The following is a 66,727-nucleotide window of genomic DNA, read 5'->3' as shown; positions in this document are numbered from 1 at the left end:
ATTGCCAGAGGATAGGAAATATTTCACATTGAAACATGATGATACTCAACAACATTCTAGAGCTTGAGTTATTTGAAGTGTGGGGTATTGACTTCATGGGACCCTTTCCAAGCTCTTACGGTTATCAGTATATATTTGTAAGAGTTAACTATGTTTCCAAGTGGGTTAAGGCTTTGGCTACTCGAACCAATGATCATAAAGTTGTTTTGTCTTTCCTCAAAGACATCATATTTCCTCGATTTAGGACTCCTAGAGCCATTATCAGTGACGGAGGCACTCATTTCTGTAACAAGCCCTTTGAAGCTCTCATGAAAAAGTACAACATAACCCATAAGGTGTCTACACCTTATCAGTCTCAGACAAGTGGTCAAGTTGAGGTTTCGAATCGAGAACTCAAGAGAATTTTGGAAAAGACGGTTAACACTACGAGGAAAGATTGGTCTGTTGGTTTGAATGATGCTTTGTGGGCGTATAGAACTGCATATAAGTGATGTGAAAATTAACTCGACACACAAATTAAACCCTATTGAATATGTAATTGTAGTATTAAGCAAGTAAGGATCGTTCTAAACCAGAGATTAATTAGGGCTGCTAATCTACTTAAATTAAACTCTAAAGCACTAAACTAGACTTAAACACAAAATTAGACTCTATAGACTCTAAACTGACCTAAAACACTCAAATCAGCAAAACTAACTTAAAAAGACTCAAAATAGGTTCTAAGGACTATTTGGACGAATTTAACACTAGTGAGACTCAAAACACTAATTTGGATAGATTGAAACACCTTTTTAACTAATCTAAGACACTTAATTGAAAGGGGGGTTGATCTGGACGAATTTGATTAAACTAAATAGATTGTAAACTAAAGTAACTAGATATGAAATTGGGTGAATTGAATGGTGAAATAGGTTAGTTAGAGGATCCTTCTCCACACATAAACATATGAAACATAAATCGATTTCCAGTATTGTTTCTTTAAACCATGAACGACAATGCCCAAAATTAATCGTGAATGCACAAATTAGCTCTCAGATTTTCCTATATTCATTGAATTGAATGGACAACGCATCACAACCCAACTAGGTGTTTTTGTTCCTTTTCTTTTAGTTTATTTTTGTTTTGTGTTTTTTATGCTTTTATCATGTTTTGAATGTTTATCTAATATTTGCAGATTTTTGCCATGTGCCTATGCTAGTGAATGGGTGATTTGTCAACTTTCGGTACTTCTTTGCAATTTTTATTTTGTTTTTCCATTTCTTTGCTTTGATGAATGCATTGCGTGTATTAGTTTTTGAAACATTAAGGATAATGTTTCATTCAAATTTGGGGGTGGGAACTTTAATTTTTGTGTTTTCATTGCTTTTGTTTTAAGAACTGTCAAAAAATTAAAAAATTTAAAACAAAATTAGGTTGCTGAATGGGGCAATACATTGGGGTATGCTGCTCAAGCAGCCATGTAGTCCGCTCAAGCGATTTATTTTTATAAAAAATTAATTGTTAGTTTTTGGTTGTTTCTTCCAACACCTATGATGAGAATTGGATTTAAGTACATTGTATTGGTATCAAAGCCAATACAATAGATTAATATTTATTGTTTGTTTTTAAGTTTTATTATTATTGCTTTATTTATTTTCTTAAATTTTCAGCAATTTTATTTTTTAATATTAATCTTCACCACCAATATTTCCTTTAATTTTCTTGCTCAATAATATTTTCAATTTCATTTGTGCGTTAAGTGGTTATTTACTGTTCCTTGTGCGATTCAACTCCGCATTTGCACTTCTATACTATCTACTAACTGTGCACTTACAGATAAATGTGATTAGAATTAATCTATTTTAGGTTGTTCTAATTTACACATCAACCACCACGATAGCGTGTGGTGGTACGTGGCCGGAGCACGACGGCGCATGACAGACCTGAGAAGTAACCCAAGGTTTTTCTGTGTTCTAAATCACGTGTTGCCCTCCATTTGTGCAAATTTGAAGCCTAAATGGTTGAATTGGACTATGTTTCATTAAAATAATGATTTAAGCTTATCTTAGCTTATATTGATATTCACAAGATTGATTGAGGATCAGAAGGATATAGGTAAGGAGCCTAATTGCAAAGGACACTCTACTTACCCATGAGTGGACCCCTTCGAAAAACCAAATGTTTTTACATTATATTATTTACGTATTTGCTTTAATACTTAATATGTGGATGCATATTGTTGTGTTACTCTCGGATGAGACTCGTGGCGATATTAATTATATCTCTATTTTCACCACATGGTCATCATGTGATGAATTGTATAGCTATCTTCAGCCGTAGATTTGTTTGCAAGTTATATTTGTCCTAGTGGATGCTAGGGCTGATGAGTATTACTGGTATTGAGATTAACAAGTTGATGCTAGTATATTTCCTGCTTGTTATACTTATGTTAGTGGATGCTAGCATGATTGATTGATGAAATGTATGATTTCTGAACTTGACTTGATGGTTTTTCGTTGATATTGATAAATGAGATTTTACTATTATGGTAGTATTATATGAGATAGTTTTTTGCTATATATGTTTTCAGAACATGGGTTATTATGTTTAACGATGATTTTATTTTATTGACCCCTTCAGGACATAACGAGATTAAGGAGAACACTGGTGGGGATGAGTGGGCATGGTAGTGAGGCTTTCATCCTCTGGACTTTGGGTTATGGCTTCTTTACTACAATTTTATCTTAGTTGTATTAATATTTGCATGATCATACTTTTGATTATGCATAGCACTGCACTCTGTTGTATTTACTGTTGTGTGAAACTTCTAACTGCTTTGATGCGATGTGATTAATAATGGGGTTAAACCCGAGATAATATGTATTCCCAAGTGGGGAGGATGATAAGTATTTCTGTAGCAACTATGAATTTTATTATTTAAATGAGCATCTTTTGGTTCAAATTCTTACACATCATAATTATCTTACTATGGCATCATCATTGAGTTGGCTTGTGATATCATCTCCGGATGGGGTCATATAGTCAATTTAGTGTCAACCAACACATCATGACCTCGTAACTTGTGCTATTGGGGGTTAGGGTGTCATTCCAAGTTTAAGGAAAAGCATGAAGAACATTTACCAATTGTTTCACAGACATTAAGATAACATAAATTGTTTGCCAAGTTAAGTAAGTGTAAGTTCTAGTTGGTTGAAGTAAAATTTTTAGGACATATGTTATTTTGAATAAAGGCGGAAGCAGTGTTGAATTGGCATCAACCAAAAAATGTTCATAAGATACAAAGTTTTCTAGGTTTGGCTGGTTAGTACAGAAGATTTATTAAGGATTTTTCTCAATTAGCTGCTCTAATGACCAAGCTTACACAACATGGGGTTAAATTTGTTTAGACTAATGTGTGTGAGGAATCATTTCAGGAATTAAAAGTTCGACTGGCAACTGCTCATGTGTTATTCATTCTCGAAACAGGAGTTGGTTATATATTTTACACAGATGCGTCATTACATAGACTAGGATGTGTTTTGATGCAATCAGACAGAGTTGTTGCTTATGTTTCCGGTGAACTAAAACCACATGAGAAGAATTATGCAACACATGACCTTGAATTGGCATCCATTGTTCATGCATTGAAGATGTGGAGACGCTACCTATACGGGGAACGATTTGAGCTCAATTCTTATCATAAGAGTTTAAAATACCTATTCACACAAAAAGAGTAAAACCTAAGGTAAAGATGGTGGATGGAATATTTGGAAGATTACAACTTTGGTTTATATTACCATCCAGGAAAGGCTAATGTTGTAGCAGACGCCTTAAGTAGAAAATCCCAAAGATTTGTGGCTAACTTGTATCATCAAAAATTGAAGATGATAGAATGCCTTTATGACTTTGAGTTGCATGTGGGAATACAAGAAGGTTGTGCATATTTATGTTATTTAGTTACTCACCCATCTTTAGTTGGAAAGATTATTGATGCATAACAAACTGATTCTCTATCTCAATCCATTCGAACTAAAATTACAACTGGAGATACACCTGAAGGATGGAAACTGCATGCAGACGATGGATTGAAGTATTTGAATAGATTGTAAGTACTATGTTGATGTACAAAACCGGAGGTCTTGGAACAACGTAAATCCAACCATGAATCTGCATGAAATGTAAATAACACAAGATGTATCGTGGTTCACCCCAAGGTTTGGGCTACGTCCACACTGATTATTGTATTTCTGAGGGAGATAGAGCTCTATAATGTGAGAGCTTTGAGAGGATGAAGAGGCCTTTAGGAAATGGTCTCCCCTAATTGTGAGGGTGAGGAGTCCTTTTATAGAAAAATGACTCCTCACTTATTACACATTTGCCCCTTCCTTTATTACATAATTACATTTAAGTCCTCCGAGTATTTGTACGAGATCTAAATACAGATGCCCTAAGTATGGTATAAACATACTAGATTTTTTTTTTTATCTTAGAAATGACATTCTTACAATTCATCCTGGAGGAACCAAGATGTATCAAGATCTTCGATGTTAGTTTTTGAGGAACCAAGATGTATCAAGATCTTCGATCTTCCCAACTTCCACCAAAGTCTAAAATGCGATCTCATTTTAGACTTTGGAGGACATGTTGAGAGATCGCATTTTAGACTTTGGTGGAAGTTGGGAAGATCATTTATCATTAGCAGAGTTCACTTACAACAATAGTTATCGAGCGTTCAGATGGCACCGTATGAATCATTGAATGGAAGACCTTGCTGATTGCCTTTATGTTGGAAAATATAGGGAAAATGCGTTAATATGACCCAATTATGTACAAGATACTATTAAAAAGATCAAAGTTGTCAAACAACGTCTCCTAATGGCTCAAAGTCGACAAAAAAGTTATGTTGATAGAGGGACGAAGCCTTTAAAGTTAGACGTTGGTGGTAATGTATTTCTTAAGGTGTCACCAAGAAAAGGAATCACAAGGTTTGGAAAGTCTGGAAAATTACCACCACGGTTTGTTGGACCATTTGAAATATTGGAATGAATAGGCAAAGTCGCTTATAAGTTAGCACTACCTCCTTAACTTTTAGGCATACATAATGTATTCCATGTTTTCATGCTTAGAAAGTATGAACCAGATCCGTCTCTTGTAATCGATTGGGGAGAACTCACAATGTATGAACAGCTATCATTTGAGGATAGACTGATAACACAAGAACACAAAATGCAAGTGCTACGCACAAAGACTATTCCATTAGTTAAAGTCTTATGGCAACATGGCAATGTCGAGGAAGCTACATGGGAGTTAGAGACAAAAATGCATACAAAGTACCCAAAACTTTTCATTGATTCGGGTAAGTTTAAATTTTGAGGACGAAATTTCTTTTAAGGAGGGTAGACTGTAATATCCCTCATTTAATTAAGAGTGAAATATGATTATTATTGTTTTTATTTTTATACAAACTTTTAGTCTTTTATTTGTTTAGTAGCTTTTCATACTATATTTTTTTTCTTTATTAGATTTATTATTATTGTTGTTGTTGTTGTTGTTGTTGTTGGTATTATTATTAATTTTATTATTGTTATTATTATTGTTGTTGTTGTTGTTTTAGGGTACGAGTAAGGATCATTTGTGTATATTAAGGAAGTACCATTTCTCAATTAAAAAAAGAATATTTTACAAAAGAAAGGAAAGGAACGTTCTCTCACATTTTTCCGTTCTCTACAATGGAAGCAAGGAAATCGGTAGGAGGTGGCTGTTTTACAGCTTTAGGAAGAAAAAATTTCTTTCTTCAGACTCCAATTGAAGAGAGGTGAGAAAATATTGTGATAGGTCGAGCTTTGATTGATAAAAAGAGCGTGTTATAGAGAGTTGTTCATCTCCTATTGCACCAAGGAGTGTGTTTGGCAGAAGACGAACTGAGAAGAGCCACAGATGTCTACAAGTAAGAGGTGGATGGTCTAGGAAGCTAGGTTTTCATCATGGCTTTGATAGGATTGAGTAGGAATAGAGCAACTATACAAGGGGTTGAAGGGGTTGTAGAAAAGTGGGTAAACATCAAAAATAGAAAAATGGGGCAGAGAACTTGAGAGCTAGAGTATGTGGTTTTGAAGGAAGGATTCAAAGATTTGAAGAGTTCTTTGGAGGAATAAAATTAATTGAATTCAAGGTAGGGGGTTATGGGAAACCTTTTATATATATTAATCTGATTATTGCTTACTTAAGTACATATACAAGTTTGATAATATATTGAATGCATATTGAATATGAATATTGTTTATGAATGCATATTGAATATGAATATTGTTTATGAATGTTACTTGAGTATGAATGTTTAAAATGTAATTTAGCCAGATGGTGAATTTATGATTATCTTTGTTCTATAGAAAAAGAAATGAAACTTGAAAATTATAGTAAATACGGATTGGTTGAAAGAAATTCGGGAATGTAAAGTAGTGACTATTAACTTTTGTGTAGTTGAGCCAAACTCTTAGTAGGTACCAGGTCCCAGGGGAGCCCACATTGCACGTTTCTTTTAGGATAGTTCGAGATTGGAGAGGAAGAGTTTAGGCAAGACGACTAACAAAAGGGTAGTTCTGTGATGTTTAGGGATAAAGGTTAGTTCATATACTTAAACACTCGGGATCAAGTCGTATAAATACGGAATGGGATGTACAAGGTCTAGTGTTTAGTTATGAGGATTAACAGGTATAGTCAAGATGTTCGCATTGCATCCTTTCACATCATTCTGATTATGGTTTTATTATGCTATGTTAATTATACTCTATTATTTTAGTAATAAAGGTATATGCCCCTACTGAGCTTTTTAAGCTCATCCTAACTACATTTTGTAGGTACCAAAAACCTAAAAGTTTACTTGACTTGTTGTCTTTTGTGTAACTGTGTATAAAGAAATAAAAAGATGAGCTTGTTGGCTTTTTCTCTCTTGTTTGAATAAAGAGTTGCACTTGTGTGAACTTTGAGTAGTTCATAAGTTGTAATTTTGGTTGAAACTTTCAATGAATTATATGTTGTTCAGTTGAATTTTATTCCACCACTTTCAACACCAATGTGTACTATACGATGTCTGCTTATTTGTTTTAAGAGTTAATAACCACGATCAAACCATAGTGTTGGGTTGTGAATTCTTGAAAAATGAAAAAACCGAGAGCTTTGAGTGGTTGGTTGAAGAAATGCTTAAAGCTTTGCTAGGTGAGCCACCAAAAGTCATAATTACGGATCAAGATGGAGCCATAGCAAAGGCTATTGGCAGCAAACTACCATCCACATTTCACTGGTACTGCATATGACATATTATTAACAAGGTCAATGACAAGGGTTAGGTGGAAGGCATTTTTAAAGATTTGCATGACTGCATACGGGATATCAAAATCAAAGAAGAACTTGAGGTAAGGTGGAAGGCGTTGGTAGAAGAACATGAGTTGGTTGATAAGTGTGGCTTGAGGACATTCATGAACTGTGTGGAAATTGGGTTCTGACATTTTGTAAGCATGTTTTATTTTTCCAGAATGTCAAGCAGTTAATGTGTGGATAACTCTTATTCATTTTTCAAGCAATATATGCATAGAAAACACTCTTTAATTGAATTCATCATTCTATTTAATCGAGCCTTTGGACAGTAACGTTAGAAAGAGGTGGCTGGTGACCCTAATGATGAAAACGGTGCCCTTCCATTGCAGTTTAGCACCCAAATTGAAGCTTAAATGGCCAAATTGTACTTTAGGAAAAGATGGAAGAGAAAAGGCTATAGGAACCGGTAAAGAAAGCTCCAAGGTAGTAACATGGTTTATGTTCGAAAAGTTTCAAGTGGAGGAATTTAAAAGCTTGACTTGTTTCTTGAGAGAGAAGACAAAGTACTTGAGAAGACTGCAAAGATAACAAATATGAAGAGTTTGGTGGTTAATACAACCTCGAGTTGTGCTAAATATAGGTGTAAAGAGATGGAGTTTCGAGGACTTCCTTGTCGGCACATATTGACCTGCTTGAGAATGAAACAAATAGAGTTGCTGCCAAAACGTTACAAACTCAAAATGTGGCTTCAAACCGCCAAATTTGGCATTGTGTTCGACATGGAAGGGAAAAAAATGGGCAAAGACGCCGACAATTCTATCGTGTCGAAAAGAACTCAGTTTTCAAGAAAAGCTTCAGAGTTATTTAACAAGGCGGTGATGTATGAGGAAGGTAGTCAACTTCTGTCCCTGACTCTGAAATCTTTAGATACGATACTCAACTCTTTGGTCAGTGGTGACTAAGGTCGAAAAATAAAAGAGACTGAAAAGTGAGGCAGGAGTTCTCAAACCGAGGTGTTTAAAGATCTCATTCAAGTTAAAAGAAAAGGGTCGTCGAAAACAAGTACAAAATAGAAGCGAAGTCAAAATCAGAGACAAAGTAGTGGGAAGAAGAATTGTCCACATCCAGACACAAGGAACGCAATGTAAACAATTATTACTTACAGTTTTCCTGACAATATATTTGTGGTTGTAATATTAAAACAACTTTGGATTGTTTGTAATTGTCTAGTTCTTACCAGACCCATCCTAAAGAATGCACACAGGCAACACCGAGCCCCTCTCTTAGTAATGTTACTGAGGCAAACGAAGATGCTGACCTTGAGCCTAATTTAATGTCAATCCAAAACAGTAACACTCAAGTGACCGCTGGAAATTCAGGATTGCTAGATGATTTTTATAAGTATATATTGAATGATCCATTCTACAGGGTATGAAAAGTAAAGTGTGGCTAGTCATTTTTTATACAAGATGTGTTAAGTTTGTAGCGGGATGAACTATTATTTTGTTTTGGCCATAGTTGGTTGCCTTAGATTATTTATGTATGTAACAGCAGTGATGGAAATTGTGATACATTAATTGTACTTTTGATGAATGTATATGAACATTTGTGACACCTTATGAACGTTTATGAAAATATCACTTGCGTCACTTACTGAAACTTGAAATTATGATATAGTTCCAAAAGTGCGCAAAATGTACAGAATAATGAAAAGTAAATGTATAAGAAAGCAAATTTCAGCCTAAAGATCTTCGGGTGCTTATGAGTCGTCTTTACGTACTCGTGCTCCTCGTAATCACCACCATCTTTAACTATCTTCCATATGCAAGGGCAAAACGTAGTCCCAATCATATCATTACCTAACTCGATGGAGATACGAATAAAATTTCTTAAACCCATCATAGAAGGCAAAGTCACACTTTGTTGGAGATGCTTCGTCGCCCATGAAGTGATTGACCAACGACGTACATCTTCCTCCTCTTCTAGAACTAGTTCATCATACTTAAGCTTTCGACTATGTATTAGGCATTTGTACTCAGCTAATTTGTACAATGCCTCATTAAGTTGTTGCTGTAATACAACCAAGGTGGACTACTTTTCAATGCATTTTTATGCCACGCAATGACGGAGCGTGAGTTAGCACAAAATTTACTCTTCGTTTTTGCAATTCGATCAGTCGGATCATCAGAATCATCATTGCTCCTTAACAGAGCCATGGCATCTATGGTTGCAATGGTTGTGGAAGAAGTAAGTGTTGGCTACTGAATTATTCTTGGCTTTCTTTAATAGATGATCAATTTATATGGCATTAAATGCCACACCAACCAAAAATGGATCGAAACGATGAATACCTGAGGGTCTGTTGTAGGTATATGATGGATTGTGAATAGTTGTGTAAAGCTATTAAGTAGTCAGTGTACAACTAGTTTGTTATCAACATTCCTTCCAATTGGTTAACCTTTTTGTGTAACTACATTAAGAATGTATTGTGGATGAAGTGAGTCTAAGGAAAAATGCATGAGAAAGTGCAAACTCAAATTAAATGTCTAGGAAACGTACATCAAAGATATGACCAACCTAGAATGAGTGTCTCGTCAAAACCTCGTTAAGTAGCAAAAACCTAAAGGAAAAAATGCTCCTAATTGCAGGAAAAATTAGTACATTAAGATCAAGCGAGTATACTTCGGGATACTCCCCCTGAGTTTGACATAATTCCAAAGAGAACTAACAATATTGCAACTTAAAAAGTTTACGCATACCAATTCCTTGAACAAGCTTCTGAAGCATCGTCTTTGGCAAATATTTGGTCAATAGGTCGACCAAGTTGTCCTGGGAACGAATGTGCTTGACTTCAATCTTCTGATGCTCTTGTTGTTAATGTGAGAAGAACTTTAATGCAATGTGCTTAGTGTTGTCTCCTTTGATGTATCATTTCTTGAGATGTTCGATACATGTTGCGTTATCTTCCTAGATCTTTGTAGGGATGTCAATGATGGAAGAAAGTTCACAAGTGCTTCGAATGTGTTCCACAACTACTCTTAGCCAAAAGCATTTCGGAGTAGCTTTATGTAGGGCAAGTATTTTAGCATAGTTCGCGGAAATGGCAACTAAGGTCTGTTTGGTTGACCTCCAAGATATTACGATGCCTCCAACGATAAAGACATAACCCATTTGAGATCGTGTCTTGTGCAAGTTAAATAAGTACTCTACATCAGTATAACCAACAAGGCGGGAATCGACTCAAGAACCAAGATGGCCTACAACACCTCTCGATGATTCATAGGGATAAAAGAAACCCAAATCCGTCAACAAAAGATGTCTTTAACACTTGTCCGTGTCTGCGTGTGGGCGATTGCTATATCTTGCCAAAAGGTTAACATCAAAATAGATGTCCGGTCTAGTGCACTGAACTAAGTACAATAAAGTGCCTATCACACTTACCTATGGAACTTCGGGTTCCAAAATCTCTTCTTCATCTTCCTTTGGATGGAAGGGATCTTATTTAGTATTTCATGATCAAACGACCGTATGAGTACTTGAAGGATTCGCTTTGTTCTCATTAAAACAACGCTACACCTTTTGGGTGTAGTTTAACTAACATACTAGGATTCCATCTAAACAATGCTTGATCTCTAGGCCAAGACAATATTGAGTTTTTCCAAGATCTTTCATCTCAAATTCTGATTTCAGGTGTTATTGAGTGCATAAGGTTATACTTTCACACCCTCTTTTACTTAGGTTTTTGACTTAAAATCTCTATGCATCACAAGGTATTTTGTTGTTTGTGTTGTATTTCAGGATGAAAGTAAGGGCTTGAAGAAATCATCTTATTTTGAATATTTTAATAGCCTAGAATGTATAGTTTAAAGCCCAACTTGCCCAAGACCAAACCATAGCCCACAAATGGCCCAAGATCCATCAGAAAAAGGCTCTCGCAGAACAACCAACTTGTGAGCTTTGTCCCGAAGTGGTTATAACGAATTAGAAAATGAGCCATATATGGTTGGAAAGCCTTGGAAATCTTCTTTCTCATAGTTTTTACAGCTTGTGATTCAGAGGTTTCTACAAGAAATTATGACAGAATAAAGAGAATATGTTCAGTTACAAATTCTTATAAAAGCTTGTTTTCAGTTACTCCTATACTAAAAGCTGGTTGTAATGAGCTATAAATGAGAGTCAATTCAAGGATGTAAATGTATAAGATGTTAGATAACTTCTAAGCCTTTTAACAGGAGACAAATACACAACATCAAAAAAGGGAGAAGAGAAAAAAATAGGAAAACATAGAATCTGGAGAGAGTAGGAGTCTGAACCTTGAACAGTTTCTAGGGTTTAGCCTTCCTAACTTTTTATGTATTTTGTTATATTTTTAATTTAGATTATGGATGCATAGGGCTAGTTTGAAGCCCTAGACATGATTGAATTAATGTTATGATGCAATTTTAGTTTATCAATTTCATTTACAAGTTAGACTCTGTTTTCTGTCTTCAATTTCATTAGCTACCTTGTTTATGTTTGCTTTTTGTTGAGAATGATAAGGATGATTGCCATGTCTTCTTTTATTCATGAGCAACATATGGTTAGGTTAAGAACTAGTCATGTAAACTGATTTCATGAAAATCTAGGATAAATGCCATGTTCTAGGGTTCATGTGATGTTCATAATCCTCTTCGTTCTTAATGAGTTTCTAGGTGCTAAATCTGAGTACATGCCATGCTAGGTTGCACATACAAATATAAGTTTGATGTACATGCCATGCATCTAACATGCAAAGAAAGTGAGGATTCATACAATTTAGTTATATGCCATGCTAGATCTGTGAACATCTAAGTTGTGCATTGAAATTGATAAATTAAAAGATCATAACATTGATTCATGACTGTTTAGGGGTAGGCCTTAGCTCAATATAAGTCATAATTAATTCATAAGAACTTTTCTAGCCTATTTCATGTCTTAGGTTTGTTTCTAGATAGTTTCAATTTTTCCTTTTTCGTTCTGTCCTTGTTTCTTTGCCAAAACTTTACTCAGATCCCCCCCCCCCAATTCTAAGTCATAGGAGTCATCAATTAATGCTAATATGTAAGAGTCAAAGGTTTTACTAAGTTGTTTATCAGTCTTTGTGGGTTCGACCCTTACTGGTCTCTACATTATCGCTTATGATTTGTGCATTTGCAAGGATAAGATTTGTGTAAATTGGAGAGCCTAGTTAAGTTGTCTAATTTATCCAACAGGTGTGCAACAGTTTTCTCAAGCTCTTTAGGAGTCCCAATGAGATTCATGTAGTCAACATAAACTGCAATGATCGCAAATCCAGAATGTGACTTCTTAATAAACACGCAGATGCATAGTTCGTTGTTGACATATCCCTTACTAATCAAATATTCACTCAGATGATTATACCATATCCCTCTGTATTGCATCAATCCGTAAAGTGAACGCCTTAGCCGAATGGAGAGGGTGTTTCATGTTCTAGAATTATTTGATCCAGTCAATGTAAGTCCTTCATGAACTTTCATATAGATTTGTATCAAGAACCCTATAGAGATATGCAATTCCCACGTCCATGAACTACAAATTCAATCTTTCGGAAACTACCAAATTGATAAGGTAGTGGAATGTAATCACATCCATAACGTGCAAATACGTTTCGTCATAATCAACCCAAAGCATTGAGAAAAGCCATACGCCATAAGACGTGCTTTGTATCACATTATTTCATTCCTCTCATTACACTTCCTTACGAAAATCCACTTGTAGCCAACAGGTTTCACATGTAATGGTGTAGGACCTATGGCCTAAACACCTTGCGTTTTACGAGAGAATCGAGTTCAATTTAGATTGTTTGTTTCTAGTTTGACCAGTCAGTTCTACGTCAACATTCATCAACTGAATGAGGTTTAATGTCATTGCTCAATATAATCTCAGTAGCTACCGCATATATTAATGCATTGTCAATTATCATCTCATTTCTACACTAAACATCATCTAAGCTAGCATAGTGGATCGAAATCTCTTGATTCTCGGGAGGTGGATTCTTCTCTTCCAAGATGTTTCTATAATCTAGAATTTCCCTCGTGTGTCGGATATAATGAGTATGCGATGGTTGGATTCACGGTAGGCTCAACAGCCTATGCTATAAGTTTCCTCTTCTAGGCTTGTGAATCCTTTGAACTAAAAGGTCTGCCATGCATTTGGAAAGGAGCAAAGGATTGGCTAGCCGTCAATGTACAAGGGTCGACCACTAGGGTGTCCCAGTTTGGTACATACATCTTTGCAGGCATGTTTGCAGCTGGTATATGTGATCTCGTCAATCTCGTTAAAATGGAGAAAGCATATGCATGCTTTGAGCTACGCTCCTATGATCTAGGATGCGTCATACTTTAATCTCATACATGCAGTCTAGGGATCTAAATGAGACAAAGTGGGAGTCGTCCACAATAATTCGCGTTGTTCTTTTGGAACGTTGACGTTCTTATCTCCCCTTAACGACGGGAAGATTGTCTCATAAAAGTGACAATCTGCAAAAAGACCGGTAAAGAGACCAAATGTCAAAGGTTCTAAGTAACAAATGATAGAAAGAGAATCATAACCAACATAAATTCCCACTTTCTTTGAATACCCACTTTAGTACATAAGGGCAGTATCGTCGGCACATAGACCACACAACCAAAAATGCGCAGATGCGATAGTCAGGTTCATATCTAGTAACCAACTGAATGGCATTATATGATTGGGTCACAACGGGCTTTAGGAGGACTAACATGGCAGCGTGCAATATTGCATGGTCCCAAACAGCGATAAAGAGCTTGGTACGTATGACCAACAATTGAGCAATCATTTAAAAGCACTTAATGAAAGCTTCTGCCAGGCTATTTTGGGTATGAACATAAGGTACTACATGTTCAACTTCAATCTCAACCGACACATAATAATCATCGAAAGTTTTCGATGTGAATTCTCCATCATTAACTAATCAATAGATTTGATCGGATCGAATAATCAGGGTGGTGAGCCCTGAGCTTGATAACCTAAGCCAATAGTTTACAGAAGGCAACATTTCTTGTGGATAACAAGCACACGTGTGGAAGCGTTAACCAATACCATAAAGTATCTAAATAGTCTGTATGGTGGTTGAATCGGTCCACAAATATCCCTCTAAATCCTTTGTAGAAAAGTGGGAGGATCCGAATGGATCTTATCATATGAAGGTCGAATAATAAGCTTTCTCATAAAACAAGTTTGACATGCGATATCCTTTTGGAATGTGCCTAAGCTTCGGGTTAAAGGATGCCCGTGTAAAATTTGAGGATACGGCGCATCACAACTCGTCCAGGGTGTCCCAACCAATCATGCCAAAGAAAAACATAGTGTGCAGTCCCTGAGGTAGAGCTAGCCAAATGGGGTGTATGGTCATAGTATACAAACTACTCGAGATACGCTCCATCTTCTCTAAAATACGCTTCTAGCTATATTCATAGGAACTAATGCATAGAAATTCAACTCCATTTTCTACAGAAGTTTTAGCGTGATAGTTTCTCAAATGTCTTTAAATCACAACAATGTTCGTCCGGAATGTGGAGAACAAAGTGCCTCTTTAATGGTCAATCCAGTGTTGTTGGACAACACAATATGGTTGTGTCTAGATCTGGCATTTTCTTACACGATACGAAAATAATGGGTTTCGAGTAAACACGATTTAATCGGGTCATTATCGGGTAACCCGTTAAGATTAATAACGAATTCTTAACGAGTATACACGCAAGTACTACGTGGGTAACTCGTTTCAACCCGTTAAGAAAAATAAATTATAATTTTAAAGTTTAATTACTAAAACATTTATTATAAAATACAATAGTCATATTGTATATAATGGTATATTGTATATTAAATATATATTTTTGTATTATTATTCTATATAAGTTTAAAAAAAAATTAAGTTTTATTCATTTATTTATTTTTATTATGAGAGTTTCTTATTATCATTAATAGGATAAATTTTACTTAACATGTTGTTGTCCAAAATTAAAATGAACTAGTATAGTATTAGTCTAGGCAATAAGTCTACAAGTATGAAAAATGTGAAAGAATGCATAAACACTCGTGATTCATCATCCCTCCACTAGTAGACAATGGTTACACTTACATTATCGTTTAGATTTTTAAAACCCTCCAAACCGTCATGAATAGTGTTTTTTATTTGAGTGTAAAAGTAATAAAATTAATAATAATTATTGTAAAAGTGTAAGAAATGTAAAAATAAAAATAAAATAAAAATACAATCACTGACTAAGAAATCCGACACTATAATCCATAAACCTTAAATTTGTATTTAACCGTCGATTGTCGTTTAGGCTTTATTCTTTATATTGAATTTCATTTTTTAAATTTTCTTTTTTGAAAACATGATCTTCTGGGGGATATAGGAAGATGAACGGTTCAAATCTTTGATATCACGTCCCGATATTTATGGTTAATTGAAATTTATATAGTTTGTAGAGACTTTATAAACACCAAGCAATATTTTCACTAACGGTAAAACTCTAAACATAATATCAACAATCCGAACCGTTCATCTTCCTGTATCCTCTAATAGATCATGTTTTCAAGAAAGAAAATCTAAAAAAACAAAATTTGGTGAGAAAAATGAAGCATAAAGGTAAACAATAATCAACCGTTAAATTTTGATCTATTATTTATATGATTATAGTGTTGGAAATGTGCCCTAAAACCAATCATATGATGATACTTTACGGACATTTCACAAGTTAAACTAATGTAGTTTAAATATAAAGAGCAAAGATTATTGTTTGAAGCCGTCTCATATAAATGTTATATGCTTAAACGATAAGTCCAAGGAATATGTGATTGGGAGAATGCAATCTAAAGAAGTTAGATTCATGAGACCATTCTTTTGTATACATATCCTAAACGTTCCTGATCATAGGATTGCCAATTGGGCATTGACAATCCGTTAAGATCAGTACGTGCTGTGTCTTCTCTCAGGGAGAGTGACTAGTCTCGAGTCATTGGTGTGTGTGACATCAAGACAAGTACGTAGGTGCTCAATAGAGAATGAGTTCACTAAACACGATCAACGAAGAGTTCTCATATTCATGTCATATGAGAACTCATGGTTGGGATAATGCAAAGTAGTCCTTTGACCTGAGGCATCATAGTTGTCTTGTGGTTAAGTCCTTGATCTTTGATTATGTCAAAAGTCACTCCAAAAGGAGGGTGTCCACGGCATAGTTGGGTTTAAGCCACTTAGCCATGGAGGCAAGTGAATGCGCAACAAGGGATCTCTAACCTTTAAACTGTTTGAGGGAGAATACTCTATGATATGATTAAGAATCTCTGGCCAGAGTATGAATGAGATTTAGGAAGTCGTTCCAAATCACATTCAAGGTAATCATATAAGCACACGAATCACATTGGATAGTAGACATGAATAAACTATCAAACCAAACAATGTGGTCAAGAGTATTGTATTAGAGAAAGACCGTATTGCATTTGTAATCCTAAACTGAATAGGTTCTCCACCTCTTCTGATTAACTTGGGTAACCATGATATGCTGCTAGGTGTCACTCATGGTTTGTGGAAGCCCTAAACGTGTATAATCACTAAAGGGAGAATTGAAAGTAAGTTTCAATTCACAATCGATTTGAAATGGTTTTAATCGCCCACTGCCTCGCTAAAAGGAACCTAATGGATCGTACACCGTGTAAGGTGGAGATTGAAGAAACAATGGAGATGAGTAAGAATAATTAAATGGTTTAATTGTTTATGGCAAGGATTAATTAATATGTTAATTAATCAAACGAACAAGTTCGTTAAAGACCTCGGGATAGTTTTGGACCTTAAGGCCCAATGGGCTTCTAACGTCAAGCCCATTGACTTAAGTTGTATGACAATTTAATGAATAAAGATTCACAAGGGCCCAAAAGCCCAAATCCCTTTTGTGGCCGGCCATTTGATAAGAATTAGGGTTTTTGATTCTTTAGGTCACTTAAAGAAGTGACTACATAAAGAACTTTATAGCCAAAATTCATTAAGGGTTTCTTTTTGGGAAAGGATGAGAAAACAAAGCTCTCCTTTCTCTCTAAAGAGGCCGGCCACCCTAGAGGAATTTAGCTAGCAATCTTGCTTCCCCTAGGTCACTCATTTCTACTTAAATCTAACCTTGGTGTGGAGACTTAGAGGTTCTCTACTTTGGGAACTTGGAGAAACCTATTCTTCCATCCAAATCCATGGATCTAAGAAGCAAGGAATGAAGGCCCTCTCTTTGGGTGATTAGCCTTTGCTTATGCAAAGAGGAATCTACAAAGGTATAATTTCTCAACTCACTTTGATTTGAGTTGAGTCTTGGTTCACCAATCTACTAGGCTTTGAATTTCATGGGTAATGTTTTGTTTTTGAGTGCATGCAAGCATGATTCTGTTGGAAGTATGCCCACAAAGCCACTCATTTGATGTAATAGCTTTTTGGAATACTTATTGTATTAAACTTTTATATGTTTAATGGAGGGCAAAGCTTATTGTTAATCACTATTTATTGTATCATGTGTTTAAGCAATAAGGGAATCCAAGGAATGTATTTGTTCTAAGAGAGAAGTGATCTAATGAGTTAGATTATCGAGACCTCTCTCTTATGTTCATTCCTAAAACGTTCCTAGCCATAGGATTGCCAATTGGGCATTGACAATCCGCTAAGGTTAGTATGTGTTATGTTGACTCAAACGTGAGTATGAACTAGTCTCAAGTCATTTGGTGTTGGACACTGAGACAAACACATAGGTGCTCGAAAGAGTAATCGAGTACACTGAATGTCGATCAAAAGAGAGTTCGAACATACATGTCATGTATGAACTCTAAAGTTGCAATATGCAACGTAGTCCTTTGACCTGAGGCATCATAGATGTCTAATGGTTAGGTCCTTGATCTTTGATCATGTCAATGGCATTCCTTCGGATTGTCCACGGCATTGTTGGGGTCAAGCTATCTAGTCATGTAGGCATATGAATGTACAACAAGGGATCTCTAACCTTCCATGGTGGAAGGAGAATACTCTAAGATATGATTCTAAAGTCTTTGGCCAAAGCATATGAATATGACTTAGGAAGTTTGTTCCAAATCATATTCAAAGGAATCATATAGGAAAGTATCACATTGGATAGTAGACATGAAACAAACTATCACTTAAACAATGTGATTAAGAGTATTGTATTAGAGAAGGACCGTATTGCATTGTAGTTGTAACTGGATAGGTTCTCCAACCAATTCTACTTAGCTTGGGTAACCATGATATGCTGCTAGGTGTCACTCATGGTTTGTGGAAGCCCTGAAGATTAGCAAGCACTAATCTTAAGGGAGAATTGAAATGTGGTTTCAATTCACAATCGATCGTTAAGAGTAACATCGCCCACTGCCTCGCTAATTGGAACCTAATGGATCGCACACCACATAAGGATGTTAGTGAAGAAATTATATGAAATGGATAAGCAATTAAATGGTTTAATTGAAGAATGGTCAAGATTAATTAATTAGTTAATTAATTATACGAAAAGTTCGTATTGGGCTTATAAGTTGGTTTTGGGTTTCGGGGCCCAAAAGTGTTTTGGTCCACAAGGCCCATTATGTTTAAGTTGTATGACAACTAAAACAAAATGGGCAAATTAGCCCAATAACAAGGAGAGGCCGGCCATTAGGGTGAATGGGCAAGCTTGCTTAATTACAAGTTTGCCACTCACCAAAGAAAATGTTATAAAAGGAACTTTATAGCAATTTTCTCTTTTAGGGTTTTCTAATAGAAATTGGGTGAAACATTTTCTCTCTTTTTCTACATAGAGGCCGGCCACTTAGAGGATTTTTACTAGCATCTAAAATCCCTCTAAGTCATCCATATCATCTTCACAATATACAACCTTGGTGAAGAGACTTAGAGACATCAAGCTTTTGATGTTTTTGGAGAACAAATCCGTTTTCCTCTAATCATCAAAGGAGCACTAAAGGGAGGAAAACACAAGGAGGATTCAAGGAGCTTGGAGGTGACTTGAAGGCCCTCCACTTGGGTGAATCCCTTGTGTAAACAAGGATGAGCTTCAAGGGTAAAGAATCACTAAATCTTTACTTCTCTTTAATTTTGTTAAAGAGTTTATTTTGGTTCACCATATACTAGGCTTTGAAAGTCATGGGTTTTATGAATTGTTTTTGGATGCATGTCTACTTTAAAGTGTTGATAGCTTGCATGTGTATTCAAATGTTCATACTTGTTCTTAGCTAGGACAAAATTTTTCCTTCAGATTCCGCCTTTAATTGTTAATTGCATGCTATATGATGTTGCTCAAATGAACATGTTTTTCACAAAACTTCCTACAAGTGGTATCAGAGCCTAGGTCTAGTAGTTGGTGAATCCTTTTGGGTTTTGTAGTTCATAGTCTTTGATTTAAATGTTGTAATATGTTACAAGCTTTATTCTTGCTTCTTTGAATGTAAATTTTGTTGGAAAATTTACCATCTCAAATTTTGTAGATGTAGTTCATATGAGCATGAATATTGGAGCTAAAATTTGGTGCCATGTTTTTGGGGATTTTCGGCCAAATCCAAAGGGTGATTTTTTGGGTTCTTGTTTGACTTGTTAAAAGTGTTTTCAAGTAACTTTTGGAACCCCTATGTACCCTAGTTTGGTTATATGTTATTTCCCTTTAGTTTGAGTGGTTTTGGGATTTCTTTGGATGAAAAATGTTCATGGAGCTCTTATGGGTTTTTCATGAATGTTCTTCATTGTTCTTGACATTTTAGCCAAGAACAAAAGGTTTGGTGTTTTGATTCAAAGTTTTGATTTATTTCATAAAGTCTTTGTTTTGTGCTTTATCAAATGTTTTAATGTGATAGAAATTGTGTAAGGTGATAGAAATGGTGATGGGTGTGTAAGAAGTACTTCTCTTACACACACATCACTTGCATGACTTTATGTCACACTTATCTTGCACCACTTGCATGACTTTATGTCACACTTATCTTGCACCACTTGCAAGGCTTTATGACTTTGAAAAAATTTTCAAAATTTTTGTGGACTCCTCTCCCAAAACCGGCCACTCCCTCAATGGGAGTACTTTTGGGGCTTTTATGCAATTACATAAAGTTTTGATATTTTTGTGTATTTGCACTTTGTGTGTCAACCTCTGTGCTTCGTGGCAAGGTAGACTAGCAAACATGCCCAACCTTTACTCACATTCGAGAAAACACTCCCAACAAGATTGCTTGCTCCAAAATCGAAGAGGCACCACCCTCCGAATCTCGAGAGCCAGACTCCCAACATGATTACTTTCTAAAAAATCGAAGAGACCGCTCTCCGAATCTCGAGAGCCAGACCCCCAGCAGGATTGTTTTCTCAAAAATCGAAGAGGCATCGTTCTCCGAATCTCGAGAGCCAGACCCCCGACAGGATTGCTTGTTCGAAAACCGAAGAGGCACCACTTTCCCAACTTCAAGAGCTGGATCTCCTTGGATAAAGCTTGTCTGTAATCTTCACACGCAACATCAGCTTTCCAGATACCACAGACCACTTTTTCAAAGTGCTCTGACAGAGTTAAAACATGTGAAGCTGACAGCTCCCACTACCGTGCTATGACCAAGCAGGGTAAAGGAATAGCATTATTACTTGATGTTAGGGAGACTCCTATATATGTCGACCTCCATCCCTAACGGACAGGCAGACCTGCAAAAATGCTCAACCCTTTCTCTTATCTGAGAGGGCACTCCCAACGAAGCCTTTCGAAATATTCAGCTTTCTTTCCCCCGGATAATACCTCTGTAAACAAGCTATACTAGAGCAAGAATATCTCATATCATCAGGGTTAAAAGCAAGAGTATCCCATATCATGCTTTTTCCCTGTCTTTTCCTTTGGCCTTGTTCTTACCTGCAAGACAAGGAGAAAGAGAGCAATCACTCAGCACTTGGAATCAAGCTTCCAGCCAGGAACTGACTGCCTGGAACCCCCTACCTGATTACTTACCTGGCATTGCTCTCGAGTACTCATCTTCAACATCTTATGTTTCCAGGGAAGATACCGTATATGCCTGAGGAACAGATAGGGCAAGTGAGAAGGATACAAGGAAGCATGTGGAGACAAGCGTAACAGCACACGTGCCGATACATCCACTACTCTGTCAAAAGCAAAAGTATCCCATATCAGCAGGGTCGAACGTACTCTAGATTTGATGGACTTGTTTTGACCCTCAAATTCTTCAGTCGGCCTTATACTCTGGAGGAAACCAGAAAACCCTCCAGCCCTGTTCAAGAATAAGCCTGTGGAAAGTTACTTCTTCAAAAGCAAAAGTATCCCATATCATCTCTTCTTATTTTTCTTCTCTTTATCCTTCATGCTGCCTGCAAGATAGGGAGAATGTGAACAATCAGCCGGAGCTCTGATTGCTTACCTTGTCTGTCACCTTTTTCAGCAGATCCCCTAGCCCGGCGACTTGGGGGACTCCTACTACATGGTTTGTATCGCGCTTGACCAAGCCTGAAACTACAAGTAAGCTTCAAGTGAAATTGAAACATTACCTTGTGCATCTCCACCAGTTACAGATACCACCCCTGGATGGAGGAAGAGTACTTCTAGAGAAGATGCCACATCTACCTATGAGACAGATAAGGCAAGTCAAGACGATACCACACTCCGGTACTTAGAAGTTTCGTGGTTACGAGATCATTCTCCCACAATATTTTCTAATGTCATTTGTACTAAATCATTCACTTGTACTCACTAAAGGAGAGCTTGAACCTATGTACTTGTGTAAACCCTTCACAATTAATGAGAACACCTCTATTCCGTGGACGTAGCCAATCTGGGTGAACCACGTACATCTTGTGTTTGCTTTCCTATCTCTATCCATTTATATACTTATCCACACTAATGACCGGAGCAATCTAGCGAAGATCACAAAAAGTGACCGTTTTCGCTACCTAAGATCTATCTTGCAAGAGAACGGAGAATTAGATGGAGATCTCAACCATAGAATACAAGCTGGATGGATGAAGTGTAAGAGTGCATCCGGCGTGTTGTGTGACCGTCGTAGGCCACTGAAGCTCAAGGGAAAATTTTATAGGACGGCAATAAGGCCAGCGATGTTGTATGGCACAGAATGTTGGGCGGTGAAGCATCAACACGTACACAAAATGGGTGTAGCGGAGATGAGGATGCTTCGTGGGATGTATGGGCACATGAGAAAGGATAAGATTGGGAAGGAGGATATCCGAGGCAAAGTAGGAGTAGCCAAAATTGAAGGAAAGATGAGAGAAAATCGGTTCCGGTGGTTTGGACATGTGTAAAGAAGGCCTACTGACGCTCCGGTTCGAAAATGTGACTACGGGACAGAGGTTCAGGGCCTAAGGGGTAGAGGAAGACCTAGGAAAACTTTGGAAGAGACCCTAAGAAAAGACTTGAGTACTTGGACCTAACGGAGGACATGACACAAAACCGAGCGCAATGGCGTTCTAGGATTCATATAGCCGACCCCACTTAGTGGGAAAAGGCTTTGTTGTTGTTGTTGTTGTTGCACTTTGGCCCAAAAGTTTACGTTTTTACGTTTAGGTCCAAAAACGCTAGAGGACAAATTGTTTTGCTCCTTTAATGAAGTTTTTGCATTGTTTAAATTTTGGGTTCTAGTTGTAATTACATGAAGTAATGGACTTTTGTGTTTTTACAAAGTGACCCCAAAAGTTTATGTTTTTGCAATATAGCCCAAAGGTTGTGGTAATTGCATATTGGCCCAAATTAGGATGAGAACAAAATGGTTTTGTCTCTTTAAATGAGAATTGGATTTTCATTTCATTTAGCTCCATTTAAATCAATTTTATGGATACAAAAACCAAATGAAAATGTTGCATTCAATTTAATTAGTTAAAGTGTTAATTAATTAAGGGGTGATTATGAACCTAAGCCTAATATAATTGAGCTATGTGAAAGGCCGTTTCAAATTTGTTTGAACCATGGGAATGTGTAGATTAGATTTTGGTTGTAATTTGATTTGATCAAATGTTGTAAAAGAGCATACGCTCTTCTTTACTTTAAAGTAATTTATTTTGATCAATTGTTGTAAAAGAGCATAAGCTCTTCTTTACTTTAAAGTACTCATTTTCTTGTTTTATTTGATATGCATGAGATTGGAGTAGTTGGGTCCAACATCCCTAGGAACAACACGCCTTAATGTGATTAAACGCGTAACTAAAATCAATCACCATCCCTAGGCCGAGATTCAACACTAGGCTCGTGTTGAATCTAAACAAAAGTTCATAGTCATCCTAAGGCCCTAAGGCAACTATATAGTCCATCAATGAATGCAAACCTTATGTTAGTAGTATCATATACTCTTGCTTTAAAACCGTTTTATAAGCAAGTGGGAGTATTATATACAACTAAAACAATCAAATGGACCAATAGTTGTAATAGGACCAAAATTGTTTTAATTAGATTAAAATGTATGTTTATATATGATGAGACCTAAAACCCTCAACCAAACCATTATTAAGTTGATAAGCGTGAGAGTGCTTTGAACACTCTTTCGTGGCCTTCCACCGTGGTAGGCTCCGATCGTTTGTGACTCGTACACCGGCTTCACCCTATCATGGGGGAGTACAAAGTGAGTGCGTGCTTACACTCAGGAGGAGTCTATATACATACTTGATGTTGTAAAGCGTAGGCAACGAGAATGATCAACATCATATCATTGTGAGGTTGTTCTTGAACCCCTACCCGAACTTGCATGGTGGGAATGACTTAACTAAGTGCAATGGAGCCACCATCATATCATTGTGAGGTGACATTCTCTAAAGGCCAAATAAGATGGGTACTTGCAAGAGATGCAAATGAGTAAGCGTACTCTCTCATTATTATTAATGCTAGCCAACATCATATCATTGTGAGGTGGGCTTGGTAGTAGTGAGTCTCCCATACCCTACTAAGAGTTTCCTCCAAAACTCTCGAATTCCAATGAGGGATATGGAATTTGCCAAAAATAGTGGGTGGTGCTATTTGATTTAAAGACCCGGATCAAATGGCTTAAAATCAATCGATTTATATTTGTTATGTATTTATTTACCAATATATTTGCAAAAGCTATCCAACACTTGACAAATAAAAGCCGAAAGCTTTAGTTTCCGGACTTGGTACTACAAAACCATAGATTGTCTTTAACGGCTTGTAAATGTACCTAAGTAGTCTCATCCTCACAATCTTCCTATTGATAATGTATCATTAGAAGAATATGTTAGAAAAAGTCTATCATAAAGAGGATAACACTTTTAATGTCATAATTCTTCAATTACAAATTGTTGTATGAAGAAATAAGAGTTGCTTTGAACAACCCTTAGTCAATGCAAACACTAGTGCTTGTTTCTTTGTTAAATGAACAAAGAACTTGAGAAGAAAGCACAAGGGCATGGACACTTTATGTGCCATGATTCTTCACTTACAAATTGTTGTATGAAGAAATGAGAGTTGCCTTGGACAACTCTTGAAAGTTTGTAATTATGTTTAGAACATAATGGTTGGTTGACAAAAATAGTCCATCAACATGGACTTATGATGATTTTGAATCATTGAGTGTTGAAGTGTTAAACCACTTAACGAGACGGAAACTAGGCTAGGACTTCACCTTTAGGTCCCTATCCTAATGGTTCACTAAGTTTATTGTAAACTATGTAGTGAACAATAAACACATAGTCTCCAAAATGTTTGATGTGTATAACACAATTGAAATAAGTTTCAAGAGAAATAGTGGGAGTTTAGGGACCATGACTATTGTAGTCAAAGGAGAAGTCAAATAAAGAAGATAAAATTAACTCCAAGGGAACAAACTTTCTTTATGAAAGGATGGACATTGGAAGGGGTATTTGCAAGAAATGTCTTGCAAGTGTCAAGAACACACCTTTCGAAGGTGTTGTAAATTGTTCTTGAATAGTTCAAAACAGTTGGTTCTTCTACTTGAATGCTTGATTCCGTATTAGTAACTATGTTTTACAATCGTTGTAAAAGTGTGACTAATAAGAAGTAGAAGATATATGAGAGAAGAAAAAGGTGCTTCACATTCGGAACGTGAATAAAATAAAGATCTCTGCGAAAGCAGATAGTACTTACTTCCTCATATGAACTACCAAAGAAATTGGAAAAACCAAAGATTGTTTTTACATTCCAATTTTAAGGAACTTAATTCCATCACTATAGTAGAGATGGATGAATGTTTTGTTTGACAAAACATTGTTCTTTATTAATCAATGATTGGATTATAGTAATCTAATTGATTGTCTCTATAGTAGAGATGATATGGTAGTGTTAACTGTTTAGAATATAACGATGCTTAAAACCCAAAAGGTTGCAAGGTAGTGACTAATCCCAACTGAGTTGTGATACCTCAAAAACAAAAAATATGAGTTGGTCATAGATGGATGCTTTGGATCGTTAGATCCGGATCCAATACCTTCTTATTAAAATTGTATGGAGGCGAAATGTTTGAATCTTTATTCTTTTGGAAAGAAGAAAGAATCACAAAGTTGTTGAGGTTAATTCACTTAGATGTTAGTGGCACTTGTCCACAACATAATACTACTCATGTTGTATGACATTCACCAAAGATCACTCTCGGTTGGACTATAGTTTATTTTGAATAAACACAAGTCTGAATACTTTGCAAAAGGTTTCAAAGAATTCAAGAAATGTAAGTTGATGAGTAAGACGTCTAAAGTATTTACATCCTTAGATTTGATCCAAGGAATGGTAACACTTTAGAATAGTTTTCTTGAAAGATATCAAGGAAAGAAGCATCATATGATAATGGATTTCTCCATAAGGAGAAGAACAAACTTGAATAAGATTTACTTAATTGGATATTATCAATTACCCATATATAGGATATATACTTCTAAGACAATATGATTGTCAATTAGAAGATCTTCCAAAAATTTTCATGACTCCATAGGATGTAGTTGGAAAGAAAGACAAATCTTAATCATGTTAAGATTTGGGGTTGTGTGCTAATAAGCAATATTTGTTTGATAACAATCTTGTGGGATATCCTTAAATTAACTTTTGGATATCGCTTCTATAAACCAACTAATAAATGTTGTTTTGTTGGGTAGTTCATTGTAATCCTACAATGTGATTTGCCTAAGAGCAAATGAACGAGAGATAGAACTCAAAGAATGGGTTCTTTGAGAGACAAGATGATAATCAACAAAAATAACAACCTAGTTCCTATACCACAAGCTCCAAGGTAGTCGAGAAGGATTTATAAACCGTCTCAGTTGAATGGTTTGAACTTTATGACTATGTCATAGAGTTACACCTCTTAATTCGAAAGAAATAAGAATGAAAATCCTTATGACTACATTAAGTGTATATACGATATATACTCAAGGAAATGGTAAAGTACCATTTGACCCGAAATAATGAAACCTTAAAAAGCTAATTGGTAGCTTAAGGTGACTACAATCAAAGAGAATGGTTGACTTTGAAGAAACCATCTTTGACGTAGTCTTGTTTTCAATTAATTCGAAGATTGCTAGCTACAACTAAATGGTGATTCAATGTTTGGACATAATATAGGTTTCCGAAACCATTATTAAGATAGTCTTGATAATATATGTCTAAAACTATGAATCACAAGACATGTAAGTTGTAGAGATCCAATCATCATGGATCTTAGCAAGCTAGTGGGAGTTGTAAACGTCTTATGAGAGAAAGATCAAAACGTTTGATTTCTCATAAAGATGTAAATGAATCTTTTGTTTACTAGGTTTACAAAAGATTAGTGGGAGTTAATCATGTTCCTAAATTTGAATATATATATATATATATATATATATATATATATATATATATATACAAATATATGATATATTAATTTTGGAAATGAAAAGAATACTTCTTAGTTAAAGTTATGACTTAAAAAACATTATATGAAGATAGAATGTATATGGGAGACATAATCTATATACATGGGATGGAAATCTATATTGATAGATTTTAGGATATAATTGGATTATATCAAGCCCTAATAATAGACAAGAGATGCTAGGAAGTTTCTCATATGATGATAAACTTCAATTAGAAGGACGACTCTAGTGAGACTAGCAAGTTGCCCTTCTCAAAGGGAACGTACCCTTTGACTCCCAAAGAAATAATGCGTAAATAGAATCCTTTATGCATACGCATAGAGGTGATTTATGTATTTCATATTGTATGAAAAACATTGATATGAGTTGTACCTAGAAAGGTACAAGACGATATCAATGCAAGCCCAGGATCAAAACCACAGCAACTGTCAAGTGAGTCCTTAAGTATTTAAGAAATACTAAAGGATAGATTCCTCAAAGAATGAGGAAGAATTAGAGTAACGTAATGGAAGCGTAAATGTATTAGATTATGAATCTAATCCATCATTGGATATTTCTTCATTATGAATGAAGAGATAATCAGATATCTCTTTATTATGATTAAAGAGATATTTGGATGGAAACATCAAAAGTAATGACTTTAGTGTGTTCCATTATGAATGCAAAATATATTGCCATATAGAAGCTTACAACAATGTTGTTTGGATGGGAAAGTTCATTTATGAACTCTCTATTCGGTTCCAACCAGAAAGTGTCTCTAGTGTACCGACACTACGACACTAATGGGGCGATAGCTCAAGCCAGGGAATCAAGGTCTCATCAAGATCCGAACTCAAATGAGAGACTGAACCACATGATTAAGAATCATGTATAATGGTGACGTCGTTATTCTCAAGGTTGCTTCTATGGATAACATATAGATATCCATTGTTTAGGCCTACTATTCAGCCATTTATGAAATGACTACAGAAGAGGTATCATCACTGATGACCAAGCTGATTGGCTCTAGTGCAAGTGGGAGATTGTTGGAAATGTGCCCTAAAACCAATCATATGATGATACTTTACGGACATTTCACAAGTTAAACTAATGTAGTTTAAATATAAAGGGCAAAGATTATTGTTTGAAGCCGTCTCATATAAATGTTATATGCTTAAACGATAAGTCCAAGGAATATGTGATTGGGAGAATGCAATCTAAAGAAGTTAGATTCATGAGACCATTCTTTCGTATACATATCCTAAACGTTCCTGATCATAGGATTGCCAATTGGGCATTGACAATCCGTTAAGATCAGTACGTGCTGTGTCTTCTCTCAGGGAGAGTGACTAGTCTCGAGTCATTGGTGTGTGTGACATCAAGACAAGTACGTAGGTGCTCAATAGAGAATGAGTTCACTAAACACGATCAACGAAGAGTTCTCATATTCATGTCATATGAGAACTCATGGTTGGGATAATGCAAAGTAGTCCTTTGACCTGAGGCATCATAGTTGTCTTGTGGTTAAGTCCTTGATCTTTGATTATGTCAAAAGTCACTCCAAAAGGAGGGTGTCCACGGCATAGTTGGGTTTAAGCCACTTAGCCATGGAGGCAAGTGAATGCGCAACAATGGATCTCTAACCTTTAAACTGTTTGAGGGAGAATACTCTATGATATGATTAAGAATCTCTGGCCAGAGTATGAATGAGATTTAGGAAGTCGTTCCAAATCACATTCAAGGTAATCATATAAGCACACGAATCACATTGGATAGTAGACATGAATAAACTATCAAACCAAACAATGTGGTCAAGAGTATTGTATTAGAGAAAGACCGTATTGCATTTGTAATCCTAAACTGAATAGGTTCTCCACCTCTTCTGATTAACTTGGGTAACCATGATATGCTGCTAGGTGTCACTCATGGTTTGTGGAAGCCCTAAACGTGTATAATCACTAAAGGGAGAATTGAAAGTAAGTTTCAATTCACAATCGATTTGAAATGGTTTTAATCGCCCACTGCCTCGCTAAAAGGAACCTAATGGATCGTACACCGTGTAAGGTGGAGATTGAAGAAACAATGGATTAATTAATATGTTAATTAATCAAACGAACAAGTTCGTTAAAAACCTCGGGATAGTTTTGGACCTTAAGGCCCAATGGGCTTCGAACGTCAAGCCCATTGACTTAAGTTGTATGACAATTTAATGAATAAAGATTCACAAGGGCCCAAAAGCCCAAATCCCTTTTGTGGCCGGCCATTTGATAAGAATTAGGGTTTTTGGTTCTTTAGGTCACTTAAAGAAGTGACTACATAAAGAACTTTATAGCCAAAATTCATTAAGGGTTTCTTTTTGGGAAAGGATGAGAAAACAAAGCTCTCCTATCTCTCTAAAGAGGCCGGCCACCCTAGAGGAATTTAGCTAGCAATCTTGCTTCCTCTAGGTCACTCATTTCTACTTAAATCTAACCTTGGTGTGGAGACTTAGAGGTTCTCTACTTTGGGAACTTGGAGAAACCTATTCTTCCATCCAAATCCATGGATCTAAGAAGCAAGGAATGAAGGCCCTCTCTTTGGGTGATTAGCCTTTGCTTATGCAAAGAGGAATCTACAAAGGTATAATTTCTCAACTCACTTTGATTTGAGTTGAGTCTTGGTTCACCAATCTACTAGGCTTTGAATTTCATGGGTAATGTTTTGTTTTTGAGTGCATGCAAGCATAATTCCGCCTTTAATTGTTAATTGCATGCTATATGATGTTGCTCAAATGAACATGTTTTTCACAAAACTTCCTACATATAGTGGCACATTTCAAAGTTAAGCCCTTCACGAAAGTTGTAAAGTTTGTCATTACGGGCGTTTATATATTTTTTTCCTATATTTTTCACACTTCTACATTAATTAAAAAACTATTAAAGACTTTACTTAAACAATAGCCATATGATAAATGAGAAGAGAGTGCTAAAGTAGAAAGCCTCACTGAAAATATCATCAATATAACTCTTGAAGACAATATATCAAGCCAAAGTTCTAATACCGTTTCCCATGGTGATTGATGAAAATTGAAGAGTTTGATTGTAAGAAAATATGCAAGGTTCTAAACCTTGAATCATAACTCCCTTAATTTTGCAAATCTTTTGAACATTTGATATTTTGTAATGTTCTAATGTTTTTTTTTTATTTATTATGCTCTTAGTTTGGGTATGTAAATATGGAACACTTGAAAGACAAATGCGTTTTTATGTTTTGAATGTGATAATATGGTATGTATATACTTATTTCGTATTATATTTTTCATTTGAATATTTATTGGTTTAAAATATATTTTCCTTAACGAGTAACAGGTTAGGTCATATTACCTGTTAATATTATTGGGTCGATTTCGGGTTGGGTCATTTTACCCGTTTATTTTAACTGGTGTTACAAGACACGCCCCGTTAAGATATCGGGTATGATACGAAAACAACACGAACATGAGAAACGCGACACGAATGCCAGGTCTAGTTTTGTTTGTATCCTTCAATCAAGTTGGGTGGACTTAAGAAGGTAGTTAGAGGTGCATTCTTAGGTACGAAGTTAGTAAAATAGCGTTCACGCAAACGGTGTGCGTGGTTGCATTATTTGCCAGACAACTAATTTCTCCACTAGTCATACCTAGAAATAAATTAATTGAATTGGTCACATGTATAAAAGGTTCGAAAACATAAATTTCATTCAATTAATTATTCGAGAAACTAATCCATAGCATTCAATATCCAAAATTAAAAAAAAAACACCAACAAATGATCTTAACTTAAAAAAAACAAAAAAAAAACATAGGGGGTTCGGCCCACGTAAGCAATTTGGCCTAGGAGGTAAATTCGGCCAATATATGGGTCCATGTCCAAGAATCTAATCTTCCATCGGGACAACTTCCTTTTGAAAGTCAAAAACCTCCATCTTTGTATTCTCGATTCATCCACTTGAGCAAAGTTTGATTCAAACTTTTTACGACGAGAATGATACTTAGCTATGACCTTGGGAGGATCTCGACACAAATGTTCTTTGAACCAGTGTTTTAAAAATCGGCATAGGTGGAGCCTAGGTGTGAGGTGTTGTTATGCCAATGCGATTAGGTCTAAAATGTTATGGTAAATCAAGGAGCTATTAGCGCCAGCCTAGGCAGGCCTAGGTGGCCTGGGCAGTCTAAGCAGAGTGAAATGGCTTCTTGAGAAGAAAGTCCAAAAAGAAACTAGAATCACAAAAGCTTTCTCGCTGCTTTGACTCCCTCTCTCTATGCACCATGACCTTCTTAGCTGTTATGACTCCCTCTCTCTGAAATCCATCAAAGAATAGGAACTTATATGCAAAACAGAAAAAGAGGAAACAAAAAAAAAAAAACAAAACAAAACAAGAAAGAATGAGAATTTACAGAGGGAAAACTGAAAAATAAAATAAAATAAAATAAAATAAAAGAAGAAAAAATGAGGAAACAGAAAAAAGATGAAGACAATGAGGAAAAGGAAAGAATAAAAATAAAAGTTTTCGGCTTTCAAGGTGTCAAAGTGGCCTCCTTCGTTTGGGAGTCTCTTGGGTGATGTGAAAGTTGGGGTGGAGATGAGGGGTTACACCTCAAGCATGGGGCTTTATGAAATGGGGAATGATGCATGCACCTCTTTAGAATTTTATTTTTATTATGAACCACCTAACCTACTACATGGGATTTTTAATTTTATTTTTTTTAATTATTACTTTATTTTTATAACATAATACATATTTTTTTATAATATATAGAATAAATTTTCATAAAACCGCCTAGGCGCTAGGCCCCAACCCGCCACCCCGATTAGCCCTTAGCGTCTTTTGGAACCTTACTTCGAACCACAACAGCAGCACATGTCTGCATCCATGGTGTCAGATGCTTTGTCCTTATTCTTGAAGTTTGAGGCTTTTGAAGTGAGGTTAGAATGCTTCGGGCTCGGTTTCACCCCTTAGGATGGGCCTTGGCTCTGTTGACCTTGGTTAGACAGCTTCTAGTCGCGCCTCCCAAACTTGGAACAGTAATTCGGGCATCGAATCTCACTATTGTGTGATTCAGGTACAGCGGTCGCACCAGTAGGTCGAGCTTGATGATTCTTCATCAACAATTGATTCTGCTTTTCAGCAAGAAGTAAAACAAAGATCAAATATGAAAACTTAGTAAACTTATGAGCCTTATGTTGTTGCTACAGGGTAATATGATCATAGAAAAGGTCGAATATGTCTTCTCCAAGAGATCCTCTTCGGTCAAGTCCTCGTTACAAAACTTGAGAAGTGATCAGATTTGACAAACTTCATAATTGTATTCATTCACAAACTTAAAGTTATGAAAGCGCATATGTTGCCAGTCGTGTCTAGCTTGAGGCAAGAAGATGTCTCTTTGGTGAGTGAAACGATCCTCCAAAGTGACCCATAAAGCTTGTGGATCTTCCTTATCGAGGTTCTCGATTTCCAGTATGTCATGAATATGTCTTCGAATAAAGATCACGGTAGTGGCTTTATCAGCTTCACCAACAGGGTTATTTATCTCTACTTCTATGGATGCTCTAAGTTTCTTAGCGGTGAGGTGGAGCTTCACATCTTATACCCACTTGAGGTAGTTTCTTCCAGAGACCTCTAAAACGATAAAGTAAATGGACAAGATTGTGGTTAGTGAAATGGAGACAAAATTTATCCGTTCACATAGGAGGAGAATACTCGGATTCTACTAGACATGCATTGGTTTAAATTTCATGACAAACTTCGAGTTTTAATGGGTGTGATGTTTTAAAAAGAATTTTAAGTTTTCAAGGCTTATTTTTCGAAAACTTCAGGTTCAAAAAAGTTTATGAACTTCAAGTTCATGGGTTCATGCAAGCAAACACAAATATATACAGAAAAATATGCAACAAATATATGCATGTAGGTCTTCAGGGCCTATGATAGGAATTGAATTAATTATTGGACTTCGGGCCAAACTTTTAAAAGGCAAAAATTATAAACCCAATTATGCCTAAAAAATATAGGCTATAAAGCTCGGTGGCCCAAAAAATGAACAAAAGCCATAGTGGACTAAAAACGATGAGGACCATTCGGCCCAAGGCCAAAAATTTGGTTGGAACGGACATGGGTTGAGCCAGGTCCGGGCAACAGGCCATGTGCATAAGGAACAGGCTGCAGACACAGACCCAAAAGACAGAAGCCCAAACTGGGCGCTGATCTTGTGCATCGTCGACACAGATGCACCAGCACACAGGTTGGGATCCTGTACGACACAAAGAGACACCAAAGCCCACGTGGGCTGCTGTCACGTGTAGACTGAGTGGAGAGCAGCTTTGGGCTGCTGCTGGCAGGCCGAAACGAAACAGAAAAAAAAAATCTTTGTTGCAGGCTGAGGCAAAACCAGGCCGACAGGGGTCGTGGATGGACCAAAAACACCCTAGCTACTGCTGGGTGTGCTCGAAATACGATGAAATTCGTATGAATCTCGGCCAAGATCATGACAGGGACAACTTCTGGTCGTCGGGGAACGCAGCCGTGGTGGCTGTGCATGGCTGCAAGCCATGCATGCGTCAATTTGTCAGTGGCGACGTCGATGATGGCGTTAGGTTTTTGGGGGTAGACGAGTGATAGGAGCATATTTATGCGACTTAATATGTTTGTTTTCGTGCATTTATGTTCTTAGTTCTTAGTTATGTTAGTAGTTTAAGCCATTTTTGTGTGTTTGTAGGTTCTATGGGCCAAGGATGCAAGAAGATGCATTTTGGAGCATTTTGGAGCATTTTTGGGCTAAGATTGGATGGTGCAAACATGGAGACATGAGGATGGACGTTTTGGGCTTTTGTGTGTGCAAGTGTGTGTGTGTAATTGCAAGGATAAACACATGCAAAGAAGCCCACATGCAAACTCAAGGCAAGAGAGGGAGAAAACACATGCAAAGAAGCCCACATGCAAAGTGAAGACAAAACTCATGGCAAAGGTGAAGGAATTTGGTGTGTTTTGTGGTTGAAATGATGAAGCAAGTGTGTGCAAATGCAAAGGGGATCTAAACATGGACAGCACATGTCATATGCAAAGGAGAAACAAAGATGACAACACACACATGCAAAGAAGAAAACAGCAAGAAAGGCATGTGCAAAAGAGAAACATGGACAACCAACAAATTCGTCAAAACTGCCTGTGCAGATTAGCTGACTTTGGAAGCATGCTACGAACAGCTCCGAATGAATGAGAGAATGAGCCTTATATGCTTAGAAAGCTACGGATGTCTATTTTCTGGAGCAAGTTACAGATTGTTAATATCATTTTTCTAGAAGAAGTTATGGGCATTTTAACACTGAAAGGTTTAGAAACGGGCTAAGCAGATTTGGCTAATAAAAGGCACTTGTTTTGTGTTTTGCTTTGTCATCAACACTCAGCAGCAAATGGGGTTATGATTACACTCATTTGTCTTAGGAACAAGTGGAAATGTACAGCTAGAAGAGAAGGCACAACACATGCAAAGGAAAGGAGAAACATGGGCTGAAAATGTGGGTGTTTGGTGCTTGAAATGATGAAGCATGTGTGTGTAAATGTAAAGGAAAATAGGGCAGAAAATGTGTGTGTAAATGTAAAGAGGAAACATGCCAACACACACCCACATAAGCTCACATGCAAAGGAAATGGAGTGGTCCTATCTCAAGCCTATAAATACCACCTTCCATATTCATCAAAGTCATAACAGATTTTCTCTCCAAATTTAGCCAAAAACCACCCCTAGCCACACCACCCATCAATCCTAAACCTTTCCATACCATTCCCCATCCATTCTACACCATAAAAACCACCCAAAACCGTCCAAAACCTCTAGTGCCGCAGCTTGCAAGTAAGGAAGGAGAATGAACATCTTGTGCCGTGCCTAAGCCCAAGCCTTGGGAGTGTTGGAGCGTTTCTAGGTGTTTTCTATCTTTGATTTCAATGTCTAATTTTATGTATCTTTGTTTTGCAAGTATGAGGAACTAAACCCCCCTTTAGCTAGGGGGTGATTCGAAACTATGTTTATGCTTGCAATATGAATTGATTATCTTTAGTTGGAATTTCATAAGTTGTGGATTCAATTTGTTTAACCGTTTGATTGATAACTTATTTATGTATGTTTATTGAGAGTGCACGCTTAATTTTCATGCATAAATATGACGCTAGAATATAAGTGAGTTTCACCTAATCGTTATGAACTTATATTCACAAGTAGTGGAGGTTGCTTATAAACAATCGCGTTAAATGAATTCTTGGCACTAGTTTCATGCTTTTCATAGTAACGAATGCCTCGTCAACACTTATAGTTTTCATGATGCTTAATGATCTTTGATTGTATCTTTATTGTGCTTTTCACGTAAAGGACTTTTGGAGAATGTTGTGAATTGCGTTGCGCAAACCCATCCAATTCATTAACTTAAGGAGAACTTGACGGTTAATTTAAGCGGACCTAATTAACCTAGGGTGTTGAGTTTCATAATTTATCGAAAGACCAACTGAGAATCGATCTTGTATTGCAAGTGTGACATGTGTGGAGAAGAACCCCTTAAGCTATTCCATCATCCATATTTTTCATTGCATTCATATTTACATTTTGCCCTTAATTATAATCTGTCCATTTAATTTAATCTCGTCAAAAACAACCCAATTCCCCCCCCCCATATTTTTTTAAAGTCTTAGTCGTTCAAATCTATCTTATTTTATGCTTTTAAGTATTTGGAGTCTTTTGAACTTGTTTTGAGTCTTTTGGTTTGTCTTAGTGTTTTAAAAGTTAATTTTATTTATTTGAGTCAAGTGTTTAGCATCCCTAGTTAATCCCCGGTTAGAACGATCCCTACTTACATCATTACTACAATTGTCACAAATAGGGTTAAATTTGTGTGTCAAGTAATTTTCACATCAACGAGGTCGTGGGTTCTAGGTTCTATGCCTGGAGCTTCTGGCTCCAGCTTAGGATCGGAAGTCAGCTGCGCGACTCGAAGCCGTTGCACGGGTTAGGTTTTCAAAACCTTAATTATTATTTTTTTTCAATTCACTTGCATGCATAATCAATATCAATTCACATAATCCAACAATTATGGCTATAATGCATATACAATTTATGTAGAATCTAAAATTCGTAAACGTAAAGTTAGGTCATGCATTATAGTGAATGTTCATGATATCATGATTGCAAAAATATCGAAATAAAAACTGTTGTTTTAAAAGAATTTGATTGTGTGATAATATTGATGAACTGGTTTGTGGTAGAAAATTCCATGTCAAATTCTTTAGTGCAGCGGAAGAGTGTGTTGATATGTATTATGGCCTATTTAACTAACAAGGAGAGAGACAGGGTGCAGCAAGAGGGAGAGTGGAGAAGGTGTAGGGATTTCTCTATGTGTATGAGATGTTGTTATACCCACTACACAATGCCCTTATTTATATAGTAGTAAAGAGGAGATGAATTACTTGTCCTACCAGTAAATACAATCCTAGTAGGGAATGAATAACTCATAACAAAAAATATATTTAGGATTTACATAATCACACTTTAATATAATATTTATAACAGATATAAAAAAATTGTATTTTTTTTGTTTGTTTCATTATTCATGTACTTGAAAATAATCTCTTATTAAACATAAAACCCATTTTTAGTTTAAATAAAGGTACAAGGCATAAGGAGTATCATCACATAATTCCTCAAGCTTTTCTCCCTTCTCTCTCTAAAATTGGTCTACAACACGTGTTGTAAAACTAAAATTTGAGGGAGAGGAATTTTGTGTATTATTCTTCATCCCTAGTGTTTTTATCTATACTAATGATGTTGGGCTTTACTTGCCCTCCAAGTAATACAAGTTATACAAGGAAAAAAATCTTCTAGATCCTATAGGATTTCTACTTCTAGTCTATACAATCACCTTGTTGTAAAATACTGCATATTGTTGATTAACTGTCAAACTAAACCGTTGATAAAATAAATCTTTGTTAGACTTTTGATTCAGATTAACAGTTTGCATGACAATATAATATTCTAGATATTTTCCAAAAACAATGTTACCCTTCACGTATCATGCTGAAAATTAATTAGTTAGTGCTTATATTCATTAATATTAGAATATGCTACATTTGGTTCTCCCCTCAATTGCTAGAGTGAGATAAATACCTGGACACTAAACTAATTATTCGTTCGTTTATGGTTCCATTACTAACAAGTCCATGACTAGAATACTATGCTTTCATAGAGAGAACTGAACCATTATTTTTAGTTCACAGATCCGCATTTCTTCCTTATTTGCCCGTTTTTCCCAGTCAGTACTCCAACATTACCAAGCTTCACCATTGATGCTGCAAAATCGTTATTGAAAAGGAATGGGTTCCCACTGTAAGAGTTCACCATTGCAGCAGTATTTGGATCATTCACCAATGCCTGATCAGATTCTAGAAGACCTGTGTTTTGAACCAGGTTTGTGTAATAGGTATTGTCAAATTTGACATTTGTGGAATCAAGAGGAGCAACATTGCTGTTTGCTTCATCTTTCTTTGGACATATTCTTCTCAAGCTTGATAGGGCCGAAGAATCAAGTGTTGGGTCAGGGTTGCCCAAGCCGTCGAAGTTGAAGAGCCTTCTCTTGAAGGTGAAGCATTGAGCAAACCCTAGGGTATGTCCACCTTCAGAAAACAAAAGCAAGAAAGGCATTCATATCAAGAATATTAGGAAAGTACTCGTGTATAAAGCCTACAAACGTTTTTCAGATAACGACATTGAAGGAATTGGCTAAACCCCATAATAATCTAGCGAGATTTAGGTTCGAAATTGCTATTCATGGGAGTCAAACCTAAAAATCCTTTCTCTTTTAAGTGAAGAGGAATACAACTAGCTAGATTGTAATCCTACAGTGGCAGCCTCTACAAACTTTTAATCAAAAATATAGCTGGAAGGATACTGAGCCAACAATAAGCCGTAATTAAACATGGTTTAGTGCTGATTTATTGTTGTCTCAGCGTCCCTAGCGTTTCTAAGTTTGTAACCAGTTTATATTTCGCATCATCTCTTTAGATAAACTATCTAACACTATGTAGCTAGAACTAAAATAAAGAGATGGTTTGGTTGGAAGAAAGTAAAGGTCGTACCCAGTGCACAAGGCTCCCGCTTTAGGCAGGGTTGGAAGAAAGTAAAAAAAAAAAAAAAAAAGAACCTGAGAGTACTACAACATCTTTAATGTCAAGACCCTTTGATGTGAACTTGGCAGTGATATTCGCTAAAGGCTCAAAAGGTGATGGTATTTGTTCATTAACTGCCTTCACACTTGCTGTTGTTGCATCTCTTCTGCCCAATGGAACAGGCCAAAAAGGCCCTCCTGCCTAACCCAGAAGAACGAAACTAAAGTGAGACTAAAAATATAAAACTACCATTTCTATACATTTCATATGATACAGAAATGTGTCAAGTACCAGAACAACAGCTTCTCTTGCTGCAAGAGTCAAAATATCGGCACACGAAACAGTTGATGGGCAGAATTTTTCGACATCTGCTTTTATACTGTCGATCACTTCGAACCCTCGAAGAGAATTGCGATTTGCTGGAGCATTCTTCTCGCCCTTGAATTCATCTGTGTCATCAAGAAGCACTGATCCGTCACATCCCTGCGAAAGAACAAAAAGTTTGATACGTTAATACCTTGTAACAACAGAGTTGATCTAAACTCTAAAACATCCTTTTTCAGTAAACACAAAACCTCATTGTTACGAAATTTTATGTTAATTCGTGATCATTGCAAGTAACTTGTATCAATTGCTTTTAAAGAATAAGGGTAAAGGAGAGTACTAAGAATAATATTTACTTTCAAGCATGAATTTGACAAAATGTGGTTGCAAAGGGCATAAAGATGTGGAAAAGTCTGAAGAAGGAAAGAAAAGCTACATTGACAATACAATCATGAAAGTGCATCCGAAGAAGGGATGCAGCCATCCTGGTGTCGTTCTTGAGAGCTGCCCAAATATTGTACCGGACAATCATTGACAAGCGAGGACACGCTCTGTCGTAGAAATTGTAATCGAGCTGGCTAGTATAAGAAAAGGGATACATATGAACAAAAGGACACAAAAACAAGAACAAGCATAAAGCAATGGTGAAGCAGGAGATGATTTTGTGAGTCATAGCTTGTGATCAGTGTCGAATATTTGCTGTAAGATTCATTTGATGACATCTAAGAGGAGGTTTCACTGTTATTTATAGGCGAAAACGGTGGAAATTCAAAGTGAATTCATTGGTTAAACTCAGAGTGGTAATGCCACTATGGTAGTATAAACTTAATGGCCAACTCTGCAACTAAGTAATCATATTGGAGTATTTTCCGGAGGGCATAAGCCGCCATGATATCATCCATTTCCTATTTTTTATATCACTTTCTTTCATGCTAATAAAGCAGACATTCAATTGAAGGCGGTAAGCGACCATGATCTCTTTTTGAAGCAAAAAGAATGTTGTAGTGACATGAGAGAGATCTTTTTTGGAAGATGCCATACTTAAAACAGATGATCGACATGAGCACTGCAAAAACAGCCAAAATCTATCAATGCACCGGTGTATGAACCTCTTATTGAAAAGCTTTTTATATAAAATTTGCTGGTGATGATTTTGGACAGTGCAAATTGAAAGACTTTCGTTCAACATTTCGCTATTGCTTGTAGTTTGAGATTGTTTCCAAATAAATACAACAAATAGAAAATGAAGTTTATGTAACATACACCATGTATACAACAAACCTGCGACTCTGGGGTGAGTATTAAAGAGATCAATTCATACACATTTGTCCAAGTTTAGCATTTCTGCAAATACGAACCACTAAAGAATTTTATTCAACTGAGGAGGAAGTAGTATCTTGAATAAAATCCATTTGGCTAGCACTGAATTTCCTATTGTATTTGACAAGAATCCTGTTGTTAGTCCATAACATTCTTACTTACATATCGAAGAAATTTATAAATTCGAAGCCACTTATTCTGAATCAATCATATAGCTAAGCTAAATTAGCTTAATTCAATATTCAACATACACGTACACTAAGATTTCTTCCAGTTATCTAATGTAGCAGAACAGTTGCAAATAATCTTTACGCATGAAAAAAACAGAACAAAAGCCGAGTAATGATCATAGATATTAACTGTTTGTTTTTCAAGAACTGTTAATTACCAACTTATTACAACTTAAAATTCTATAACTTGATATCGGAAGTGCATGGACTAGTTGAACTTTTTATATGAAATGGTGAGGAAGGTATAATTTAGTCCAAATAGTTGCACATGCTATTTAGGTAGGAGAAGAATCCAAAACCTGACTAGGATGTCATATACAATGATGCATGGGAGTCAATGTACAAATAATCAAAGGTAGTGCCTGAAACCACATAGTGCTTAATGCTTAATTATCATACTAATATCAGTGGAATTACAAATGTCATTGAGAGCAAAGCTAACCAAAGAATTTAAGTTGGAAGTGTTTAACTAAGCACTTTGCATTATACAATTTTGTTTTCTACTACAATTTCACTTCTGATCGTCTAACTTCAGAACATAACTGGAAAGGATTAAGGATGTATACTTGGGAAGTGTAGATGTCTCTCACATCGATCTGAGAGTTATGAAACTTTGAATGAGCTTACGAGGAGTTGGGCTAGTCCTGCCATTGCTTGCTGGTTTTCGGGTGCAATCTTTATGATATATTAGAGCAAGGTTTGCCAGAGCATGAAGCCTAACGAGCATACGTATTTCACATCATTCAGTTAAACCTCAGCTTTCTTCATGTGCATCATTGCATAATCCTTTGTTGTAAGAGAAAAAAATTGGAGACCTAGCAAAATCTATCTTTTGCACTAATGGCAGGCATAGCCTATCAGAGAGGTTATTTGTGTTAGCTGATGCAAGTGAAAAAAAAATACAGAAGATAAACACAATCACACAATAACTTAAAATAATATTGGAAAAGCACTTAGATTGGTTGAAAATTACATACAAAGTCTTTATGTATAAAAGGATTTCTGCTGTTGCTTTTACGCAGGATTTATTCAATGTATGTAATGATTGTTGAACTAAAGATATATATTCTGGAACTCAGATCCTCTTCGGATCTAAAGATCCTAAGCCTAAGGATCAAATGATCCGGGCCGTTAAAAACGGCTACAATTATTATAATGTTTAGAGGGGCTCCCTGTTTGTAGCCGTTGGATCAAATTTTAACGGCTTGGATCATTTGATCCTTAGGCTCAGGATCTTTAGATCCGAAGAGGATCTGGGTTCTATATTCTGCGTATCTAGATTGACTTATCCAAAGGACATTGTGGATTTATACTTCATCGTCACATAATGAAAGTGTTGAGATTGTGTATCCTACATCGGGAAAAGAATGGACTTTGCACATGCTTATAAGTATTCGATTACTTCTCATATTACCAATTAGTTTTATAGTGGAACCTTAAACCTTCTTCATAAAGCAACTCATAATCTCCTATTACACAAATTCTATCATGCTTTGGTGCAAGGAATGCATCAAATGAATGAAGGATTGGATATGCAACCAAAGATACAACTAAGAATCTAACACCAAAATTTTTTAACGTATACTATACATGTACATACTATAAAGTCCTCATATCTTCAACATAACACCAAGAGTCAACTACCCTTAGTAAGGTTTAGAAAACATAAAATTAAAAAATAATAAATAATAAATAATAAATAAATAAATAAATAAATAAAAATCAACTTCAACAAAACACATTTTGATTTTTTTTTTTTTAAAGTTAGGTTTCACAAAAGTACTTCTAGCAAACGAGCCCTAACTGTCACCACATAGCAGCAAAAAGATAACATTCACATTTCAGTGATTTCACAATATGAAAAGGGTACAAAGATGGGTAAGCAAAAGTTGGAGTGGTGGGCAATTGAACTGAACCATGATTAAAAGCAAATTGAATACTGAAGTTGTTTTTTTTTTTTTTTAAGCTCTCAATCATGGAAATTCAGAAATGACACTTATTTATATGGAAATTTAAATTTGGGAATTGTAGGTCTTAAATTCCAAGTTTTTTTTTTTTCCCACATAGAAATTCTAAATTTCTATGTTTATAAATCCAAACAAGAATATTGGTACATATTAATTTATAAATTTTGACTTTTATCTAAATTTCAAATTTATTTCATTCATCCAAACATAGTGTAACACAAGTTGAAATTGAAATGTTATGCAACTTATGCGCAAGGAGGAGGGGTGCTGCCTCAAGGTGATATTAGAACAGAAAGGAACTGTAGACAACATGGCCTATTAGCTCAGTTGGTTAGAGCGTCGTGCTAATAACGCGAAGGTCGCAGGTTCGAGACCTGCATGGGCCATTTTTTTATCTTTCTTTGAATAAACAGTATGCTTTTTTTTTCTTTCTTTGAATAGACAGAAAGTCTTCTTTAAGAATTTGAAATCCCTTGACTAGGATCTGTTTTTTCCTTTTTTAAAAAAGCTACAAAGGAGTTCTGGGGAACGAACCAAGTAATCAAGAAAAATAATATTTAATTTATTATCTAAGAGAACAATAATATTAAACAATATCGTTTATAATTATTTGGTTTTTAGTTTTTTTTTTTTTTTTTTAATTTTTTTAATTTTTTTTTGTGCTTCAGATATGAGAAAAGTTACGGTGAAAGGAGGTTCAAAAGAAGGGTGATGGGGAAAATGGGAAGAAACAAGGAAGAATGAATGAAACAAAATCTTGAAAGTGAAAACAAGGTAGAATAGTTTTCCATTTTTAGTTTTCATTTTGTGTCCATTTCTTGCACATTTCTTTGACATATTTCTTCCACTCTTCTTCGTCCCTCCATTTTCTATGGATACCTATGTATTTCTACGCTATCATTAACACCAAATGTAATAGCCAATAATGAAATAATTATCAAATGGGCTTGTGGTACAAAAACCTTTTAAGTATCCTTCATCCGTCCATTTGGTTAGAATGAATACTTGGTTATTCAAGGTTTTGAAAGAAATCCTTCTCAAAACATTTTGCAGCCGATTTATGAAATTTCGTGCTTAAAATTATAAATTATTATTATGTAAAGATGGTTGAGAGAGAGAGAGAGAGAGAGAGAGAGAGAGAGTTCATCCATCAACTTCATTATTCAAATAGAATTTTACAAAAGAGAATTAAATTCCATCCCAAAAGCAAAGTACCTCTATAGGAAAAACAAAAAACAAAAAACAAAAAATGTGATCACTAAATGATCACTGCCAAGAGCTAATGCCATCCCAAAATTGTGTTTACCATATTATACACCTCAATTAAAATCCATAATCAAATTACCCATTTCACAAACATAACCAAAATCCCCCTTCTTCTCAAGACTCCTTAATTAGGGTAGGCAGAGAGCCATATGCGTATTCTTCTAGTAACTAAGTAGACCTTCAGCAAAATTGAGCCACCATCAAAATCACTCACTCTCCTACGGCGAATTCGTGGCGCTTACTGGCTTGCCTCTTCCCATGGTGAAACCCCTAGTACCATCTGGCATTCTTGGGCCCTTGGAATTCTGTTTTGCAGATGACTCACACTGGATGGTGCTGCTTGATAGCGGAGACGGGGCAATCAGGCCACGACTACTCTGGCTCTGCCCGCGTCCTCGGCCCTTACTGCGCCCCCACGCCCATCCTTTCTTGGACCCCGCTGAATTTTCTTCACCCTACGCAAACAGATTTTCATTTGAGATAAAGATGCTATTATACCACATTTTGTAGCATACCTTTAATAGAAGTGTGATCCACTTGTATAGGTGGATCTCGCCTCTGTAAAGTACGGTACATGATGTAAAAGGCAATGTAATGACATGATAACGTGATTGGTTATTCAATAAAGGACTTACATTAGGACTATCAATGACCAATTCAAGGTTGCTTGGGTGAGAAGTTTCTTCTGCACAATCATATAATGGCTCTTCATCCTCTAAAATGCCATCGAAATCAGACTTTCTGTTCTTCAAAACCGACTTTGGCTGAAAATTACGGTGTACCAGAAGCAATGAGGCCTTGTCAAATACATTTAGGTCTATATAAATATGTACAAGTTATACAGAAAACCACATCCTTTGTTGTTTTATAGACATACCGAGCGTCTGAGCAGCATCCTTACTCGGAGACCTTTTCTCCAGTTCCTTTCATCACTCAACTTTTCAACCTGATGAATGAAAAATGTTAAGAATACAAAGGATGGAATCTGAAGTTATAATGGCATTAAACATACCGCTCTCTCTGTTATGTCTGTTGTTTCATACTCCACAAGTGCATGAAGCTGCATAAAATGTAAAATGAGAAGAAAAATTCTAAGAAAGTTCTTGTGAAATGATATGACTATTTGGACAAAATGGTTAATTTAATCTTGTACCTTGTTGCTGATAATGAAATCGCCTTTTGAGCGAGAAGAATTGGATTCGTGGGGATGGCATATTCGGATGGTTTTCACGCTGTCCTTGACAGAAAGTGTAAATATGCAGTGATGATCCTCTCATAATAGATAACACAAAAAAAAAGAAAGAACATGGAAAAACTTGGTGCGAAAAATTCAACCTTCCAACCACACTGAATATCTTCTCTAGGTTTTGATGAGAGTGATCTTCAGGCAAATTCTCTGCCACAACCGTGCGAGACTACAAGAACGGAAAAAGAACAAACACACCATAAAAAGATTCATGAGAATGCTTAAATCGATGTAGTTTAATTAGTAAGCATCTGTTTTTACTTTTTACCTGCAATTCCTCTTTGTCCTTTTCAGTAAAAGGATGCTTACGTCGAACCTTCTTGCCATCCTCGTTTACAACCTTCAATAAAATTATTAAAGAACAGGGATGAAAGCTTGAAGACCAAATGAGTAATACTATCAGGGAACGAAGAATGACGACAAAACTATCAGCAATTTAATCAGACAATTTACCAGCTTTGAAGAAGACCGGAGCGCTTGGGCGAGAATATGGTTGTTACTAATAAGTGACTTCATTTTTTTGGTGGAGGCAACAACAGATATTGGAACTGTTATAAAATACATAATTATGCATGAATTGAAATGTGGAACAAATAATTACTTAAATCTGCAGAAAGTAGCTTCCGAAATTGCCTACCAAAGCCTTCGGGATCTTTACTTATGTGTTTTGATAAGGATTCATTTGCCAGCAGGCTCATGTCACTGAACTGGTACTCCACCTGTTTTATGCAAAAAAATCGGTTCGCTGTCATGGTCCAGTCGTAATTGTTTAATGATTATGGGCATCAATAAGGATAACGACAAATCCATATGTTAGAAGAATTTAACATCTCATGCATTGCAAATTTGAAAGAGTGAAATGATGGCTCATAATTTCTAGAGGATCTCCAACTGTTTAAGACATTTCGATACAGGTTTCGTTATGGGACATCGACAGCATTCGACCAACGCTTTCAATGGCTTCTTATATTAAACTGGATAAGATCCGCAACGAAAATCCTATTTCCGAAAATTAAGAAACTGCGTGGCAAGGGAGAGAAGTGGGAAACCGGAATTGGAGGTTTTGAACCCACTCTATGCCAATTGGTGTTGGTACCATATTAGACAACCACTAAAGCAAGAAAATTCGAACGATTAGAAAAATTTGTCAACAAATACTAAGCTAACATAAGTTTTTCAGATTTCATGTGTCACACATGGTTGAATCTAAATCTATTTGTGTAATCTCACTTGTAAAAGCCATGGTGGGAGTGTAATAAGTGAAGGTCCTAAAAGGATCATCCCAGTTTGCCCAACATGATCCAAAAATCCAGGCTTATATTTTAAGGAAAACTAATGAAAAAGGCTTGAAAAGTTTGAGTTTTAACGATAAGGACAAAATAAAGGATCATCCCAGGTTTCTTTTGGCATATTGAACCTGGTACACATTCACACAAAAATCATCATGGTCAATAGCCTAGATTCACAATTTGACAAACGACATTTCCTTGACGTACAAAACAAAAGGAATAAAAAGAATTAACAATCAAAGACACATCACCTGCTTGATGATCTTCTGTTGAAGATCATCCGGGATCGCATTCTTGGACCGATTGGAAAGCGGATCGATATTGGGATTATTGGAGATCAAGTACGGAGGCAATTCTTGGTCCTCAACGTAAAACCAATCAGGGGAAGTAGTGTCACCAAGAAAGTGAAAGTAGGGATAGAAATAACCAGAAATTGGCATCTGGGCATGTGATCTTGGCACAAATTCAGGTGCCTGTGCATTGAATTTGAACGATGGACTTCTTGGGTTTTCTTTCACCTCCATTTCTGGGACGTCTTGGATTTTTTCCCCAGGTGGTTGTGCTTGCGCCATTTTTTCGCCCTTTGATCTTCTTCAGTTCGCTCTGTCTCTAAAGATGCCACTCTCTCTCTCCTCCCTGGGTTTTTTTAGCGTGTGGATTAAGGTTTTGTGTCTTTTCTCTATCTCTCTTGGGGATTATTGTGTTCAAGTTTTGTAACTGTAATTTTATTGAAGCCTTGTTTGGCGCCCAAATATTGGGTATCCGTATTTCAATGTGGGGATTTGTAGGAGCTGATTTTTCTTACAAATAACCGTTGCTTGTGGATTTGACTGGTTATTTTGAGGTTTCCATTTGCCCATGTGTCATCTTTTCTCTCTTTACAAGTCCTACAAATTTGTTCCTATAATTTTATATTTATGATTCACGTATCTATTTTATTCAGGATATTCTCTTAAGAGATGGTGTCAAACACCAAATAGGATAATAATTACGTTCCTAAAATTGTAAATTTTGATTTAGCAAAGTTTTCTCTACACAAAATTGACATATATAGGGAATGCACTATTGATTAGTAACTACTATCTCTCGTGCCTTTTTATTCTTCTAACAAAAAGAGAAGATAATTCTTGTATGGTGACACAAAAGAGAATATTATGGGTATAAGACTGACAGAAAAACAATTTAATTTGAAAATAAAATCAAACTCAATAAAGGCCTTATAAATCTGAGCGTGATGCGTATCGCTCTAATTAAGATTTCATTTATTTTGAAAAGAAAATCAAACTAAACAAAAATAAAAATTCTAAACAAAAATAAAAATTATAAGTAAAAAATACGATGTAAAAGAGTAAATTGTCACACTCATAATCGTTTGGTAAGAGGTTAGTTTTAAATAAATTAACAAACTCAATAGTGAGTATTAATTTAACTATTATTAATAGTGCTTTTCTAACTTTTTAAGTTTTGAAAAAAAATTGGGGTTATTTAAATGAACATGTTGTGAAACCGATGATATGTGTGCAGTAAAATATAAAATAAATAAGACACAACATTTACAAGGTTTAACAAGTGTGCCCACGTCCTCAGGAGCAGTAGTACTTTCTTTTATTATCTGAAATAATAGAAGTACAAAATAACTTTATGTTAAAAGAAGTGGTTTGGTAGGGTTGTTAGGTTGAAAAGCACTGATTTTTTTCTTCTGCATGTCGCCTCTGTCTTTTCTTTCCTCTTCTCTTGCTGTATATCCTCCTCTCTTGCTTGGATGATTATTTTATAGGTTAAATGTCTTTCAACCTAACAACCCTACCAAACCACTTCCCTTGACAATTTGGTAAAAGCATGGGTCATCCACTCAAACCAAATAATAGATGCAAGACATGTGGGCATCCATAGTCACAACACTCCCCTTGAATGGCCACAAGTCTTCTCTGAAATCTTGTCCCCAAAATTCACTATTTGAATTTGGATATTTCATAATTTCATTTTATTTTATTTTTGTTAGTATCAGAGCTTTAGCTACTTAGTTATGAAGTTTGAATAATCATCCATTAAAAATTCATAGACTCTCGAGGTCACTTTTAGTATTTTTGGATAGAGCTTGATCCCACTATGCGCAGGCAAAAAATCGTTCACAAAACGAAGTTATAACGAAGGAGAAATAAGCAAGCAAATGCAAGGGCAAAACAGTCATTTGAACCTCTATAAATAGAAGTGCCAAGTTTGTTGGAGGGATTTGTCGATTTTGGAAAGTTGACCTATGTGCTTGACCCGACTAGGCGACGCTACCCGGTTTTGCAAAGATTTTTTCCAACGTCGATTCACGTCATTTTCCAGCGAATCGATTGTCGCCACAACTACCAAAGTGTAGCCCTTGACCTACATATCACAATCCACCCATATATCCCTCTCATTGGCCTCGGTACGCGACGGATCCAGGCCACAATTGTACTTGGGTAGCAGCGGGTGTCTCATCGATCTGCGGTGAATCCACTGAACGAAATTGGTCGCCACCTGGGTTGGACTCGCATTAACCCCAACTTCAAGGACCTGGTCTCTAGTCATCCATCGGACGTCGGACGATGGCGTGCAATTCACGGCCTTCCGAGGCTTCTTCGATGATTTTCACCTCCTTTCGCCTACCTTTAGGAGTCGGCTCAGGCATGAAATTTCTTTCCCTTGTCTTCTTCTACATTGCTATGAAGTTTGATGGCGTTTAGTACTAGTCGAAAATTATGGATCTTGTTCATCAAAAATCGCCGCGTGTAGTGGCGCGTGACGACGATGCTTGGGCCGGAACTTTACTGCTGACTTGTGTTGGAATTTAGATTGGAATTTAGGTTGTTATCTTGCGGGCCAAGGATTTGTTACTTGCCCGTTAAGTTTTTTGTTTTGTCTAGGATTTGTTTTATGGTTTTCTTGTAGGACAAGGATATTAGAGTTTTCTATATCCTTTAAGGATTAGGTTTTGCTTTAGTTTTCACTATATATAGTAGTGCTTGTATCAGTTAGTTTCAATTAATCAATGACAATAATTTTTCCCTATACTTTTCATCTTGGTACCAGAGCAGGTTCGTGAGGACCTGTCTCATAGATTATATATTTGTTCATCTGATAGCTTGTTTGTTCGTTTGTCTCGCACCGTCCGCCACCGCTGCTGCTTGAACCACCATATTCCGCTGCATCAGGGAGGCTTGCAGAGAAACCCGTGTAGCTGTCAGTTGGCTCACCAAACCTGCTGCCCAGAATCAGATTTGCTTGCATCAGTCTGTAGCCTACATCAAACTATTGTCAGTTTTGTGCACTTTGTCTTTGTTTTTGGTTCATTGAATATGACAACTAAGGATGACTCGCTGCAAGCGATTGGTGTGAGATTGAATGGTAATAATTATGTGTATTGGGCATATGTCATGAAGAATTTCTTGATTGGAAAAGGTTTGTGGGGCTATGTATCTGGAATGATTTCCGTTCCGAATAACCCCAAAGATGAAAAACATGTTGACTTGCTTGCTAATTGGGAGATGAACAATTCAAAGATTACTACTTGGATTAATAACTCTGTTGATTTGAAGATTGGAATGCAACTTTCTAAGTTCTCAAGATCTAAAGAGGTTTGGGATCACTTAGCAAAGTTGTGTACCAAGTCGAATTTTGCTAAGCGTTATCAGTTAGAGATGGAGATTCGTGGCAGCCAGCAAAGTGATAAAAGTATCCAAGATTTTTATAATGACATGACCTGTCTTTGGGACCAGCTTGCACTGACAGAACCTGATGGACTTAGCAATGATGAGCTCTATTGTAAATATAGAGAAGAACAACGCCTTGTTCAGTTTTTAATGCCTCTTCGAAGTGAGTTTGAGACTCTCCGTAGCTCTATCCTACACCGGACTCCACTTCCTTCCGTTGATTATGTGCTTCATGAATTGCAAGCCGAAGAAGTTCGGGTACAATCGCGTAGTCTTTCTTTGGTGAACCCATCGGCTTTGGCAACATCATTTAGGCCTCAAAACCAGAAGCGTGTTAAAAATATTGATCAGTGTAGCTACTGCAAAGAACAAGGGCATTGGAAAAATCAATGTCCTTGGTTAGCTCGGAAAGAGTTAAAAGAACCACCACCTAAGGCCGCATTTGTTGAATTGCATCCACCCGCTTCTTCAACGTTTGAAGAAGATGCCCGCGAGGATTGGAGTTGGTAGTATGGAAATTGCTTACTTGTTTGTTCGTTCGTTTGTTTGCTCGTTTGTTTGTTCGTTTGCTAGCTTGTTCGCCTTGTCTTGTCCGCCTAACGGAGATTGCATCCGCATCTACTGGTTGGCAAACTCATGTTTGTGTACCGCCATGAGTTTGACGGGGGGTGTTGGAATTTAGATTGGAATTTAGGTTGTTATCTTGCGGGCCAAGGATTTGTTACTTGCCCGTTAAGTTTTTTGTTTTGTCTAGGATTTGTTTTATGGTTTTCTTGTAGGACAAGGATATTAGAGTTTTCTATATCCTTTAAGGATTAGGTTTTGCTTTAGTTTTCACTATATATAGTAGTGCTTGTATCAGTTAGTTTCAATTAATCAATGACAATAATTTTTCCCTATACTTTTCATCTACTTGTTGATTGAGAGGTGACTTTGGTTAACATCTTTTGAATCGTTCTTAAGGGCAAAAGTTAACATTACGAGAGGCCTGATAGAGCTTAGTGGACCTACTTCAGTCAGCAGCCCATCTTGGGAGATGTGCATCTTGGTTAATTACGTGCAAGTGGCACCTTATCGAGATTTACGTAATTATTAAGCTCTAGATGACAATAATGAAATTTGGTAACTATTAGTATGAAGAGATAAGCCACAAACCACATATTATAATTATTTTGTAGCACTTGTATGTCTGTGTGCTTAGATATATGTTGGTCATGTGGAATCGATAGGGTATGGTTCTATTTGGTGTATCTATGATTGGGGACCATATTATTATATGGGTAATCATGCTTGATATATTCGCAATGAGTAATCACTACCTATACTATTAGACTATGCCTAATGTAAATACAAATCCTTTATGTGAGTGATCTGTATGCAGGCTAGAGAGAGATTCAAATTTACTTGCCCAATAAGACTATGGCTATCAGTGAGTTCTTTGGAATAGAATAAGTGCATGTCTATAATTTCCCAGAGATAACAATAAATAAACTTTATTTTATTCTAATATCCATATGTTGGTATTGTGCTTCATAGGAAATATAGCATATGATCCAGTGTATTGTGCTAAATAAAGTAAGGCACATGCTTCAGTAAGATATGGTAATTCTGGACCAAGTATCAGTTCACCATTTCCCTCACAAGAATGAATGATCTTTCATAGTGTCTAAATATTGATTAATCATTTGAGTGTTCAACTCATGATCTTCAATCCATATGGTTCTTTAATACCATAAATCTTTTGATGGATAAGAGTCGTGTTGGCATATTATTCGATCCACAACTCGGGACAATATTCCTTTCAACACTTTATAATCTTTCTAGACTCTTAAAAAGACCAAATCTAATATAAACTCTTGCAAGAGATATAGTATATTGCAACAATATCATAATGAAAGTACTCACTAAGGTAATTTATATCATCCATCGGTATTGAGTATATAATTTGTGCTTTACCCTTCCAAAGCTTACTTTAAGGAATTTGAATCCTTTAGGGATTTTATACACTTCATAACACATTCTCCTTTGAAATTTGTACAGAGCAATTTGCTTCTATGTTTACTTGAGAGATGTACTTATGGGAGATATGCTTCAACATTTCATAAGCTTCGTATACTATATAATGCTCTATTGAAATGAACAAGTTTCACAATGGAAAATCATACTTACAGGAATGTATTACAATTTCAGATTGTACCTAGGAACCTTGTGTCATATCATAGAAGTGTAGTTCACTGTATTAAGAATGCTCATATATAACCTTCTGGGTTCAACATCACTTGGCATTTTGAATTATAGGTAAATTTTTTTCACATTATTTAAATGAACATATTATGAAATCGATGATATGTGTGCAATAGAATATAAAGTAAATAAGACATAATATTTACGAGGTTTTATAAGTATGCCTATGTCATCAGACATTAGTAATATTTTCTTTTATTATCTGAAATAATAAGAGTACAAAATAACTCTCACTATCTTCTCACCTCGCTGGTCATGGTATAACTCACTGATGTTTTTCTTCAGCATCATTCTTCTGTCTTTTCTTTCCTCTTCTCTTGCCGTACATTCTCCACTCTTACTTGGATGTTTTTTTTTTTTTCTGGGCAAAGTGTTTTTTAACCTAACAAACATATCAAACCACTTTTTTTTAACAATTTTGTTTAGGCATGGGCTGTCCACTCAAACAAAATAATAGATTGAAGACACGTGGACATTCATATCTACAATTAAAGAATATAAATTCTTGACAATTATAAATTTTAGTGTATAGAAATTGGAGATTATGGAATTTTAAGATGAGAGAAAATCAATATTTTACAAACGCGTACGACAACTCACCTCCCCAACTTGGAAAACACACTATGTTACCATGTATCATCAACAATTCCACCACACCTGCCTGCAGTTTCTGGACAAAACGAATGGCTGCTCGTGCTGCTAAAATCTCCGCATGAAGTGGAGAGGTGACTCCAGTATAACTGCACCACCAGAGATTTTTCAGTGTGATCGGTATACGGAATGGTACTTCACGTGTCACTATACAAATAATGAGTGATGTGTGCTAAAAAGTTAATAAGTTAAAAAATAAAATTTCTCACCACTTCTGTTAAAATACATGATATACCACTTGTGTTCCCGTCACAATGAAAAATTTCTCACACCCAAGAGCCAAACGAAAATCCCCTCTTTCATCAGTTGCCCTTAAATACATGTACTTTATGGTGAATCAACAACACCCGTGACCCAACCAAAGGATCCTAATCCCATGTCCTTCTTCGAGTATCCCCACACAACGCTTGGTTAAGATTATTCGAGTTGGACTCGATGAGGGAGGCTTGGCGCTCGGTTGAAAAAATAATAATTTGTTTTTTCGTTGAAATAGTGAAATGACGAACAATTTCTGGGCCTTTAGTTGCTAAACGAGGGAAAATGGAATTTTTATCATGAATTCCCGAGTTTTAGTCAAAATCTGAGTTTATTTTTTATTGCATCCAAACCCACAGTGAAGGAATTTTGTTTTTTCTATCAAGATGTGTAGAACTATTGATCAAGGACTTATGTGAAAATGGTCCATGCTAATATGGCGTCTCGTTTCAATAAAATAATGACATGCGTAAGTTTTTCAAGATATATCATTGTTAGTGGGTTGAAACGTTGCATAGTGGTAAACTTATTCTATGTAAGTTAGAGTGTATTATGAGTTAGTATTATAATAGGTCCCAAGTTCAAACTTCTCTCGTTCTATGAAAAGATAATACTCAAATTTAAAGAAAGGAAATGAAAATGAAACTTGGTTGATTTAACATAAGATTATTAGTCCAACCAGGTCACTGTCCACACGCTTTTTATTTTTGCTCTCACACACTGGAGATTTGGCCCAATAAAGTTTGAAAAGACGAAAGACAAAGTTTGGGCCCAACTATAGATTGGCATATTGGTCAAGCCCAATGTAATGGTAGTAACAAGCAACTAGCAACTAGGGTCCGCATGGGCAGCTTCTAAAGTAGAGTAGAAGCTTCAATTTCCACAAGAGAAGGGGAAATTTACACTATATTTGGATGAATGAAATAAACTTGGAATTTAGATAAAAGTTAGAATTTATAAATTGACATGCATCAATTCCCTTGTTTGGATATATAAACATAGAAATTTAGAATTTCCGCGTAAAAACAAAAAACTTGGAATTTGGGGCCTCCAATTCCCAAGTTTAAATTCCATATAAATAGGTGTCATTTCCCAATTTCTATGATTGAGAGTTTAAAATTAACAAATTTCATTCTCAATTCCATTGTTCTTTTAGGTTAACCAAACAAGAAAATTCACAAATTCTAGAAAATAAAATCTCGTCATTTCAATTTCCGTCATTTTAAAATTCCTTAGTAATCTTAAATTTCTTCATCCAAACATAGTGTTAGGATGAAAACACTTGTTGTCAATAACCCTGCTGTTTAAGGATATTTTTCTCAATTTGCAAGTAAGATGTATCAAGTTTGACTCATAAATGATAAGTTTAATACTTAATTATTATATGTGCTAACCTTAAAAATTACAAAGCTTACCTTGCGCACAGGTCGAGTAACTATAAGCTAACTATGTCTTTCTTGTAAAAGCGAGCGTGCCAACTCCAACCGAGCTTGGTCGAGCGAGTAGCATAGATGTGGTGGTGATACATAATGCGCTGCTGACATCTGTCTCAAGCGGTTAAGCCCATGGATGGAACATATATCAACCTTGGGTTCTAAAACTTGAACACACTGATGCCTAGATCACTGCTCATGATCTTCTGCACCAGGTTCAGTTGCCTTGACTATATTCATGAGAATATAGGTGCTCTTAATCGATATCAGGCTATAGACACACAGGTACTCAAAGGAGATCAGCATTTTAATGGTGAATGTGGTTCATCCGTTTTAATGCCAAACTGCAAAATGCTATTGAGAGTAACCAATCATTGAACACTCCACTTCGCTGGGAAGCAAATAAAGTGATCTTTTTCGGTGAATAAGTTAAAAAAAATTCACTAGACGAGACTTGGATAGATAACCAACCAACTAGAAGTAGTGTTGTTAGTCCAAAATGAAGATGATCCTTGATCGCGTGATTCTACGGCTCTAGTGATGTTAGTCCAAACTGAAGACGACGCCGATAGTTAACACAATGTTGGTAGTCCAAACTAAATATGTGTTGATGAGAGGGTTAGGATAATTAGTGTTTTTCTCAAAAAAAGTGTGTAGCTGGGTTTGTGTAGAGCGAGGGTTTTTTCATTGAGCATTTGAGTTGTTTGCTGAGTTGAAGGACATTTCAATGTTGCAGAGCCTCTTCTCAAGGCTTCCATGACAAACAATTTACCGTTGGCAAAAGATGTGCTAAAAAGGTGGCCACCTGTCGAGGTAGAGTTCCAATGGGATTATGTTTGCTTGGCATCTGCTTGGATATTCCCTTTATCCCTTTATGGCCAAAAATTTATCTCCATCCAGTGTCGAGCTCTCTGATTCCAACTAGGACTCTAAATCCAATCCCATTATGAGACTCATTCATCTGCATCCAATCATGAAGACACTCTGATCTTTAGGTAAATCATCAGGGAATACATCAGGAAAATGCCTGACCACTCGAACATCCTCCATACTAATATGAGTATTACCATTCAACATTACATGAGCCAAATATCCCTAACAACCTTTCTTTAACAACTTTTTAGATCTTATGGTAGTAATAACACCATGCCTCACCTCACTACGCTCGCCCACAAAAAGTAACCTCAAGCAATCCAGGATGATGAAAAGTAACTATTTTCCCGTAGCAATCTATATTGGCACGATTGTAATGTAACCAATATGTGCCCAAAATCACATCAAAATCAACAATATCTAACAGAATGAAATTAGTGGGCATAACTACATCCTCCACTAACACGAGACATCCTAGATATACATAACTAACATAACATCTCTCCCCTCTAGCCATCGCAAACTCTAAATCATATCCAAGAGGTGTAGGATGAGGTTGTGTCATTTGAGCGAACGTATGAGAAATAACAAAATGCGTAGCACCATAATCAATTAATACTATAGCAAAACGATCAAGAATATTCAACGTACCCATGATCAAATCAGGATTATTTTGAGCATCATGCAGTGTAATGTGGTGAATACGTCCCTGAGCATGCTGTTTTCCTCCACGACCTCTGTTAGCCTGATTACCACGTCCATACACACTACGCCCCTGACCTGGCTGACTAGGCTGTCTCGATGATCCTGCACTGCTAGAAGCAACCTCCACGTGTTGAGACTATCCTCTAGGATACCATTGTGATCCACCAGCTGAATATGGCGGATGTGGTATATAACCTCCAGAATACTGAGGATAATCACTCTGCTAATACGGGTCCTGCAGATACTGATACTGCTCTACAAAATAAGGAGCTACATCACCTTGGTAAATATAAGCACCTCCACAACCCGTATGGGCATAACTACTAGGTCCTGAAACTTGCTAGATCGGCACTGGTGGTGGTAAGGAAGGTGGCTGGGGCCTCTGCTGATTCTGAGGACAATGCATAGCCCGATGCCTCAATTGACCACAAGTAAAACATTTTCTACTACCCTGCCTGCACTCCCCAAAATGTCAACTGTTACATATACGACAAAACGAACCACCAGAACCACCATAATATCTCTACTTCTGAGAACGAGGACCTCCAGAAAATCTACCACCTCTCATCTGACCAATGGAAACCCAACTCCCACAGGAAGAGCTGGAACTAGCTTCACCTCTCTTAAAGCTTTGAGTCTTATGACGTCCCAAAGATGATTGACCTTTACCTTTATCATCTTTCTTCTGATTTCCATCATTTTCTTTCTCCTCACTCTCACTAGGCATATTCTCTGAATCTTCAATTCGCAGCAGAATCTCATAAAACTCCTAGTAAGTAGCATAGGGGGTCGTGGTCGCCATAGAACGCCACTTTTTTCGAGTACCCAACTTGAAATGACGGAGCATCTCTACTGAATTAGCAGCAACCTCTTAGTGATAGCGAGATAAATCAGTAAACCTCCTGTAGTACTCATTAGCTGTCATCTTTCCTTGATTTAGGTGCATGAATTCTTGCTTCTTGCGATCTATATATTCTGGAGGAATGAATCTCTTCTAAAATAACTGCTTAAAAACTTCCCAATCAGCAGCTTCCTCTGGTGATAACTGATAAGACTCCTATCTCCACCAGGATGCAGGCTGCTCACCTAAAAACCAGGTAGTCGTCTCAACCCATCTATCCTCCGGAAGATTTCCCTGTCTATGCATCAAACGAAAAGTCTTCTCAATACAATTAAGCCATTTCTCTGCTCATTCGGACCCTTCATTACCCATGAAATGGTTCAACTTTAGATTATACATAGTCTCCAGAGGAGTCCATTGGGGAGGACGAAACGAAGACTGAATAGCATTGGCTATAACTTCCTTTAACTGAGTATATTAGGGAAACTAGGCTCATCTGAAGGACATGGTTCTCTACGAGGCGACATAGTTCTGACAGAAGACACCAAGATAATTAAAACATTGACAAGATATGCAAGACTGCCAAACCTAGGCTTTGATACCAAACTGACACACCCCGACCTAAATCGAGGCATGCTGGCCGTCACGTGAGGGTGATGTAGCCATGTGCGCAGTGCAGAAGAATAACGATATAAAGAAATGCGAATAAATAAAAACTAAACTAATTAAAACACTAGATAGGATAAGTTGCAAGACGAGAATAAGTGTGACTACACATAACCACAGTGTAAGTGGCCTAAGTGCAATCCAGCAGGACAAATACTAATTATACAATACCAAAGATGATCCTACATTAGTGATCATCTATCAGAACCACACACGATTCCTTGTAAGCCACCAACAAGCACTCCTACCTAAAACCTGGAGGGGCAAAACAGAAAGTGTGAGTGGGTAAAAACAAAGCTTTTCAAAACCATTTCATTTATCAAAAATAGTAACCATTCACCGTAAAACCTGTATAATTTCCTAGAAAATAGAATATATACATATCTCAAAACCATGCTCAGAATAGTAATATTCAAAGGTATGCCATGCCAAATATCTCAAAATAACCGAATAAGTAACTCAGGTGAATTATTTCATGAGAAATAATATATTAGCCAGATCCACCTAAAGTGGCATGTACGGTTATATTTATAGCTCAACAAGTATGCCTGCACACGAGTTGGAACCACCTAATGTGGTCTGTACGACAGGCTAGGTGTAAATAAGTACGTTCAAGTGTTATGATCACGTGAAGGTTGTGCGAAGCATCGTAAGTCACCTACGAGTCAGAACCACCTAATGTGGTCTGTACGACAGGCTGGCACCTGCCTTGAATCCAAGGTGAGCGTGTGGTGCGAGAGGTGAACGATCACATGAAGGCTAGGCCCTAACCTTAGGCAGAGCACTAACATCGGGGTGCATGTTTATGAGCTCTCAACACATCTCACATAATCATCAATTTATAATAACAATCTACAACTCACCTGATACTTACCTAAGCGTCCGCATCGTCAAATCACATTTATGCATACTATACTAATTCATAGTCTAAGCATAAATCAATAGGCATGGCATTTCAAAACATAATTTCATTTAAACACATTTTCTGGGAAAAATACCAAGTATATAAGTATATACTAAAAACCAAAAGCCCACTCACTGATATGTAGAAGGGTCGTAGCCCCCGAGTCTCGCTTGACTACGCTCGTCCTCTGGATAGGTCTTACCTATATGCGAAACAACTATATAAACGTTATTTAAAGAACATAACCAAAACTATGTAATAACTTCTCATACGATGCTCAATTGGGGTATTTGAATATACCAACATGACCTACTCAACCCCACGAACATCCCCATATTTTTAGAAAAAATTTCCGGCATCCCACACGCCTTCACGCGCCAGCCAAGGCACGGCCACACGTGCCTCACACACTGGACGGAAACCATAATGGCTTTAGGGAATATTCCATTAAAAATCAGCATATACCATTAATTATACCTGACGCTGTTAGCATATTTCGTCAACTTTGACGGAATATTCTCCTCTTTCTTCCTTGGTTCGCCGGAGTCCTGCGCTGGCCACCGTTGCTATCGCCGGGTTCTGGAAAAACTTTAAACTTCAATATCTTCTTCAATTCTCAATCAAACTTCACGAAATTTAAACCAAAATGAAGCTTAGGATGAGAGGAACAAAACCTTACCACTTTTAGGATCTAAAACCAACGAAATCTTGTTGGAAAAATCTCGATAGTTTGGCCACCTCTGCAACTCGATAAACCCGAGTGTTTTAACGTCAAAACCACTCCAAAATTGATCCAACATGCTAGAGAAGCAAGAATAATACCTTCTTAGGTCTCAAACCAACCTAAAACCTTCACGATCACGTCAAAGAAAATTCACCCCTTACTGGAGCTTGGGTAACTTGAGTTCTAAAAGTCTTCACGTCGAACCAAGGGTACGATTGCGATCCTGAGCTTGCAAGGAACCCAAAAATCACGTCCACAACCTCGATCTGTGTATGAAATGGTTGGTTGAGAGCTTGTCCGTACAATTGTACGAAAAATGGAAGAAATCTGAGAGGGAAGAGGAAGAGAGAGAGAGAGAGAGAGAGAGAGAGAAAGTCAACGGGTTGGTTTTTGTGTGTGTGTATGGTCCAGATTTTTCAACCCCATAAACCACAAAACACTAAAACAAAGTTTAAGTTTCCAATTGGGTCCAAAAACTTAGGAATGAAATCAAGTGGTCCACATCCAAAACTTAAACCACACAACACCACACAACGCTCAAGGGCAACATAATAATTTCCATGCTCTCGAGGATAAAATAATGCACATCTTCAGATCGGGCTGTCACAGAACATTCCCCCAAACAAGGGGTGGGAGAAAAAAATCATTCAGAAAGTTTCATAAAAATTGAAAATAAAAATCCATCCAAAAAAAAAAGCCTAAAAAGTATAATCTTGTTTTGCCCTGTAAGATTTATACAACAAGTATTACAGGTACACCGACGAAGAAAGGGTCATCTTGCTAAATCAAAATCAGTCACCGAAAATTTTAGGCGGCGAAAATGTCATCGCGCAAAGATCGTGACGTCAAGTTGTATGTGATAGAGAAACAGTAGTTCGTCATGCAATCGTAATCGCTGGAGGACAAGAGTTTCCGTCGAAGGCTTTATCGCTCTATAGTCAAAACGATGAAGGTCTGTCCTTGCGTGTGGTTTTTTGCGGCACAATACCATCCTCACGATGAATTTGCGGGATGAACCCTTTAGTTGTGCAAAATTTAGAAGGAGGATATTCTATCAATTTCCAAAAATTTAAATAATGATTAACTATATGCATTTTGTTGCAATGATGCGAGATAATTTTTTTCCTTTGTATTTTATGCAATGAAGCAACTTCGTTGCAAATATTTAAAATATTTTTTAGCAATTTTAATTAATATTGTTTTTTTATTTTTAAATTAATTTAATGAAATTAAAAAATAAAAATGAAAAAAGAATATTTAATTAAAATGTACATTCAACCGGAGGAAAATTTATAAAATACGAATATAAAATTTGGAGCAGGTTTTGCGTCGGGGAACCAAATGCCAGAGAATTGGAGGGTAAGACGAATTTGGTTTATCATACTACTCTAGGCCGCAAGCTCGCATGCTGGCGGCAATCTATTGCTTCAAGTCCACCACTTCATATGTCAATAATTCGACCTCTCTTATTCTCTGTCTGGAGGAGAAGGCAGACAGGTCTCGATGGTGGGCATTCCCAAGCCTTTGGTAAACATTCCCCGACCTATGACTGAGGGATGGTCAAGGGTGTCTGTCATGATTGAAAACCAGCATCCTCGACGGGAACCACATCCTCGAGCCGGGGTCTCCAAAGGAAGCTGGGAAGCCACCTCCTGTAGAACGGTTTAGCTCTTTTCCACCATAGTGGCCTGGAACAATGAATGTCATATCCCTGCCCGGGCCCCTACCACATCCCGAGCTCGACTCCGTCGTAGCACGATATTGTATGCTTTGGGCCTCGACCACGCCCTCACGATTTTGTTTCTGGGAACTCACATGAGAACTTCCCAGTAGGTCACCCATCCTGAGATTGCTTTTGCGCGAACTCGCTTAACTTCAGAGTTTCGGTGGAACCCGAGGCCAGTGAGCTCCCAAAAGGCCTTGTGCTAGGTAGAGATGGGAATATATATATAAGGCTTACAGGATCCACTCCCCTGGGCGATGTGGGATATAACAATCCACCCCCTTAGAGGCTTGACATCCTCGTAGGCACACTTCCAGCCAGGGATTGGCTTTGATACTAAGATGACACACCCTGACTTGGAAAGGTCAAAGCATGCTGGCTGTCACCGTGAGGTGACGTAACCATAAGGGTAAGTGATGTAAGAAATGAATAAATTTAAAACTAATTAGAACTAATTATACTAAACAGTGAAAAAGTGTGCAATCGTATGATGAACCCACTATAATTATTTAGAGTGTAATAGACAGTGAGACTACAGAAGAGCAGTCAAAGTAACTAAAGTACACTTATTACACAACAGTGATAAGTTCGTACATCTAAACAGCAGGGAATGTCAAAACTGCTGAGATTCCTCGAGTGCCACAAAGAGTACAGCTATCTAGGTCATAGAGAGGCCAAAAACAAAGTTGAGTATGTCAGCAAAACAATGCTTATATAAAACCTTTATCTTTAAATATACTAACCCTTCACCGTAAAACAAGTATAGTTTCCTTAAAACATACTACGTAAGTATGTAAACAAGAAATCAATAGCATTATAACAACATTATAACCAGAAAGATGGCAAGTTATGACGTATCAAATGCCACAGTAATATAATCATGAGGTAATCAATATAAACAGATTGCTCATCATCTAAGCTAACACACGAGTCGGAGTTGCCTAAAGCAATCTATATGACAAGACCGGGTGTAATAATGCGCTCTAGTACAACAATCATGTGAAGACTGGTGCAGATGCACGGTCACATATGAGTCAGAATTGCCTAGTGCAATATGTACGACAGTACTGGCACCTAAACTTGGATCCAAATGAGCGAACGGTGCAGATGTGAACATACACGTGAAAGACTGGCCCTGGCCCTGGGCGAAATACCAACAACGGGGTGCACCAAGATGAGCATGTACTAATATGTATGAATGTCATGACACTAATATCCCAACCATATAGTAGCATTTATCACAATCCATATCGCAATATAAGCATAAAAAATGAAGTAACTAAGCATTTGGGAAACTACCAATATGTATATAGGTATAAAAATAAACTGCCCACTCACAAGTACGTCGTTGGGTCGTAGCCCCCGAACCTAGCCTGGCCCGGTAATTCCTCGGGATATGTTTCCCCTATACGTGAAATAACTAAAATAGAATTAATTAAAGCACATATACGGAAACCTAAATAAAACACCTATAGTTTGCTTAAACCTCATCATCCTCAAGCATAAGGTCTCGACACCTTATCATCCTCAAACAAATGGCCAAGCCGAGGTTTCTAATCGAGAAATCAAGCAGATTTTGGAGAAAACAGTTGGACCAACTCGAAAGGATTAGAGCTTGCGCTTGGATGATGCATTGTAGGCGTATTCGACAGCCTACAAAACACTGATTGGGATGTCTCCATTTTGGCTCATCTATGGAAAATCGTGCCATCTCCCCGTGGAATTGGAGCATAGAGCGCATTGGGCAGTCAAAACGTTCAATATGGACATAGATGCGGCTAGACTTTATAGAAAGCTTCAACTGAACGAACTTGAAGAAATTAGGAATGAGGCTTACGAAAATGCTCATATTTACAAGGAGAAAATGAAGGCTTTTCATGACAATATGTTTCATACCAAGACGTTCTCCATTGGGCAGATAGTGTTGCTTTTCAATTCCCAGCTTCGATTACTTCCCGGTAAGTTGTGTTCTAAATGGATTGGTCCGTTTTTTATTACTAATGTCTTTCCTTATGGTGCAGTCCAAATTCAAAGTTTAAGGACAGGATATGAATTTAAAGTGAACAGACACCTTTTAAAGCCCTATTACGAAAATTTCGAGGAGCATGTCATGGAGGAAATACCCTTCCATGCCATGGGCTCCAATAAAGCCTAAAAATGAGGTATCGTCCGGCTGGAAGACATTAAAGCAAGCGCTTCTTGGGAGGCAACCCATGTGTTCAAATAAAGAAGACCTAGGAATATCCAACTCCAAAACCAGATTTGTGTTCCTTAACCCTACTCTTTATTGCTTTTACGTTACCATAATTGTCATGTTTGTTAGTTGTGTTGTTTGATTGCTTGTGTGTGAGTCTATGTTTGAAACATTGAGGACAATGTTTGGTTTAAGTGGGGGGGGCGGTAAACAAAGTGTTTTTCATGAATATTCGTTGGATTTCACCACCTAGCACTTCTAGAGTTGTTACTTACTGTTTTGAAGTGTTTTTATTGTGTTTTGAAGTGTTTTAATGTGTTTTGAAAAAAAAAATACGAAAATTTGAAAAACAAATTCGAAAAAGTTTTGAAAAACCCAAAAAGAGTCATTTTTGTGTGTTTGTATCTTAGGGTACCTTCCAACACAATGATGAGGATTTGGTTTTTAATTGCATGACTGTTAAAGAAAATTACAAACATGGATGGAAGTTTGATATGCTCTTTGGTTAATACTTGGTTGCAGTTGTCATTAACAAATTCACATATAATCACAAAGGAAAAAAAATTAGTTTTGTAACATGCTTGAAGGAAGGAACTCAAACTAACGCTACAACCCTGGAGACTTGAGCCTATACTTTATTTGGAGAGTTATTAATCTGTGATGTTTTTGTTTCTAAAGTCGTTGCATGATCTCATTATTTCTTTGCTTGGTTGCTACTTAGAATGCGTTTTCATCATTAGAGTTCCAAATACTATAACTCATGCCCGTTTCATTCAAAGCTTAAAATTGATTGCATAACAAAGACACGATGAAGTTGTTTAGTTACCACCAGAGCCAAAAAGCCTTAATCCCTTGCATATGTCTTGTAGATTTAACCCCTTTGAGCCTTATTTAGCCTATTTTCTTTGTTAGCCACACTATCCTTACCTAGCCTAGAATAGGACTATCCATACCCTTGTTCTTAAAGTATAGTGAAGCATGACTTAGAGGGAATTCCTTTTGATCAACATTATGCAGAAAAACAAGTGTAGGGGAAGGTTTTTCGTTGGAAATCTATGAGGTTGTACATTTTGTGTGCCAAAGAGAAGGGCACGAGAAAGGGAAAAAAGAAAAAAACGTGAAAAAAAAAAGAAGAAGAAAAAGTTGAGAAAAGAAAGGAAAATAGTTGAGAAATAAGTGAGAATGAACTCACAAGTATTGGTTGTTGAAGTAATGGTCCAAAAGTTTGAATCCGACTCTAAGTGTTGTAAGAATCTTTCCCTTGTGTTTAAAGTTAGTTGTTGCATTTAAAAGTGAATTCTAAGTGTCAATTTCATTATTTTTTCTTACTATTGCTTTAAGAACATTTGTTTATCCTTACCTTTCTTTGTTAGCCAATACCTTAGCCCCATTACAACCCTTAGACTTTTATCTTGATTGTTCTGTGTTTCAATCTATGGAGTTTGAAATTGGTACGAGCATATGGAATCCCTAGTTCTCGCTTCTAAGTAGTGGCATTTCGTTCATGAGATCATATATATATTTACACATATTAATAATTCTAGAAAGTGCTTTCTTTGATTATAAACGTATGTGAATGGCTAGTCTACATATTTACATCAATCTTCTCACATATACCTAGTGTAGGGAATGTAGTCAGAAAGTCTGTGTGAAACTAGATAGTATATTCGGTGAGGAATTGAGTGAATTCTCTATGGCATGTTACTACATTCAAAACATTGTTTTAATTGATTAAATGCAAGCTAGTGAGTGGTGACTGTGATTAAATATGGGCTCGAGGGTAAGGATAGCTGAAATCTATGGGAGTAGTTTTAACGTGTCATGTTTCATTGGAAATTCCTGAGGCAATTGTTGGAAGGTCTAGGTTGTGTTTTGTTTTCTTTGTTTTGCTCGAGTACTAGCAAAGGCTAAGTGTGGGGGAAATTGATAAGAGCATAATTATGCGACTTAGTTAGCTTGTTTCTTTGCATTTAGTGAGTTAGTTTCTGTTTATTATAATGATTTAAGCTATTTTCGTGTGTTTGTAGGTTCAAATGGCAAAAGTGGTAAGAAAAGGCAATTTGGAGCATTTTAGAGCAGTTTTGGGCTTGGAATGGACAACATATGAATGGAGCATAATGGATGGACGTTTTTGAAGTTTAAAGAGGCTAGGAATGTGCTACAAATCTGGAAGAATCAAATCAAGACTTGGAGAATAAGGAATCAACTAAAAAGAAGGAACATTATCTTAACCAACCTTATCTTATCCAACATTATCCAAACTAACCTTATCTTATCTTATCCTACCCGATTTCCAGCTACAAGGAAGACATCTAAATGACATTAAGATACCTACAAATCAGGTTTCTAGAAGCCAAGCCCTTTTCCTAAAATCATGCTGCACCTAGCCCTTCTAGAAGCTATGTTTCTTGCCGCAAGGACCATTTCTTTTCTTCCCTGGAATCTAAATGAGAAATGTCATTTTCCTTGTTGATTTGGAGTCCTGATTCCCCACATTCTCAGCTCTTTGCCATGCCTTCCCTTCTCCCTATAAATACATTGTGCCACAACAATCATACATGATCCATCTCTCACCACAATTCACACCACACATCCATCATACACAGAAATCTCTCTAGTGTCGCAGCCTTGCAAGGAGAAAGGAGAGTCCCTTGGAGCCGTGCCCTGCCATTCAAGCTTGGATTGTTGGAGCATTCCTAGGTGTATTCTATCTTTTGTTTTCAATGTTTAATTTAAGTTATCTTTGTTTAAGTGCGAACATGAGGAACTAAACTCATTTTAACTAGAGGCGGATTCAAAGCCATGAACATATATTGCATATGAATTGATTATGTTCAGTTATTATTTCATAAATCGTGAATGCAATTTGCTTAACTGTTTGATTCAGAACTTATTCTTGTATGTTGATTAAGGAGGCCTACTTAGTTTGCATGCATGAATTTGATGCTAAAATATAAGGGAGTTTTACCTAATAGTTATGAACTTATATTTATAAGTAGTGGAGGTCACTGGTCATGATCGCGTTAAGTAAAATTCCTAGCAAGAGTATCATGTTGTTCATAGTTACAAATGCCTTGTCAATGCTTATGACCTTCACAGAACTTAATGATCTTTGATATGTATCTTTATCATGTTGTTCATGTAGGGAACTTGATAAGAATAATTTGGTTGCGACGCTGAGTCCAATTCAATGAACTTAGGAAAATCTGAGGGTTAATTAGTGATGTCCACGGTTGATCTGGGGTGTCATCATTCATGGTCAATAGGAATAATATCATCATTCATGGTCAATAGGAATAATAACTGGAAATCGATTTGCATGCATATGTGTCATGTGTGGAGGATGAACCCTCTAGCTAGCCATTCACCTATTAAAACACCAAATTTCGTCCAAAGTTGTTTAGAGTCTTTAAATCTGTTTGCTTTTACTTTAAATTCGTCAAAAACCATTCCCCCCTTTATATTTCGTGTGTTTTAGTTAGAATCTGTCCAAACTGGTTTCTTTTTAGTATTTTGAGTCAACATAAGTTAGAATTCGTCCATACACATTGTTTTGAGTCTTTTTAGTTCAATTTTCGTCCAAAGTCATCCTTAGTGTTAGTTTTGAGTCGATTTGTTTGTTTTGTGTAGTTTTGAGTAGTTTAAGTCAATCTTTAGTCATAAGAGTCTTTAAGTGTAATTGAGTCTAATTTGAGTAGATTAGCAGTCTCTCTTAATCCCCGGTCTAGAAGGATCCCTACTTATCCATACTACAACTATCAAAAAAAGGGTTTAAGTTTGAGTGCTAGTTTATATCACATCAGTGAACTCTTCAAAACTTGATCGTTTCACTTCCAAGCTTCTTACAAATTGTTGTAAGAGCC

General features: G+C 36.6%; 2 protein-coding genes and 1 non-coding gene across 3 annotated transcripts; 1 reads left to right on the top strand and 2 right to left on the bottom strand.

The window, feature by feature from the left end:
* Positions 1-37,427: 37,427 nt before the first annotated feature.
* On the bottom strand, positions 37,428-39,323 carry LOC126624630 (peroxidase 10). The gene is made up of 4 exons (XM_050293706.1): positions 39,087-39,323; positions 38,618-38,809; positions 38,362-38,527; positions 37,428-37,834 (listed from the first exon to the last, which is right to left on the bottom strand). Exons 1-4 carry the CDS (start codon positions 39,321-39,323, stop codon positions 37,428-37,430), a joined length of 1,002 nt encoding a protein of 333 aa, XP_050149663.1.
* Positions 39,324-42,479: 3,156 nt separating this feature from the next.
* Positions 42,480-42,553, top strand: TRNAI-AAU (transfer RNA isoleucine (anticodon AAU)). Its single transcript has one exon. It is a non-coding gene; the product is annotated as a tRNA-Ile (tRNA).
* A 745-nt stretch (positions 42,554-43,298) lies between these two features.
* On the bottom strand, positions 43,299-46,760 carry LOC126624629 (la-related protein 6C-like). Its single transcript, XM_050293705.1, has 10 exons — positions 46,220-46,760; positions 45,317-45,398; positions 45,133-45,227; positions 44,948-45,019; positions 44,769-44,848; positions 44,587-44,665; positions 44,446-44,493; positions 44,311-44,379; positions 44,069-44,197; positions 43,299-43,888 (listed from the first exon to the last, which is right to left on the bottom strand). Exons 1-10 carry the CDS (start codon positions 46,538-46,540, stop codon positions 43,652-43,654), a joined length of 1,212 nt encoding a protein of 403 aa, XP_050149662.1. The 5' UTR covers positions 46,541-46,760; the 3' UTR covers positions 43,299-43,651.
* Positions 46,761-66,727: the final 19,967 nt, after the last annotated feature.

This window comes from Malus sylvestris, chromosome 5 (assembly GCF_916048215.2).
Source record: "Malus sylvestris chromosome 5, drMalSylv7.2, whole genome shotgun sequence".
NCBI lineage: Eukaryota > Viridiplantae > Streptophyta > Magnoliopsida > Rosales > Rosaceae > Malus > Malus sylvestris.
This window is presented reverse-complemented; position numbering and strand designations above follow the sequence as displayed.

Bases quoted from the DNA above. Each gene is read 5' to 3' on its own strand.
- LOC126624630 (XM_050293706.1), bottom strand. From the start codon at position 39,323: ATGACTCACAAAATCATCTCCTGCTTCACCATTGCTTTATGCTTGTTC. The intron at 38,810-39,086 runs GTAGCTTTTCTT...GTTCTTTCGCAG, and splicing joins TTCATGATTGTATTGTCAAT to GGATGTGACGGATCAGTGCT. The intron at 37,835-38,361 runs GTTCTTTTTTTT...TGTTTTCTGAAG, and splicing joins AGATGTTGTAGTACTCTCAG to GTGGACATACCCTAGGGTTT.
- LOC126624629 (XM_050293705.1), bottom strand. From the start codon at position 46,540: ATGGCGCAAGCACAACCACCTGGGGAAAAAATCCAAGACGTCCCAGAA. The intron at 44,849-44,947 runs GTAAAAAGTAAA...CCGTTCTTGTAG, and splicing joins AGGACAAAGAGGAATTGCAG to TCTCGCACGGTTGTGGCAGA. The intron at 44,198-44,310 runs GTATGTCTATAA...CGTAATTTTCAG, and splicing joins GGATGCTGCTCAGACGCTCG to CCAAAGTCGGTTTTGAAGAA.